This window comes from Nicotiana tabacum, chromosome 10, assembly GCF_000715075.1.
Source record: "Nicotiana tabacum cultivar K326 chromosome 10, ASM71507v2, whole genome shotgun sequence".
NCBI lineage: Eukaryota > Viridiplantae > Streptophyta > Magnoliopsida > Solanales > Solanaceae > Nicotiana > Nicotiana tabacum.
The window spans coordinates 168429097-168501185 of NC_134089.1; the positions used below are offsets into that span (position 1 = coordinate 168429097).

Here is a 72089-nt window from a genome sequence, read left to right on the forward strand (position 1 = left end):
TAAATTCAAATAGGTATGGGCACCTATTTCTTAATCCATTTCCTTTAAACCTTTCCCTACCATTATGTTTTGTTCCCCATTAGCACTTAAACAATTCATTAGTTTAATGTTACTTTAGTACCCTACTGTCAGAACATTCAACTTAAACCAATTTCAAACCTTTCAATCCCAAAATACCCTCCTAAAGTCCCTAAAATTACTGCCCTTCCCTAAACTTCATTGATCTGTTATTAAAACTCTATAAGTTGTCACCTTAACAACTGACTTCTAATTGATCGCTAAATTACTATAGCTATAATCCAATTCCCACTATCAAACAATGACTCAATCAAAATTTAAGCAGTATGAATCAAATTATTATCAGGTTATTCTAACATTCAAGACTGTAAAAATAATCGACGACACTTATCGAATCGACTACACGAATTACAACACATACAATCAATAGCAAATAATCAGAATCGAACAGGCACAGAGGTGATTCGAGTCATATTGATAGAAACAGGGATTTATAATGAAACTTAACTAGTCGACGGAGCTCATTCGAATCGATTATATAGTTTATTATATACTCGACCATGACCAGAAAAAGTTCGACCAAATGAAAGGTCTTTGAAGAAGGACAAAATCAATCGACAAAAAATTGAAAAATCAATAAAACTACACTAAACAAATAAACAGATATAAACAAACACAAAAAATGGAACAAACAGGAAAGGAAAAATACCTCAAGAACTCGGAAACTGGACGACCCTGATTCGAACTCAGACTCGAACTTTTTGAGGTCGAACGAACCTTAATCGAGTGTTCTCAACTGAGAACACTTCGACTAAGGTCGATTAGACCCCAAATCATCCTTTAATTTGGACAGATTTCAACCTTTGGTTTTCTAGGGTTCTTGGGGGTTCGATTTGGGGTCCGAACGGTTCTGGTCTGATTTGAACCAAACCAACGGTGGTTTGGTGACGAGGGAGGTCAGAGAGATGTCCGGTATGAGTTTGGGACTGGTTGGGGTATGTTTAGGTTCTGCTCGAATCTTCGATTGAAGATTCGAGAAGCTAGAGGTTGATTCGAGGCAAATGGTTAGCGGATCCATAACGAGGGTGGTCAGATGGCTTAGGGGTGTTAATTTGGTGACCGGCGGCGTTGTTGCCGTCGGGTTTCAGGCGGAGGTGTAACAATGGCGGCTGGGGTTTGGGTCTGGTTCATCTCTAAGCTTGAGAGAGACGATGGGTGAGGGGGCGGGTTTGGTTTGGGGCGTGGGGTAAGGGATTAGGGTTATATACGGGAGGGGGCGTTTGATCTTGGCCGTTAGATCAATCACGATCAACGGCCTGGATCATTTTACTAATAGGGAACGACATCGTTTGGCCTGCTACGAGACTGGGTCGGCCCGGGGTGAAATGTACCGGGTTATGGGGAAAGCCTGGGATCGTTAGATCAAAAGGGACGGATGGTTCAGATTTAATCACCTGAAATGGTGTCGTTGAACCAATGTTGGGGCTGAACTGGACCGTTTGATTTGTTTGATCAACAGTTCAGATTTGATACGCCTAAACGGCATCATTTGAGTTATCTGAGAGATCAAGCATATTGGACCGGGTAAATGGGGTGTTTTGGGCTTGATTTTGGGTCCAAAAAATGGCCTAGTTCCGAATGTGTTTCTTATTTCACTTGTTTTTCTTTTCTATTATTTTCCCTTTTAATTCCTAATTACCAAAAATTCTAAAATAAGTTGTAAAACCAAAATTAAATTAAAAATATTAATTAAACCTTAATAACAATTGACACCTAGGATTAAATATTAATAATAAAAAAAATCACACAATTGGACAATAAAACGACAAAAATGCAACAAATACATATTTTGTGATTTTCTTTCTCTTAAAAACAAAACATGGTTCAATTAATTCCTAAGTGCACAATTAAATCTTAAGTATGCATGCAACATATATTTCTGTATTTTTAATTAATTAAAACAAGATAAATATTCACAGACAAAAATACAAACAATTATCCAAAGATGCCACGCAAATTCTTAAAATTGTACCTTAAGGACATTTGTTTTATTTTTTCTTTCGGAGTAATTTTCATGAATCAAAAATCACGTGCTCACAACTGCCCCTCTTTGCCCGAAAACACGAAGGGTTTTCGTGCAAAGATAAGGTGAGCGGATACGAGAGATTTTTGCCCGTTGGACTACTCCGTGTGAAGCATTTTTTGAAATTTTTTAAATCAAACCTCTGCTTCGAAGGTTTCCTATATATCCCTGGCTAAAAGGGAATCAGGTTAATGTAGTTAAGGAAGTTTTGGTAGCTGGAACTACCATGAGACTGTAATTTCGCTGTTACTACTGCTGCATGCTGTTACTACTGCTTTCCGGCCTCCTTATTACACCGTGCTAAAAGAAAAACAAGAAGCTTGACTAAACTAGGGATTACAACATCCTATCTATCCCCAAACTTGCTCTTGTAGTCTTCCTTCTGATTTCTGAAATGGGATTCATGCTGGGGGTATTTTTGTTGTAACCCTCCGCATTACTGACTTTTGACTTGATCTTGAAATATATTCCTCTGTTCTGCAGGCGGGCTCCTGACTTCAACTTGAATGTGTACTCCTTTGTTCTACAGGTGGGCTCCTGACTCCAATAGCGACTTTGCAAATAAATAAGCCTCTATTCTCCAGGCGGGCTCCTGACTTCAACAACAACTTTAAAATAAACACCTCCATTCTACATGCGGGCTCCTGACTCCTTCAACTTAAAATATGACAACCTCCGTACTACAGGTGGGCTCCTGACTTCATCAACTTCAAATATAACAACCTCCGTTCTAACAGGCGGGCTCCTGACTTCTTCAACTTAAAATATAACAACCTCCGTTCTACAGGCGGGCTCCCGACTCCTTTAACTTAAAATATAACAACCTCCGTTCTATAGGCGGGCCCCTGACTTCATCAACTTCAAATATAACAACCTCTGTTCTAACAGGCGGGCTCCTGACTTCTTCAACTTAAAATATAACAACCTCCGTTCTACAGGCGGGCTCCTGACTTCTTCAACTTAAAACATAACAACCTCCGTTCTACAGGCGGGCTCCTGATTCATCAACTTCAAATATAACAACCTCTGTTCTAACAAGCGGGCTCCTGACTTCATCAACTTCAAATATAACAACCTCCGTTCTAACAGGCGGGCTCCTAACTTCTTCAACATAAAATATAACAACCTCCGTTCTACAGGCGGGCTCCTGACTTCTTCAACTTAAAACATAACAACCTCCGTCTATAGGCGGGCTCCTGACTCCTTCAACTTAAAATATGACAACCTCCGTTCTACAGGCGGGCACCTGACTCCTTTAACTTAAAATATAATATGACAACCTCCGTTCTACAGGCGGGCTCCTGACTCCTTTAACTTAAAATATAACAACCTCCGTTCTACAGGCGGGCTCCTGACTTCTTCAACTTCAAATATAACAACCTCCGTTCTAACAGGCGGACTCCTCACTTCATCAACTTCAAATATAACAACCTCCGTTCTAACAGGCGGGCTCCTGACTTTTTCAACTTAAAATATAACAACATCCATCCTACAGGCGGGCTCCGACTCCTTTAACTTAAAACATAACAACCTCCGTTCTACAGACGGGCTCCTGACTTCTTCAACTTCAAATATAACAACCTCCGTTCTAACAGGCGGGCTCCTGACTTCTTCAACTTAAAATATAACAATCTCTGTTCTACAGGCGGGTTCCAGACTCCAATAGCGACTTTGCAAATAAATCAGCCTCTATTCTCCAGGAGGGCTCCTGACTTCAACAATAACTTTAAAATAAACATCTCCATTCTACAGGCGGGCTCCTGACTCCTTCAACTTAAAATATGACAACCTCCATTCTACAGGCGGGCTCCTGACTCCTTTAACTTAAAATATAATAACCTCCGTTCTACAGGAGGGCTCCTGACTTCTTCAACTTAAAACATAACAACCTCCGTCCTACAGGCGTGCTCCTGACTCCTTCAACTTAAAATATGACAATCTCCGTTCTACAGGCGGGCTCCTAACTCCTTTAACTTCAAATATAACAACCTCCGTTCTAACAGGTGGGCTCCTGACTTCTTCAACTTAAAATATAACAACCTCTGTTCTACAGGCGGGCTCCTGACTTCTTCAACTTAAAACATCACAACCTCCGTTCTACAGGCGGGCACCTGACTACTTCAACTTAAAATATGACAACCTCCGTTCTACAGGCGGGCTCCTGACTCCTTTAACTTAAAATATAACAACCTCCGTTCTACAGGCGGGCTCCTGACTTTATCAACTTAAAATATAACAACCTCCGTTCTAACAGGCGGGCTCCTGACTTCATCAACTTCAAATATAACAACCTCCGTTCTAACAGGCGAGCTCCTGACTTCTTCAACTTAAAATATAACAACCTCCGTTCTACAGGCGGGCTCCTGACTTCTTCAACTTAAAACATAACAACCTCCGTTCTACAGGCGGGCTCCTGACTCCTTCAACTTAAAATATGACAACCTCCGTTCTACAGGCGGGCTCCTGACTCCTTTAACTTAAAATATAACAACCTCCGTTCTACAGGCGGGCTCCTGACTTCTTCTACTTCAAATATAACAACCTCCGTTCTAACAGGCGGGATCCTGACTTCTTTAACTTAAAATATAACAACCTCCATTCTATAGGCGGGCTCCTGACTCCAATAGCGACTTTGCAAATAAATCAGCCTCTATTCTCCAGGCGGGCTCCTGACTTCAACAACAACTTTAAAATAAACACCTCCATTCTACAGACGGGCTCCTGACTCCTTCAACTTAAAATATGACAACCTCTGTTCTATAGGTGGGCTCCTGACTCCTTTAACTTAAAATATAACAACCTCCGTTCTACAGGCGGGCTACTGACTTCTTCAACTTAAAACATAACAACCTCCGTTCTACAGGCGGGCTCCTGACTCCTTCAACTTAAAATATGACAACCTTCGTTCTACAGGCGGGCTCCTGACTCCTTTAACTTAAAATATAACAACCTCCATTTTTCAGGCGGGCTCCTGACTTCGACTACAACTCAAAAATATAACACCTCCATTCTCCAGGCGGGCTCCTGACTTCAACTACTTCTTAAAAATACGTTTTATTGCTGTTGCTCCTTCCTACCTCCTGAACCATTGTCCTTCTAACTTGAAATTATCTTCTTTCGGAACTGCTTCCCTCAAAACCGGTGTTTCATTCCTTTGAAAACCACTGGGGATAACACCGGTGTTTTATTCAAAAATATGTTATTTTCCTCCTTCAAAGACTACTTCCCTTAAAGCTGGTGGTTTCCTTCCTCTGAAAGCTACTTCCCTTAAGACTTATGTTATCTTCCTCCCGGAATTGCTTCCTTTAAAACTTGTTTGGCCTTCTTCCGAAAACTGCTGGGGATACTATTTTTCCCCAAACTTGTGTTATCTTGCTTCTTCCCCAAGTGGGTACCGGACTTCCAGAAAATTTTTCAAAATGAAAGAAAATTTTCTGCCCCAGTTTGACAATCTTTCTTGTATCATGATGTCTTTTCATCATCTATAACATTTCCTGTCCCTGCTTTAAATCAAAGAAAAAATTTGTTAGTTTAAAACGTGGTGAATGGTCGTGCCACTCCTGCCGGGGATGGTTTTCTCTTTCTCCTTTCCCAACTTTGTGTTCCATTACATCACCAAAGCTTGCTGGGGATGAGATCATTTGTTGGGGATGATATTCCTGTTGGCGATCATATTCCTGCTGGGGATAGTTTTCCCCTTCTTCTTTCCCTGCTCCGTGTTGTCCGACCCTCTTGAAACTTGGTCGATGATCTGCCAGGGATGCTCTTATTTCTTGACGATTCTTTATTCACCAATTGTTGCTTCCCACTTTTCTCCATACTCTCCCCGAAATTCTAGACCAATCCATCATTTGGTCTTGCAACGAACGTCTTTCTCGTTCCTTTGCATTATCTTTGGCCCGTCCTATCCACATTGTGTTTTTGCACCATCTTGGCAATTGGTAATAAGCTCTGAAAATCCTTTTCAAAAACAAATTGTCGGGGAGATAAAGTCTTTTTAAAAATAAAAAATAAAAATGATAAATTCAAGAAAATAAAAGAAGAGTAGTTTTCTGAAAAATGTTGGGGAGGAGAAAAAGAAAAGAGCTTATCTGAATGGCACAACCGATCCCAATGATCACGTCGTGCATTTTGGATTAACCAACCCAGTCTATTTTTATCAATCAATCTTTCTGATGGCCTTACTTTGTTGGGGATATATAAGCGCCCAATTCTTTTGTCGACTCAACATCTTTGCACTGCTTGATGCCTCGACGGATCCTTTCCGTCAATCTTATCTTGTTTGCCTCTTTTGACCCCTTGTCGCCTCATAGTGCCCTTCGGGGAGTTTTCACTAATAAGACTCTCTCATTTCCCTCAACTCCCGTCGCCTTATGGTGCCTGTGAAGGTTTTCACCGATAAGACTCTCTCGTTTTATTTCTCTCAACTTCCGTCACCTTATGGTGCCTATGGAGGTTTTCACCGATAAGACTCTCTCATTTTATTTCTCTCAACTTCCATCGCCTTATGGTGCCTGTGGAGGTTTTCACCGATAAGACTCTCTCATTTTATTTTATTTTTTCAGCTGGGGATTGGAGTGTTACCGATGTGACTCTCTCTGCTGGGAATTCTTTAGACTATCAATTCATTTCCAGCTTATAATCCTCTTCCCTGCTGGGGATCAGAGTGTTATTCCCGACTTCTATTTGCATGACTTGGCACTTCTCAGATACTGATCGAGAGGTCTTTTTGGACATCAATATGAGTTTTTGTGTATGGGTAAAAGAAAAGGGGTATCAAAAGGTTCAAAATAATTTTGATGGGTAAAACATTACAACTCTTGAAATCAAACTTCCTTCCCAAAATTACAAACACAACTTTTGCCCCAGTTTCTTGCTTGGGGGATTTTTATTTTTGTTACACTATGATCGAGCCGTGAGGCGCCTACGTATCCTTTTTGAGGAATCAGGTCAAACGTAGTTCCCAATTCCTTTGTTCTTCTTGTGAATTTTGTTTTGTCTTTATTATCATTATTTTTCTCTTCTCTTTTCTTTCATTTTCATTACTGATTCCAAAAGAGGGGTATGAAAGGATAAATAAGGCTCAAAAGGGGAAGCAAAGGTTGAAGTGTTTGGATGGAATAACAAATTTCCTCCGTCATTTCATTCTCCGATACCATGCCAAATACAAACAAACAACAATTACAATTAAAAGAAATCATACATAATATCTCTTAGCTGCGTCAGAATTGATAGCCATGTCGACGCATTTCCCTTCGATATCTGTTAAACATAAAGCGCCATTGGACAACACTCTGGTTACAATGAACGGCCCTTGCCAATTCGGGGCGAACTTGCCCTTTGCCTCAGCCTGATGTGGGAGGATGTGTTTCAGCATTTGCTGGCCCACTTCAAACCTCCGAGGACGCACCTTTTTGTTGTATGCTATTGCCATTCTCTTTTGATATAACTGGCCATGACACACAGCTGCCAATCTCTTTTCATCAATCAAGTTCAACTGCTCCAAACGGGTTTTGACCCACTCGTCATCATCAATCTCAGCCTCAGCGACAATCCGAAGGGATAGAATTTCAACTTCTACCGGTATCACTGCTTCAGTTTCGTATACCAACAAATACAGAGTTGCACCTACCGAAGTACGAACAGTAGTGTGATAACCCAACAATCCCAATGGTAACTTCTCATGCCATTGTCTGGATCCTTCTACCATTTTCCTCAATATCTTCTTTATGTTCTTGTTGGCCGCCTCGACCGCTCCATTCGCCAGGAAACAAATGGCCATGGTGCTGACATTGTATGCAATTCTGTCGGCAGAGAATGAATCAAATCTCCGTGTATCTGACACTGATGGCATTTCCGCACGAAACTGATACAATCACGCTCCATAGTGAGCCAATAGTACCTTGCTCGAAGAACCTTCTTCGCCAATACATATCCGCTCATATGTGGCCCACAAACTCCAGTATGTACCTCTGTCATAACTGTCGTGGCTTGACTAGCATCTATACATCTCAGCAATCCCAAATCTAGTGTTCTTTTGTACAACACTCCTCCACTGAGGAAAAATCCATTTGCCAGTCGCCGAATGACTCTCTTTTGATCTCCGGTGGCCTGCTCCGGGTATATCCCCATCCTGAGGTATTCCTTGACATCATAGAACCATAGTTCGCCATCCAGTTCTTCCTTTAACATGTTGCAATAAGTATGCTGATCACGAACCTGAATATCCAACGGGTCAACATGAATTTTGTCTGGGTGGTGCAACATTGATGCTAAGGTGGCCAAAGCATCGGCAATCTCATTATGAACTCTTGGGATGTGTTTGAACTCCACTGATCGAAATCACTTGCTCAGATCGTGCAAACATTGTTGATATGGTATGAGCTTCAAATCCCTTGTTTCCCATTCACCCTGAATTTGATGCACCAGGAGGTCCGAGTCTCCCAAGACCAAGACGTCCTGGACATCCACGTCTGCAGCTAGCCGTAGACCTAAAATGCATGCCTCATACTCAGCCATGTTGTTGGTACAATAGAAACGCAGCTGAGCCGTAACATGATAATGATGTCCTGTTTCAGAAATAAGTACCGCTCCTATTCCAACTCCCTTCGCATTTGCGGCTCCATAAAAAAAAAGCTTCCATCCTGGTTCCTTGGTTATTTCCAACTCATCTATATGCATCACTTCTTCATCAGGAAAATACGTTCTCAAGGGCTCGTATTCTTCATCAACAGGATTCTTAGCCAAGTGATCAGCCAACGCTTGGGCCTTCATGGCCGTCCTCGTCACATAGACGATGTCGAATTTGTGAGTAATATCTGCCATTTCACCAATCTCCCTGTGGGCATAGGCTTCTGGAAAATATACTTCAGTGGATCCAAGCGTGAAATGAGATAAGTAGTATATGATGATAGATAATGCTTCAATTTCTGGGCCACCCAAGTTAGGGCGTAACATGTCTTCTTGAGTTGAGTGTACTTAACCTCATAGCCTGTAAACTTCTTGCTAAGATAATAGATGGATTGCTCCTTCCTTCCTGTAATGTCGTGTTGCCCCAGTATGCAGCCAAACGAATTCTCCAGGACCGTTAGATAAAGAATTAACGGTCTTCCCGGCTTAGGTGGAACCAACACAGGTGGATTTGATAAATATCCTTTGATTTGGTCAAATGCTTCCTGACATTCTGCTGTCCATTCTACCGTAACATCTTTCTTCAATAGCCGAAAAATGGGTTCACAAGTTGCTATGAGTTGAGCAATAAACCTGATGATATAATTCAACCTTCCCAACAGACTCATTACTTCTGTCTTGTTCTTCGGCGGTGGAAAATCTTGGATGGATTTGATCTTTGATGGGTCCAACTCAATGCCTCGCCGACTGACGATGAATCCTAACAGCTTTCCAGATGGAACACCAAATGCACATTTGGCCCGGTTGAGCTTAATATCGTACCTTTGAAGTCTTTGAAAAAACTTCCTTAGGTCTGCTATGTGGTCTTCCTGATGCTTGGATTTTATGATCACATCGTCCACGTATACCTCAATCTCTTTGTGTATCATGTCATGAAACACTGTAGTCATTGCTCTCATGTACGTTGCCCTAGCATTCTTCAAACCAAATGGCATTACCCGGTAGCAATAAGTCCCCCACGGCGTAATGAAAGCCGTCTTTTCTGTATCTTCTTCATCCATCAGAATTTGATGATACCCAACATAGCAATCCACAAACGATCTCACGTCCGGCACAATTATCGATCAAGATATGGATGTTGGGTAATGGAAAGTTATCCTTTGGGCTTGCCCTGTTCAGATTGCGGTAATCGACACATACCCTGATCTTCCCATCTTTCTTCGGCACTGGCACCACATTAGCCAACCAATCAGGATATCGAGTGACCCGAATAACCTTTGCTTGCAGCTGCTTGGTTACTTCCTCTTTAATCTTCACACTCATGTCTGTTTTGAACTTCCTCAATTTCTGCTTGACGGGAGGGCATACCGGGTTAATGGGCAATTTGTGAACCACTAAATCCGTGCTTAACCCCGGCATGTCATCATACGACCATGCAAAAACGTCTTTGAACTCAATCAGTGCTTTGATTAGTTCTTCCCTGATATTCGGTGCAATGTGGATGCTTATTTTAGTTTCCCTGATATCATCTGCATCCCCTAAATTGATGGCTTCTGTGTTATTTAAGTTGGGCTTGGATTTCTCTTCAAACTGGATTACTCTCTGTTTATCTCTTCGAAGGCTTCATCCTCATCGTATTCCGATTCATCATCATAATCGACCTTTTGTACAATTAGTTCGGAATCAGATTAATTTTTTAGACTGGGTTGAAGATCCGTTGTGCATGCCATGTCATTAGAACCAATATAAAGAGAACTGTTCAGAAAGGGAAAATGAGAAAACAAAATTAGAACAAAATAAGTAGAAAAAAACTTTCACTTTATTAAAATACGGGATAATAGAGTTTCACACTTTGCCGAATACAAAACAAAACTGGATTACAATCCTGGAATAATCCAAAAAACAAGAAAGAAAAATCAGAGCCCACTACCAAGACTCCCTCCGGGTAGGAAGAGGAGTTGCCATCCAATTGTTGATATTTGCCCTAGGCCCCACAAACTGTACATCTGACCTACTGGACCCTTCTCCAGCTTCTATCATGTTGACCTCGGCGAACAGCCTTTCAAAGCCCTTATTCAAATCTCCATCTGGCCCAATCAGTGGTCCGAGAACTTTCGGGATCGACAACTTTCTGATACCTGCTCTGACAAATGATCTGGATAGGCGCGAGATTGGCTTGGGAAGGACCCAGACTCTTTTCTTCAACTTGCGTGCCCGTCTCGCATCCACCGCTGTAGGCTTGAACCCCAACCCAAAGGTATCCAGATTTTTGGGCAAAGAAACCGGCTGAACAATACCCTGAAGATCAGCCCCTAAACCTTTGCCTGGCACAAACCCGTTCTTCAACATCTCCGAGGCTACCATGACAGTTGTAGCTGCTATTTTGGGAAGTGGGATGCTTTCACCTTCGGGAACTTTGTCCACTAAAATCGTATCGAAAACCTGGTAAACCCACGGTCCCTTATCATCATTAGTCTCTATGAAGAGTACGATGGCATTACTTACGGCACTTGCATTGTCTTCCCCATGTACTACGATCTCTTGCCTATCCCACTCGAATTTGACCATATGATGTAATGTAGAAGGCACTGCTTTGGCGGCGTGGATCCAGGGTCGCCCCAACAGAAGATTATATGACACTGCCACGTCTAATACTTGAAACTCCATGGTAAACTCGACTGGACCAATTGTTAATTCAAGTATGATGTCACCCACTGTGTTTGTACCACCACCATCAAACCCTCGAACATAGATGATGTTCTTGTGAATCCTGTCACCATCGACCTTCAGTTTGTTCAATGTGGTCAAAGGACAGATATTGGCACTGGACCCATTATCAATCAGTACTCGAGTGACTACCGAGTCTTCGCACTTCATGGTCAAATAGAGGGCTCTATTATGTTCTGTACCCTCCACGGGCAACTCATCGTCTGAAAAAGTGACCCTGTTGACCTCAAAAATCTTGTTTGCTATTTTCTCCAGATGGTTTACAGAGATCTTATCCGGAACATGGGCTTCGTTCAAAATTTTCATTAATGCCCGACGATGCTCATCTGAATGGATCAACAAGGATAACAATGAGGTCTGTGCCGGGGTCTTCCTCAACTGCTCGACAATGGAGTAATCTTGCGCCTTCATTTTTTTTAAAAATTCTTCCGCCTCTTCCTCGGTAACTGGATTCTTTGTCGCCACTGGATTGGCCCTTCTTAACTCTGCGGGAGCAAAACACCTTCCCGAACGAGTTAACCCGTGTGCCTCACATATTTCCTCCACAACTTCATTCCCCTTATGCATTACCATTACTTGACTGTAGCTCCATGGCACAGCTTTCTCGCTGATTATCGGCAACTGCATTACTGGCCTGATAACAACTGGTCCTATGCATGCCCCCTTCACGGCTACTGGCTTGCTTGATATCCCTTGCACCGTTACTTTGACCGGCTCTGGATTCTTGGCAACATCAGACGAACTCTTCCCCATCACCACAACTGGCTTGCCTTCTACCCTTTCCGACTGTACTACCGCTTTTCCACTAATCGACTTTTCTTTCAAACTGGCACGGATTATCATTACCGTTTGTGAGGGCTTCTTGAGCTTCCCCCTTCGTGCACTAGTTCGATCATGTGGGCTTCATGGTGTGCCGGCAACGGGTTATGATTGATGTTAGGTGCCCCTGGCTCCTGGACCTCGATCCTATTTGTGTCAATAAGATCTTGTACGTCAGTCTTCAACTTCCAACACTTCTCAGTATCATGCCCGGGAGCCCCCGAACAATATTCACAGCTTACCGAGTGGTCTAGATTTTTAGGAAGGGGATTTGGCAATTTGGGCTCCACAGGACTCAATAGGACTAACTGCCTCAATTTGTGGAACAGAGTAGTATAGGTTTCTCCCAGCGGAGTGAATGTTCTCTGCCTCTGCACCCTTTCATTCCAGAAAGTCTGATTCCCACGGAAACCTGGTCCCAAAGGATTCCTGTAGGCCCTTGATGGTGGATATGTGTTTTGTGGAGGTGGATATGTGTTTTGTGGAGGTGGATATGTGTTTTGTGGAGGTGGATATGTATTCTGGGGAGCCAGCGCACGCCATTGCGGGCGAGCCGGAGGCTGGGTGTAAGTTTGGGCGTGATGGACAGAGAAATGTGGCTCTTGTGGTGGGTAGTAGTGATGTGGAGGGCCGTATGGAATGTGTGGGTAATTTGAGTGATGGGGTCTAGGTTGGTAGTGAGGGGGGACCTCTGGATCTGGACCAAGTACCTGCCTCAACTGTTGCGACATCTTCCCTTTTCTTCTTTCCGAGCGCACCTCCCGTGCCGCTATGGATGGCATGAGTGGTTGCTTTAATCGCCGAATAGCTCAGGACTTTGTTGGACTTAAGTCCCTCTTCAATCATACCGCCCATTTTTACTACTTCATTGAAAGATTTACCAACTGACGTCACCAGGTGACCGAAGTAAGTTGACTCCAGAGTCTGCAGAAAGTAGTCCACCATTTCCCCCTCTCTCATCGAAGGATCAACTCTTGTCACCTGCTCTCTCCAGCGGAACCCAAATTCTCGAAAGCTTTCCCCGGGCTTCTTCTCAAGTTTCAGCAATGTGAGACGGTCAGGGACAAACTCAAGGTTGTACTGGAAGTGGCCTGCAAAGGCTTGTGCCAAATCGTCCCCGGTGTACCACCTGCTAGGATCCTGTCTTGTGTACCATTCTAGTGCATACCCGCTTAGACTTTGACCAAAATGTGCTATCAACAGCTCGTCTTTTCCCCCAGCCCCTTCCATCTTATTGCAAAAACCTCGCAGATGTGCCATTGGATCACCGTGCCCCTCGTATAGATCAAACTTTAGCATCTTGAACCCTACCGACAATTGAATGTCGGGGAATGGGCACAGATCTTTGTAGGCCACACTGACTTGGTTGCCTAACCCATGTATATTCCTGAAGGACTGCTCCAGGCTTTTAAACTTTCGAAGCACTTCGTCTTGCTCGGGGCTCTTAGCCGGCTTTTTAGTCTCTACCGGGATCTCGAAGTGAGTATTATAAGTATGAGGCTCGGGTGCTTTGAAGGTTGGTTCAGGGGGTAATATTGGTTATCGTGAGCCTGAAACGACAGCTCGCTGGATGATCTTTGCAGTGGGGCTGGTGGGGGTGCCACGAAAACAGGAACATTTGGTGGAGGAGGGTTCTGATTGGATTGTGAAGCTTGGGGATCATAAGCATTTCTTCCCTGATAGTTTTGGTGACTAGGGAAGCTTGTCGAAGGGCCGGGGGGAGGGTATTCCGGCATGTGTCCTGGTGGGAGAGTGGGAGTAACGGGAGGGCCAGGCACTTTTTGTACCCTAGCTAAGGCCATCTGCATTTCTTTCATCTCCTGTCTCATCTTATCCATTTCCTCCTTCAGCATTTGATTCTCCGTCCTTTTATCCTCGACACTTTGGTCTGAACTAGTCATGCTTTTCAGTATGGGCCCTTTGGATCTTGTTTGGTAATGGTAATCTGCCAGAACGTTCTAACAAACTAACTGGTTCTAAATCTCTGGAGAAACAACAACTTGTTAGTGTTAGAGTTTAACACATATTGCAATTTCACGTTGGGGGATACAATGTTCCTAGGCAGTTTAACCATTTCTAATATGATTTTGCTTCGACCGCATGCGTCATTCCGGCTTACTTTGTTTGTGCCTCGTTTAAGTGTTTCTGAAACTTTCTTTATCTCTCTTTTTATTTCTTTCTTTTCCTTTCTTTTATTCACTTTGCCTTTTCTCTTTTTCTTTTTAGTGGTGGTCGAATCTTATGTGGATTGCCTCCATATCATGTCCCCGCATGAATCAGACCGCGCGTAGTTCTGCCACAAGTGCGGAAAATAAAGACACCACTTTTGGATTTTCAACCTTTACTAGCAAAACGTTTTATTACAAGGCAAAACATTTTTGAAAGGAAATTGACAGACTTGATACAGACTACAGACTTTATGCCAAAAAGGGAAATACAAACTCCGACGGACAACAGACTCTGAAGACAAGGAAAATACAGACTCAAACTATGAATGTTTCAGAGTTTTGAATTTTGGCGCCCGTGGGGCGTCGTTCGGCCTCGCCGCGGGCTTTGGTGCAAGGCCCCTTTGCAGATCTTTCAAAATTCCATGATCTGGTGGACATAAATCATTATTGAAGCAAATAAGGCGGTACGGGACATATCCTCACAAGCTAGGCACTTTATGGTGATGTAGTGCCCGATATCGTCGATTCTTCCCTTGATTCTATCCCTTTCCATAAGCAATCGCTCTATTTGTTGATTCCGCGTCCCCAGCATTTGAGCGTTGTAAAGGAGTTGATCCTGAAACTCATTCATCTGTTTCTCCATTCGGGCCATTAGATCATAGTAGTGCATCATATCTGCTCTGGCATCTCGGACTTGTCTGAGGATCCGCTATTTGAGAGTGGATATTGTTCCTCTCAATATAGCGATGTTCCTTTCATAGTCCCTCTTCATTTGTTGTGTAGACCGTGCTCGCTCTTCTGCTTTCTTTATCCATTTCACCTGGATTCTCGCTAGCCCAGCTTTAGATTTTTCCAGGTCTTCTTGATACTCGAGGACTTTCTTCTTTAGACCGTTTATGAGCCTTTCATCAGCCCGACTTCTCTTTGGGTTTCTGGTAGCTATTTTCATTTCCTGGATTTGAGCTTTGAGGACCTCGTTTTCCTAAGCTAGTTTTCTCTTTTCTCCCTCGTCTGCAGCGATATGCAAATCTTTCTCAAATTTCAAATCTATAACTTGCTTCTCCAACTTGCCTATTGTAACCCTGTACTCGTGCTTTTTAGCCAACCAATCCCACTGTTCTTGCGACGCCTTGACGAATTCCTGGAGATGGGGTCTTTTAGCCGGCCTTTCGTGCTCAAGTTCTCTCATGTACCAAGCAAGGTATCCTGGCACCACTTCGCCTTTGGCCTAATCCTGCACGCAAGTATCTGCTTTTAAATATTGGCATTCACTCCAGATCTGACGAACTCTTGCTTCAGGGAACTGTCCATCAGGGCTAATCTCAATTACTTGAGCACTAAGATCTTCCTCCTACAGCACTGTTTGGCATCTCCCGAGTTGTCTCAAAACCCGATATGGCGCGTAAGTCTGAATGCTCTTGAGACCCATCAATAGAAAGTGGGTCCTAGCTGCCGGCATATGGATGACCTCGTCAATGGCAACCATCCTAGTGTCCACTGTATTTGGCTGGCGGTGAGGGTCCGAAAGAATGATGTCCACGCCGTAACTCCCTTGGGTAGACTGACCCCCTTGATTCTTGTGTAGAACTCTTCTATGCAAGTTTTCTTCGAGGAACTATAACTCAAGAGCTGGGAACGGTGGTAGAGATGCTCAATCATCCATATTTGTAGCAACAAGTTACACCCCTCGAAAAAGTTCCCTCTAGCTTTGCAGGTTGTGAGAGCTCGGAAGATATCAGATACTATCATAGGCGCAAGAGTGCTTTCATCTTGAGTGAGCAAGGTACTGACGACCCCGACTATTTTCAGATCAATGTTTCCGTCTTTCCTTGGAAATACCAAAAGGCCCAAAAAGGTTATCATAAAAGCCACTCGTTTATGCTCATCCCATTTCTAACGGTTACTTTTGCTGCATAACTTGTTACCCTGGTTGTTGAATCCTCCGACATGACCGTATCTTTCGTATATGAAGCGCAGATTACAAAAACCTGCGGCCAAATCTGGGTTATGGACCGTCCTGGGTATCTTTAACGAATCTAAAAACCGATGCACAGTGACAGCTCTTGGAGCAACCAGGTATTTTTGCCTCAGCGGAACTTCAGCATTTCCGATGTACCCGGCTATTTCCTCCAAAGTCGGGGTGAGTTCAAAATCGGAGAAGTGGAAGACATTGTGTGCCGGGTCCCAGCAGGTGACCAAAGCTCTTATGATATCCCCCGAGGCTGGATTTCCAATAAACCCGTAAGACCTTTTAGATATTTCTTGACCTCATCTTGCCCTTCACCACCTAAATCATCCCACCATAGCCGCAACTTGAAAGGAATTTTAGTCATTATTGAAAAAGGTTCATTTTGCATCGTGCTCATCCTGCACATTTATTAAGGTGGTTAAGCAAAAAAAAAATTTATTTGACTCAACCAATTGGCTATTTTTTTAATTTTTCACAAGTTAAAAGAAAGATCCGGTTCCGAACACGGCCTTTCAGCACTTCGGGAACGAAGATTTTGAGGCTGAGTGAGTCAACCAGTCAAAAATCCAAAAAATGACTACAAGTGGCCGTTTATGCAAAGTCAGCCTTCTGGCGTTCCTTTTGGAAACATTTGGCTATTTTGACGAAAACGGCGTCACCCGACTTATTTATGACGAAAATTAAAATTTTGACATTTGTAAAGAAGAGGTTGGACCCGATGAGGGTTGCCTACGTATCCCGCACCCCGTGAGAATCAAACCGGCATAGTTCAGGTAGATAAAACAAACTTCTTTTGAAAACAAGACTCTTTTCAATGGCAAATAAAACCATATTTCATAAACAAAACCCTTTTTGTTTCATTTTCTAAAAAATTCGACAGAGTTTCGACGCTATTTGGACATTGATTTTTTTCAAAATAGGCGATTAACTACCTCTATCTCTCTTTCCTCAAAGTATTCAAAAGCCGGTCAGCATGCAAGTCCGAAGCAAACAAATGCACATGTAGCAAGTTGGATGCATCAGGATGGTCTTTTGTCATTTTGGTACACCTGTCCTAGACAGACCCAACCCCTGTGTTGAGCCTCCAAAGTCAAATGCACATGATGAAAACAAACGTTCCTACTAGGGATCCGGGATGAAGCTGAGTTATTCTAGGTTCGTAACCTGGGTATTTATTCTAGACTGTGTACCCGAGCGGACAACTCGAGTTGAGGAGGGGGATACGTACCGGGGACCCGCGAGATCGTCCGGCTTTGTAACTTGTCCGGCCTCTTTCTTATTTCAGGGTATGACACTAACAGAATAGGGAGTCTCAACCAGTAAGCACATCCCCAGAGGTGAGAAGAGAAGGGTTTCATAGCAGTTTATATACAGTTTAGATAATATCAAAGCGATAAAAACATCATTTTGCACATTTAGGCCAAAACATGTAATAAGATCAAATAATAAATGAAGCCAAATAATAACAATTATTTAAAGCTCGAATTCTGAACCCTGAACCAGAAATTCTGGGTTCGTCTCCCCAGCAGTGTCGCCCGAGCTGTCATACCTCCTTTTTCACCTACGCCACCGCATAGGGGCATAAAGGGAGTTTTTCCAATTAAAGGACAATCGAAACGGGATTTATTATTTAATTCAGAGTCGCCACTTGGGAGATTTATGGTGTCCCAAGTCATCGGTTGAATCTCGAATCGAGGAAAAGATTGACTCTGTATTACAGTCGGCGAACCAGAAATCCGAGTAAGGAATTCTGTTATCCCGGGAGAAGGTGTTAGGCATTCCCGAGTTCCGTGGTTCTAGCACGGTCGCTCAATTGTCATATTTGTCTTGTTTATCTGGTTTTAATACCTGTTGAACCTATGTGCAAATTTTAACTGTTTACCGCTTTTATTATTATTATTTTTAACGAGAATTGCAACGTCGTGAAAATACACCTCGAACCACGTCATATCAATGCACCCGTGGTTATTGACACATTTCAACTCTGTTGAGGTTTGGATTTGGGTCACATAAATGTGCACCCGAGTTTAAGAAAGTAAATTATTAAAGGCGCGCCTAAAGCGACTAGCGTATCATTATTTTGGGTAAGGCCGTGAATTTTTGCTAAACGGCCCATCTCGAAGTCTAAGTAATTTTACCAACATGTATAGAGGGCCCCGCAGCTTGTGTATTTTCGTTTGTCGAGGCTCGTCTCATTCAGTATTTTTAAAAGGAATTTGCAACGTCGTGGAAATGCATCTCGAACCACGTCACAATCAATGTACCCGTGATTAGCGACACATTTTGACTTCGTTGAGATTTGGATTTGGGTCATATAAATGTGTACCCGGGTTTAAGAAGGTAATGTTATTTAAAGGACGCGCCTAAAGAGACTAACGCAAGGTTATTTTGGGAAATGGTCATGAAGTTCGCTAAGCGGCCGATCCCGAGTTCTAAGTAATCAATACATACATTTGTGAGGGCCCCGCAATCTATGCGTTTTACTAGGCGAGGCTCATCTCGTTTATTTTAAAAAAGGCCGATCCTAAAGCGACTACATTTTTTCTATTAAGTTCGTCTCTAAAATAAAAGAGAAGAAGTCCTAATTAGTTACATGTTTATAAAAGCGGGCTTCGAGTTCAAGTTCGAGTCCAAACAAAAGGACGAACCTTTTAGTTTGAACCCGCTACCTAACTCAAAGCCCCAAACTTATATTGTGTTAACTATATACTGAAACATTTAAATCAGGCCCAAATTAAATGGGCCAACTAATTCTACTTGTGAACGAACAACAACAGGTGGGCTTTGAGGCAAGCCCAAAACCGAATGGGGCGTGCCAAGCTGCGTAGGAAAGATCGAGGGATCGAGCCCCTGAAGTCAAGTATTTACTTATTCATTTGCATGTCATTAGGTAAACATCCTGATTTTATAGTGAAAGCAGTACGTCGTTCTACTTGGAACAACTTGAACAAAATAACCACAACACTCTTTATGGGCCAATTTTAACATGCCATGATGTAGCAAATAAACAGTCCTATTTTAGTACAAAACACATGACGACCATTACTAAAGGTTTATTGCAATGTGAATCGCGTTCAAATGACTTCACGAAACAAATTACCAAAACTGAAATTAATCTAACTATCCTATTAACCTAACATAAAACTAAATACAACCACTGCTCGAGATCACATGCTTATATACATTCAAGACATATCGAGTGATAATCTAGCTAATAAAGAAATAGTTTCAGTTATTTATACAGTCATGTCAAATAGAACTAACAACTGCATTTCCATTTCATCTCAACTTCAACTTCAAACTCGAGCTTACATCAACACAAGTTTTTTAGAATGTGTACCTGGAAATGTAATATAACGGAGAAGAAGAAGGAGTGATCAGCACAACAGATAGCACAGCACAACAGCAATAGTAACAGATATCCAGCAGCAACTCAGGAAAACCAGTTAAAAATTCTCCAGCTATACCAAACAACAACACAAACAAACCAACACAGCAATAACAACACCCAAAATAAACCTAACTTGAAACCAACTTCAAACCAAAAGAGTAGCAGAAAGCAGTCCAAGAGTCAACTTTAACTAGACAACACACTAGTTTCAACTTCAGGAAGGAAACCAAACAGATACAACAAACCCAACTTACTCAAAATCAAATCAGCAACAACTCTGGACCCCAATGGCACAGTAACAAACTCCATGAATGCCTAACCTTTTTTCCTTTAAATTGATTCTCCCAAGCTAAAGAAGAAACAAGAACTGACTTAAAATCTATCCTAGACTGATTTTAGGACCTTTTTCCATTGATTTTCAAACGTGTGACTTCTTGAAAGAGTGGTGTTTTCAAAAGCCAACCCTTTTTAAACTCTCAAACAGTGATCTTTTTTCAGATTCCAAAAGCCCCCCTTAAGATTTCCAGAATGTTTTCTTCTCAAGGTCTGCCCAAAATAAAAGCCAGCCTAGACTCCCCAGAAAAAGTCCTCCCTAATTCTGTCCAGACCCCTATTTATACCCAAACCTCAACCCCTTTCCAGCTCTAAAGAGCACTTAGCTAATTAGGAAAGTATTTCTGCCTACTACTACATGTTTTGTTCTCCTTTTAATTCACTTGTTCCCCACTAGAGTATGTTTTTCCCATTATCCCTTGTCCTTCCCTTTATTTAAATTCAAATAGGTATGTGAACCTATTTCTTAATCCATTTCCTTTAAACCTTCCCCTACCATTATGTTTTGTTCCCCATTAGCACTTAAACAATTCATTAGTTTAATGGTACTTTAGTACCCTACTGTCAGAACATTCAACTTAAACCAATTTCAAACCTTTCAATCCCAAAATACCCTCCTAAAGTCCCTAAAATTACTGCCCTTCCCTAAACTTCATTGATCTGTTATTAAAACTCTATAAGTTGTAACCTTAACAACTGACTTCTAATTGATCGCTAAATTACTATAGCTATAATCCAATTCCCACTATCAAACAATGACTCAATCAAAATTTAAGCAGTATGAATCAAATTATTATCAGGTTATTCTAACATTCAAGACTGTAAAAATAATCGGCGACACTTATCGAATTGACTACACGAATTACAACACATACAATCAATAGCAAATAATCAGAATCGAACAGGCACAGAGGTGATTCGAGTCATATTGATAGAAACAGGGATTTATAATGAAACTTAACTAGTCGACAGAGCTCATTCGAATCGATTATATAGTTTATTATAAACTCGACCATGACCAGAAAAAGTTCGACCAAATAAAAGGTCTTTGAAGAAGGACAGAATCAATCGACAAAATATTGAAAAATCAATAAAACTACACTAAACAAATAAACAGATATAAACAAACACAAAAAATGGAACAAACAGGAAAGGAAAAATACCTCAATAACTCGGAAACTGGACGACCCTGATTCGAACTCAGACTCGAACTCTTTGAGGTCGAACGAACCTTAATCGAGTGTTCTCAACTGAGAACACTTCGACTAAGGTCGATTAGACCCCAAATCATCCTTTAATTTGGACAGATTTCAACCTTTGGTTTTCTAGGGTTCTTGGGGGTTCGATTTGGGGTTCGAACGGTTCTGGTCTTATTCGAACCAAACCAACGGTGGTTTGGTGACGAGGGAGGTCAGGGAGATGTCCAGTATGAGTTTGGGACTGGTTGGGGTATGTTTAGGTTCTGCTCGAATCTTCGATTGAAGATTCGAGAAGCTAGAGGTTGATTCGAGGCAAACGGTTAGCGGATCCATAACGAGAGTGGTCAGATGGCTTAGGGGTGTTAATTTGGTGATCGGCGGCGTTGTTGCCGTCGGGTTTCAGGCGGAGGTGTAACAATGGCGGCTAGGGTTTGGGTCTGGTTCATCTCTGAGCTTGAGAGAGACGATGAGTGAGGGGGCGGGTTTGGTTTGGGGCGTGGGGTAAGGGATTAGGGTTATTTACGGGAGGGGGCGTTTGATCTTGGCCATTGGATCAATCACGATCAACGGCCTGGATCATTTTACTAATAGGGAATGACATCGTTTGGCCTGCTACGAGACTGGGTCAGCCCGAGGTGAAATGTACCGGGTTATGGGGGAAGCCTGGGATCGTTAGATCAAAAGGGACGGATGGTTCAGATTTAATCACCTGAAACGGTGTCGTTGAACCAATGTTGGGGCTGAACTGGACCGTTTGATCTGTTTGATCAACAGTTCAGATTTGATACGCCTAAACGGCGTCGTTTGAGTTATCTGAGAGATCAAGCATATTGGACCGGGTAAATGGGGTGTTTTGGGCCTGATTTTGGGTCCAAAAAATAGCCTAGTTCTGAATGTGTTTCTTATTTCACTTGTTTTTCTTTTCTATTATTTTCCCTTTTAATTCCTAATTACCAAAAATTCTAAAATAAGTTGTAAAACCAAAATTAAATTAAAAATATTAATTAAACCTTAATAACAATTGACACCCAGGATTAAATATTAATAATAAAAAAAAATCACACAATTGGACAATAAAACGACAAAAATGCAACAAATACATATTTTGTGATTTTCTTTCTCTTAAAAACAAAACATGGTTCAATTAATTCCTAAGTGCACAATTAAATCTTAAATGTGCATGCAACATATATTTATGTATTTTTAATTAATTAAAACAAGATAAACATTCACAGACAAAAATACAAACAATTATCCAAAGATGCCACGCAAATTCTTAAAATTGTTTGTTTTATTTTTTCTTCCGGAGTAATTTCCGTGAAGCAAAAATTACGTGCTCACACACATCATATTCTATGCCAAAATAATATTATTTAACAAAATTTTAATTTCAAAACAAAACATAAAATAAAAAAAGCAAAAAATTAAAATTAAAATTAAAGAAAACCCCTCCTCCCTTCTTCAAACCCACCCATTCAACCTTCTTAAAACAATAACCCACCAGCCATGGCTCCTCCACCATGAGTACCACTACTTCCTTCACTCCTCTTTTAAAGAAAATTATTTATCCATGAAAAATACATGAGCAGAGAATTAAGTCTTTTGAATTTTGACTTATTCCTCTACCCTAATTTGGAAGCTGTGAAAAAATTTGAAAGCTAACACCACCGAAAAAAATGAAGGAGTCATAGAGAAGGGAAGATGACATGATGGAAGAAGAAATACATACCAAGGAGAAAATCTAATGAAAGAAGGGATGAAGAAAGATGAAGAAAAAGGGGAAGGGAGGGGATCTAAAGAAGAAGACAAGGAGAAGAGGCGAGGGGGGGGGGGGAGGGGGTTCAGATTATTGGTCGAGCGACTGAAGAAGAAGAAGAAGAAGGGGGAGGGGACAGACGAAGGGGGAAGGGACTGAAGAAGAAGGGGGGGGGGGGGGGCAGAACGAAGGGGGAGGGATGCGAAGAAGAAGAGGAGGGGGGCAGAACGAAGGGGGAGTCGCTGCTAATATTTTTTATTTATTTATTTATTTATTTTTATTTTTTTAATAAAGAAAAATCACCAGCTCACGCACCAAATGTGTGTGTAAATGTTCACCTCAACCATATCAATGCCACATAAGACCGATCAACGGTCAGAATGGTTTAAAAGTCTTGTTTTGATTAAGTTGAAGTGTCTGAATGAAACTTTATGAAATGTAGGGAAGGTGATGACAAACCGGAACAAGTACAAGTGTCTCCCAGACTATTCTGCCTTTTCATTTTTAGTGGAAGATATCTATTGATTTTGGCTCATTGTAGATCTTCATTCTAGAATAAAGTTGTGACAGAAAATTGAGTTCTAAGATAACCAAATACTAATCGGTGGTTGAATAGTATTTCCACTTTGTCCTTTGAGTAACAATTCGGAGGTTGGGCTAACATTGGAATCATGGATGAAATTGGGGCAATTGTCCAGTTTTTGGTAGAGTAACACAGTAGTAATACTAAACTCCTTTGACAATAACAACAATAATATCAGTATAATTTTACAAGTAAAATCTGGGGAGGGTGGTGTGTAGACAGACATTAGCCCTACCTTTGTGAAAATAAAGAGGTTGCTTCCGATGGACCCTCGGCTTAAAAAAAGCATAAACAACATTAGGATAAGAAATTACAACAAAGGATCAAAATACCATCAACAACAACAACAACAACAACAACGACCAGTAAAATCTCACAAGTGGGGTCTGAGGAGGGTAGTGTATACGCAGACCTTACCTCTACCCTAAGAAGTAGAGAGACTATTTCTGATAGGCCCTCGGCTCGAACAGAAACAATATATCAGTACCATCAACTGAAACCATAGAAATAATAACGATATCATAAGAACCAGAAAATAGATGAAAATAAAAAATAATAACCAGTAAATAAGGCCCGACACTATGAAAAACGGAAGATTATGTGAACACAACATTAATCACTAGCAGTCTAAGACAAAATCCTATCAAACTAGCCTCACACTAGTACAAAGTAGAAAGTAAAATTATAACTTGTTTTAATTATGGTGCTATTCAAGCTATTTGTGCATATCTCAACTAATTTATTAGAGATTTATTATTATTCATCAACACAAAAATAAAAAATTAAAATTTAAACAGTTGAAAAAAAATTAATTAGTATTATTTATTGTCTTTACTGGTATTTGAACTCCATTAATAATTCCAACTTCTATTAATAGCTAGACCACCTCTAAACGCTAAAACTAAAATAATTTTTTATTTTATTGAAAAAGATGCTATACGTCAGTTTGTCCGTCGTTACTCATCTCCCTAAAGTTTTTCTTTTTTGGGTTTTAGCCCGCACTATTTATATTCGGTAGCCGAAAAAGTATATAAAATTGGTACAATTTTTGTACATAATATACAGAATATATATATATATATATATAATATACTAAAAAATATATATTTTTTCGACTATTATTTTAAAAGTGGCTATACTATATCATTTTTCACTTTTTTTTTAAAACACAAAAACTAAACCTCAACGTGGCAAGGACAGAGAATTAGAGTGGGACGACCCACCAAAAATAAATTTATTATTCCTAAAAATCATCCCATTAGTTCACCGAAAGAAACATTAAAAATCAAGAAGTGGGTCCAGAACGAATGAAAAGAAGCCAATTGTTAGGACAGATGTCTGGTAATTGGGACCCACTTGACTAAGAATTTTATAAAAGGCAAAGTTTTGTTTAGTATACAAAAGTTTCCAAATCCTTGACACATCACATACTTTGCTTTCTAATCTGTTTTCTATTGTCTTTTACATTACTATTTTATTACATTTTTTTTCTTTCTTTTAATTTTTAGTGTGTCATTAATGCATACTGTTTTAAAACGGTAAGCAACTTCTCACTTACCTTCCTTTTTTTATTTAATTATTTATGATTTGGGTATTTGTTTATTTGGATTATTGTATTAATTGATTTGTGTTATCTAATCAATACCACCAATAAATATAGAATGATTAGACTAATCACAAATGCTTACATGTATCATATTTGATTTGTTTGACTGTTGAAATCATGGGGTTCTTGGTTATTGTTGGTTTCTCACAATCTTTTTTGATTCAATTAACTTTATGTGCTAAGATAATTAAGTTTTTTCACATAAATCAGGAATCTTGAAATTGGGTTGCTAGTGGTTCCTGGGATTGTGTTGAAATTTGGAGGAAAAAAGTTATGTTTTTTTGGCTGAGCAATTTGATGTGTGGTCTGCTTTGAGCTTGTAAGTTCTCTTTTTTGAATAAAGTTTGAATCTTTATTGTTCTTTCTATGTTGTATCTCTGTCTTGTTTCAAAGAAGCAGTGACCACTATACATTAAAGACCTGATTTGTTGTTTTCCAATTAATTGGGTATATTATTGGTGATAAAGAATTGATTCTTGGTTATTGAATTGAGGCTTTTGGATAAAGAAGGATCTAATGATGCTGAATAAGGTCTAATAATTCTAGCATATATTTTATGGATAGTGATTCCCCTTGAAACAGAAGTTTGGACTTTGGATCCATATTCTCTCTTATGTCATAGATTACCTGTTTTAGTTAAGCTTCTTTTTCAGCTCCCTTGTTTCTCTTCTAAGGGAGAGAATAAGTGACTTATTCTGGCTTTTGAAACCTTTTCTTGGCTTTTGTATTAGTTTATTTTAGGGGTTTGAAATTTTGATTAGTGCTAAGAGAAGAAGGGTAGTGATGGAAGAGATGTTACCAACACTTGCTGTATCATATAAACAGGGAAAATTGATATATGATGAGTCGGTACTACCTACTCGAATGGACTTCACCGGATATGAGCTGGTACCAAACACAAAGTGCAAGCTTCCTTCGGTGTCCGTTGCTAATCAGAATACTAGGGTGACACGGGACAAAGCTAACCTTATGACAGTTGCCGATTGCCATGAAATCAGGAAAGGGAACAATTTTTCGACGACAGTGATAGCGAATGGAAATTGTTTGATAACTACTGATGCAAATAATGACAGATCTAGGGACAATAGTTTGATTTCACCAACTGATGAGCTATTAGGAAATATGACTTGTTCTAGTTCTCTAGTGGATGAGCGTGGCGGCACGGCTGGAGATGAAGACAAGAAGGTTGGTGTATCCCAGAATCTGAGGAAGTCTTATTCATGTGATTTGGCTAATGAGTTGGTTAATGAGTCAGAACTTGTAAGTGATCTTGTTTCCACCGGAATGAATGGTGTGGTTGTGGGTGCTGAAGATTATAAAAGAAAATTACCACCATCCCCCCTTGAGAGTTCAAATGAGATGAAGATAAGTAGGCCAAATGTCTTTGGTTTTGATTCTGTGCCGCTTTGGGGGCTCACCACGATACAAGGAAAGAGGCCGGAGATGGAAGATGCAGCAGTAGCTTTACCAAGGTTTCTGAGAATCCCATCTCAAATGTTGATGGATCCGCCAGCTTCTCATGCCCTGAATCAAACACTAACGGCCCATTTATTTGGGGTTTACGATGGACATGGAGGCTCTCAGGTGAAAGTTCTATCTGTTTTTGCTTGTATGTTACACATTTGATTTCGTTTCTAGTTAAACCAAAGTTGCTATTGCATGCATGTTAGAGTTCATTCCTATGTGCTTGTGTATTTATTTTTCAGGTACACATATATTACGTCCAACTATTTTTTTTCCCTTCCGTAGCAGGTTGCTAATTATTGCCGTGAGCGTATCCATATGGCTTTAGCACAGGAGATAGATATTGCGAAAGAGGATTCACATAATAATGAAAGTGTTAACTGGAAGGAGCAATGGTCGAAGGCTTTCTTGAATTGTTTCTGTAGAGTTGATGATGAGGTAGGAGGGTTTGGTTGTGAAACAGACGGTACTGAGCCTGACCTTGCACCTATTGCTCCCGAAGCAGTTGGATCTACAGCTGTAGTTGCTGTTGTTAGTCCAACCCATATTATAGTTGCAAATTGTGGTGATTCAAGGGCAGTCCTTTGTCGGGGGAAATTACCCATGCCGTTGTCCATTGATCATAAAGTAAGGCTTATACTTGTTTTTATACCATTTTGCAACATTTGTTTGGCTTTATTTGCAACCATATAATCTTCTTAAACTATGTTTAATTGTTTTCAGCCAAATAGAGAAGATGAGTGTTCGCGAATAGAAGCACTGGGAGGGAAGGTCATTAATTGGGATGGACATCGCGTTTCTGGTGTTCTTGCAGTTTCAAGATCAATTGGTATGTATATTGTACTATCCGCACGCAGGTGTGATTGTACTGTTATATTTCATTTTTGGTTGGAGACGGTTAAGCGAGTAATATATATTGTCCTTAGTTTGCACATGAGGAAATAGGTATCAAGCTATAAATGGAATTGTAAAGCTAAACTATAATTGGACCAAACTTTCACATGTCCCAGAATGGAAGTGAAATAACATACATAAATAGTGTCAAATTTCAGCCCTGAACCCACTGGTGTTAAACAACAATATGTGACAACAGTTGACCTGGTACAAATGTAAGATCACATATAATATGGAATCGTTCAATGTGATTAATTCAACGAAACCCCATACCAACAATATTAAAGAATAAGCCATTGGGCAAATTGCGTAAGCTGACTTCAAATACAACAAGGATATGGATGTTTCTCCTATTGTTTGCTAGTTCATATTGTAGGTTATCGTGTCATCAAAAAACTGCATCTTACTTGAGGGATTAAGCCTCCCAAGGCGGTGTTTTGGAGTCTGTTACTTAACAAGAAGTTCGCTGTTCCCATTTATTAGCTTGAAACTGTTATCCTAGAGATTAAGACTTTCTTGATTTGATAAAGTTGCCTTTTTACTGCAGGTGATAGATATTTAAGGCCTTATGTGATTCCAGATCCAGAAATGATGTTTGTACCCCGTGTAAAAGACGACGACTGTCTTATTTTAGCAAGTGACGGTCTTTGGGATGTCTTGACAAATGAAGAAGCTTGTGAGGTGGCAAGGAGACGAATTCTTCTCTGGCACAAAAAGAATGGTGGTACTTTGACTAACGAAAGGGGTGAAAACATCGATCCTGCTGCTCAGGATGCTGCAGAGTACTTAACACGACTTGCTCTCCAAAAGGGAAGCAGAGACAATATATCTGTGATTGTGGTCGACTTGAAGGCGCAGAGGAAATTCAAGAAGAAAACGTAGCACTAAACCATCCTCGTTAGTTTCCATTTCATTTTGTGGACGTAGCACTGGTAAGCTACAACCCACCATGTTAATCGAATTAAATAGTATTACTGCAAACTGTAGCTATCTTTTTAGGCGTGTCTTTGTACACGATTAGCAATACCGCACTTAATATTACTAATGTTGGAGTAAACTACGATGAAAGTTGTTCTAACAATAACAATTCAGCAAAGTTGGTTCAAAGAACAACTACTGACTTCCAGCAGACCATTTATCTTCCTGCACTGTAATGTGCTTCAAGTAAAAGTGTTGTTGAGGTAATCCTTTGACTTCAATTTCTCAGCCTATTTTTTTAATTCCTTTTTTTTTGAGTTTTAATGGAACGTTGTATGTTCTATAAAAACTGATGTATATTTTTAAAATTCAATGTATGAGTATTTGTATGTTTCTTATCTCAATTATACACATTGACTTTTTTCGTTTTTCACCTAATTCTTTCGATATTAAATCTTAATTGCTACTGATGGAGAGAAACACTAGAGTAAAACATGCTATTGTCAAAAATATCTTAATCCATTTATGTTGACTGAGTCAGCTCTATGCTTCTCCTGAGTCGAGGGTCTATCGGCTAAGTTGCTCCGACACGGCCGTTTAGGTGCCGCATCCGTATCGATGCGACACTAGTATGGGTGTAGGTATGAGATCTGTACTGGATCTGGTCAAACAATTTTGGGTACTTTAACTACGACGGACGAAAAAATTCAGACGAGATACAATTTGATTCCTGAAATCAGAACCAAAACTAGGGTAAATTTGAAGAATATAGCATACCTTATCTAGGAAATCAATCGTTTACTTATCTACAACTCGAGAATAGGAAAAAAATCCATACTTTACAAGTTATATGTAAGTATTCTATAAATTTTCTCATATTTGGAGATATTTTAATATTTTTGAATCATTTTTAATCGGATCTTCGCACCCGTATACATATTAGGATCCATATCCCTGAATTTTAGAATTTACATCTCGAAGGATCCGACCTTTAGATCTGCACCCGTGTCCGAGCAACTTAGTCTAGTTTTTGTTAAGCCAGTAATGGCCATTTAAACAATTGGATCAAGCGTCTAATACCAAAGCTCTGATATCATGAGACTTAGAGACTAAAAAAGGCAGCCCGATGCACTAAGCTCCCGCTATGCGCGGGTCCGGGGAAGGGCCTGACCACAAGGGTCTATTGTACGTAACCTTACCCTGCATATTTCTGCAAGAGGATGTTTCCACGGCTCGAACCCGTGACCTCCTGATCACATGACAACAACTTTACCAGTTTTGCCAAGTCTCCCTTTCAAACTTTGAGAATAAGTAATCTGAAATTTTCTCATACCTCCAACGAAGAGAATATGCTGCAATATATAGAGAGACATAACAAACAAATCTACCACTGAATTCAAATCTATAGAGAGCAAAAGATAAACATCATGTACAACCTTAAACTGAGAATACTTCCATTTTCCAGAAGTTAAGAAGTGAAAAATTCTGATTTCTGTGTTTTTCTTGGTATAACTATGATCTTCTTAGCAATGGCGAAAAAGGTCTGGAACTTGAATCGTAGCATCTAATGCATTGCCCCCAAACCATAAGGCCATGATGAACAGTTGATTTACTGCATGTACTAATATACATGAAAAATTGGAATAATTATAAATTCGTGTTGCATGACCTCGAAACACCATAAAATGAACCCGAAAGTCATAGTGAAGCAATGAGTATAGGTCTCCGGGCCGTTTCTATGCACTTACGAAATTTCAGGCCCATTAGAGTCCGTCCAAAAAATTCTACAAAATCAGCATGTACCAATCACACGAAAAACGGATATAATCACAATTTTATCATTTATGACCATCAAACACCATAAAATGAAATCAAAAGTCATGACGGAGCAATGAGTGTTGGTCACTAGGCTGTTTTCTATGGACCTACAAAATTTCAGGTCAATCGAAGTCCGTAAAATTTTTCAATACAAAATCAACATGTACTAATATATACGAAAAAGTGGATATAAACCCGAAAGTCGCGGTGAAGCAATGAATATTGGTAACTAGACCGTTTCCTATGGACCTACAATATTCATGAGAAAGCAATGAATATTGTTCATTAGGTCGTTTTCGATGATTAGTTGAATTGAAGCATCTCATACCACGCAGTTCATCCGCAGCATTATTGATCAGCACTACAGATCACTTTTGGCTGTCATTGCTTATCGGGGAGAAAGAAGAAGAAAATAAAACAGACAAGGAAGAGTAGAAAAGTTCAGGTGAAATCCAAAATCCGGTTGCAAATTCTTAATTCTTTAGTTTGATATGTAAGAAGATGTGAGGTTTATTGAGAAACCAATCAATAAAATACTGTAATAGGTTGAAACTGACACATGATGCATTTGATCTCGACAAAAGGTGATAGATATTTGAAATATAAACTTTATAATTTAATAAATGGACCCATTAAGTTTAAAATTTTTGAAATTAAAGAATAGCAACTAAGAAATAAGCAGATCAAGAAAGCTCTGCCATCACAAAAAGGTAAACGAGTTCAAAGTGGGATTAGCTAGCCTTGCTTGCCTCGATGAATATCCCAAATCTTTAATTCAAAAGAAGAAAGAGGATAGTGGCAAGGAACTACTGGGAAATGTCCCAGTAGAGATAAATATTGGTTCCAAAATTAGCAACAAGGCCATGAAGAGTAATGAACCCGTTTACCCTAAAATCGGATAACAATTGAATTTGTACGTGGTTTTAAGGATATGTGATACAACTTGGTACAAATTAAGAAGAATAAAATAGTATTGAGATAGACAATTACAGAATAAATGCAAACCACACAAATTACAGAGCCTTGTCCCTTGAATTCGGTCACCCCTGAACCAAATATGTATCAACTCTTAAGAACAGAATAACAAGACAATGATAACTAGAGAATGATAAAATATTGCTTTGTATTACGTGAATCAGATGTGTTTACAAATGATCAGACTCCCCTTTATATAGTAGGGGAGTGCTTATCTAAGTACAATTATATATGAGGTAAGAAATCCCATGATTGGCTAATTAATCGTCCTCTTTTTGATACATGCCAGGATTCACGCCGTGATCCTTGCCCGATTGCGGATATTTTGTCTTTCCGTTATTTGATTCGGTAAGCTTCTCTCGATCTCTATCTTGTTCAGTCTCGATCTTAATCGGTCTCGGTCTTAATCGGTCTCAGGGCCATGAGCTCAGCAACCTAACTTTGCATCATAGTTCGATATAATACGAGGCTGAACCTTGGCATATCGTGCTCCAATATCGATCAGTCACACAAAAAAGGCAAGCCCGAATTTGACCGTATACAGATAGTCCCCTCGTTTCTCAAAGAGAAGACGACGAGAAACGACATGAATTTTTCCAATCCCGTCTTTATGTGCCGTGACGTAAGCGGCGAGCTCGATTATGACGCCATTGACAAGTGGGTACTGAAATGTCCCGTCGATTCGGTTATCGAGGCATTAAATGCCTATCAGTTGCTGGTCGGCCACTATCAGATCTAAACTGCCACCAGCAAGCTATAAGTACCGCCACCTTCTTCCACTTAAAATTTTATGCTCAGAATTTCCCTTATTGTTGCTTCTCTTCAAAAAATCTCTTTGCTCTGCAACTCTTGCTCCCATGTTTGGAGGCTCATCACCCTGATTCCCTTCTCTTCTATGTTGCAATGGTAAAAACTTCTAAAACCGTACCGTAAAAGGAGACCGCTTCTTCTTCACGGCTAGACGGCGACGAAGCTACGGCGGAACCTCCCTTTGAGGATTTCATTCCGGGAGGCTGCCCTACTGTCGCCAATTTTAGGATTGAAAACACCTCCTCAATGCCTAGTCGTTGTGAACCGGTCTCGAGGTACATATGCACGATAACTGATAATCTCCTTGACAAAGTTAAAGAGGATTGCACTAGGTTGATAAACATATTGTGCTACTTTCGCCTGAGGAGTCAATCATTACCCATATGGAGGGTTTCCTAAGTGTTTATGTCACGCCCCAAACTTGGGGAGGCGTGGCTGGCACCTGGTGTCGTGCTAGCCCGAGCAAATCACTCTTTAAGTTATTTTTTTTCTAACTATCATGGGCCAACATGGCCATACCTTGTAATGTATAACTATAAGTGGGCAAGCGTTGTATCAACGAACCATCGTTCTTAAAACATGAATACATATGGGCCGTCAACGCCTGTGCCATACTATATAAAATAAACCTCTGTCTACAAAGCCTCTAAGATTATTCGACATCAAACGGGAAAGGACCCCCTGCCTAAACATAAGTCTGTAGCAAAACTCTAACATGATGATTTATAGACTCGGCTGCACTCCGAATGAGGTGGAGTCTTACCGATACTTCACTGAATGCTAACCTCATCTACTATGAGGGCTCGTCAAACTGATTATCTATACTTGCAGGCATGAATGCAGTGTTCCCAACAAAAGGACGTCAGTACGAATAATGTACTGCGTATGTAAGGCAGAACTGAAGCATAGTAATAAGTAAACATTAATGAAAGAGATATAAGAATCAACCTGAACCTCTGAAGTGCTACCGTATATGCATACTTATTATACTTATATATATAATGATTCTCTTTGAGACTATTATCCATATCGTATGATGCATGACTGCCCAACTGAGAATATTATCTGTATCGTATGATGCATAATTGCCCAACTGATCAGTGATAACTGCTCGACCGACCGTAGCTCGGTGGTAAATGCATAACTGCTCAACCGATGGTAGAGAATGATACATAGCTTCCCAATCGGCGGTAACTTCCCGGCCGGTCGTTGCCCGATGGTAAATGCATGATTGTCCGACCGGTCATAGCACAGTGGTAAATGAATATGTATGACTGCTCAACCGGCCGTAGCACGATGGTAAATGCATTGTTGCCCGATCGGCCGTAGCACGATGGAAAAGAATATGCATGACTGCCCAACCGGCCGTAGCACGGTGGTAAATGCATGAAGATACAATTATAACTATATTATAAATATTAACATCTTTATCAAATACTTCAATAGAAACTTAGGATCATACTTTGACATGCTTGAATATCATTTTACAGAAATGAATAACATAGACATCCTTAACTGCTAAGAGTAGAATCACTTATGGAATAGCATTACATTTACGTATCGTTACTTGGATCATGCCAAAAGAATGAAGGATTAGCCTTAACATATCTTACTTGAGGAATTTATCAAACACTTTTACTTGAGCTTGCCAAGAATAACTTTTGCTCCTTCTAAATCTTTGAACAAGAACTAAGCACTTCTTATGATCATGGCATATTTTATGTTGCTGGACATATGGAGTATCATTAATGTATGTTTTTGCTTATGTTTCTAAAGTAAGAGACTCCCTAATAGTAGAAGAATAGATTTCAACCTTCTTTCTATATCTCAATTGCAAAAGAAGTATAAAATATAAAGGCTTAAAGGCTTGCATTGTACCGTGTAAACAAGGCATACCAAGTGCTATGACTCATGTGCACTTTGGTGCAACCTTTGGCCAATTTTATGCCATGTGGTAGGGCATAAATTCCCCTAAAATGCCACCTAATCTCATAAACCAAAGAGTCACCATTTGCCAAGCCTTTTGCTGCCACGTTGGGAAGCTTATCAAGCCTATCCAAACATTTTAATTACTTATCCGCCCCAATAATTTTATGACTAAGCCACCAAAACTCCCAAATCTTGTCACCTAGCTCCAAGACTTGCCTAGTCAATATTGAATTCCCTGCTTGCTGCCACATCAATCCTTATAAAGTTGATTGGGCATGAGTCCCCCTTATCCTCATGATTCCACTTGTAACTAATTCCATATTCCATGACTTTATACCAACATTTAACTAATTATTCACACAACAATTTCTAGGTCTCGATTCACTTAAATACTAATATATTTCATATACCTTAATATCATGATCATGTGGTATAACTCTAGTCCATAAATACAGGGTATTAAAGCTTGGACTGTATTTCATCTCAAATATCAAACTTCAGCGATACTCAATTTCTTCGTTTCATTTATCCTCTGACCTTCATAACATTTACTTATCACTTGCTTGAAATAATAACAAATACTTATAATCTCAAAAATAGTCTTGTTCTTGAACTTATGTCAATTATCTATGACAAATCCAATGTAGAAAAGTACGGTATGTAACAAGACTTACCCTTTCACGTTGGGTCCCTTAGACCCTATCATCGTCGCGTTCTGCAAGAGGTATGACGTGACCTTCGGTCAAATCCATCCTTCCTTCTGGAGAATAGCGATTCTCCTCAGATTCTTCATGAAAAAAATTGAGGGATGTCCTTTCACCCTCGACCACCTTATGCGCCTTTACAGTCCCCGACTCTATCGAGGGGGGCTGATTAAGCTTGCTCGCCGGATCGTCAAGGCCCCATTCTCGAGCATAGATGAGTCTCGCAACCGAGGTTGGATGGGCCGATTTGTCCAAATAAGGACTTCGGACCTGATCCCTGCTGAAGACATGCCGTTTCCGGAGAACTGGAACATGAATCGTGAGTAGTACTTTGTCTCTCTAATTTTGTTGTTTTACCTCTTATCTTATTTTCTCATCTGTATTTTTTTGTGTTGCAGCCGTGACCCAGGTGCTATAGGTAATCCCCGATCTCAAGAAATAGGTCAAGAGCCTAGTATCGTAGAGACCTTACTCCGAGCGTGCTTGTATGGAATTGTCAAAGGGTCGGTGGGAAGCCCGCAATCATAGTAAGCTTCTTTCTTAGAACAGTTATCATCCGGGCTACCTTTCGAACGAACTCATCTTTTTTCCTTTACAGGGCTCGGGAAGGATGTGGAAATGAGGCCCCATCTGAATAAGAAATCCTTTCCCAACCACCTGCTCTGAAGCAGGCCAAAGAGAAGAAGAGAAAAGGGGCTCCGAGTTCCCCGAACTCGGATAAGCAAAAGCCAAAGAAAAGGAAAGCCCGTAAACCCAAGGGGAGCACCATCGCTCTATCTTTAGACAAAGTTTGTCGGCTAAGGGACGAGTCTGAAGATGAAGAAAAAGAGGAATCAAATCTGGTAGCCCGTGCGCGGGCTGGCATCTTGATACAAAAGCCCTCCGTACCAGAAGAGGTTAACGAGGGAGCTTCGGTCGAGGTTCCCGAACCAGAAAGAGTTGAGGCCACTCCGTCCTAGGCTGAGATGGTCAAGAGAGAGATCGGGGTTGAGGCTTCTCGAATGGAGGAAGATTTTCCGAGGGACGAGCTTGGTGCTATTGATATTTCCCGGTGCCCTCAGTTTTCGGACGCCACGATCCGTGAGGCTAATATGTTGGAAGGTCGCCTCGCGAGGGTCCTCAGGGAATGGTCGACATCTATGGCTTTTTGGATGGGGTTGAGTTTGATGCTTTGGGAGATGTCACCGGGCCTGGTGACATACTGGTGCTGAAGAAAACATCATCCCCGCGTGCTATTGGCGTTCATCGAGCCCAAAATTGGGGGACCGATTCCCGGCCCCAAGTGTTGACCTAGACTTTAGGCAAAATATAGTGTTTTCTATATCGGAGGATGCCCAGGTCTTCTCCCTCCTTCCCCCGTAGGGAGTGCCATCTATCTGAGGTGCTTGGTGACCGAGGAAGACCAAGCTGTGATGAATGCGGTGGGAGTCGCTTGCCTGTTCAACGAGGCCTAACATGCTCTAAATCGGGTAATTTCAAGGATCATTCCATTATCTCTTTTAAACTTGGAATTGTAGATAATTCTAACATCTTCTTCCTTGCTTGTAGGTTTCGGTGTTGCATCATGAGGCCTTCCTTCGAATCCTCGAGGAGTGCGATGCTGAGGTTCAGGACCTCACTGAGAAAAATTATACCTACAAGCTTCTCAGCGAGAAGCTTCAAGCAGATTTAGTGATGGCTCGGGATGAGCATGTTGAGATGGCCGAACAGGTATTCCGAGTGCTTCACGATAGTGAAGACAAATTAGAGATAACGACTAATGATCCGATTCTGGAGGTTCGGAAGAGGCTTGAACAGATCAGGGATCTTCAGAAACAAATAAATGCAATTCGAGCCGAGGCTAAAAAGTTCAAGAAGAATATATATATCTTAGCCTAAAAAAAGGAGGCCGTCCAAGCAGAGTTGGAGTCGGTCGAGTCCCAGCTCCAGTTTGCAAGAGAGAGAACCTCGGTGCAAGCAAAGAAAATCAAAGAGCTTCAGTCAGTTAACTTGGCTAATGAGCTCGAGGCAGCCAAATATAAGGTGGCCGCAACCAACACTAAATCCAATGCTACTGCGACCCAGTATAAGGTCGATGTTAGGCCCATCCAGGCGCTGACCATAAGCATGGTGGATCATGCAAAGTGGCAAGCTCGAAGGGAATCCCTCGAGGAAGTTCATGCTCCGGGCTTCGATATATAGGTGGCACTCGAGAACACCAAAGCAGAGAAAGCTAGGGCTTGAAAGCTAGCCTTTCCTGAGGAAGACTCAGATAGTTTAAGTGAGTCTGAAGGCGGGGAAGGTCTCGAGAATGAAGATGCTGCCTCTGATGAAGACCAGGTCAGTTAGGCCTTTAGTTTTTTTTTTGTTTTTCTTTTGCATCCTTTTGAGACCACTTCGGCCATTGTAGATTTTGTATTAGGTCGATTTGGCCTTTGTTAAAAATATTGTATACAAATATAAGGCTTTTCTTTCCCTTTCAGTTTTCAAATTTTTTTCCTTTGCTTTATCATTTGTATTCACAAAGGTTGGAATGCCTTAGCATGAAGTAAGGTTGTGTTCGAGGGTTCGAATAAACCTTGATTTCATTGCCTTTTTGAGTTAAGGCGTTATCAGGATTCGATGTTACCAAAGATTTCTCCTGAATATATCTTAAGTTTGAGATTCTGCCAAGGGTAGCCTTTAGAACCGGCTGTGAAAGAATTTTGTTTTTTATTTTTTGAAGGACTATTTTTGTTACAGATTTCGTACATCTTCGAACCAGGTTAAATTGGCCGTAGCCTTTTAGCTCAGGCATATCCCAGTGAGCTTGCTTTCCCGATCTATCCAAGCTTGCCTAGGATAATAGTCCTCGATTGGCTATGGCCGTAGCCTTTAAAATTCTGGGGTTACCTAAGAGGTCTTATGCCCCTGATGCTCAACAATTTGATCTGTTCGAGTTTATTTTTCGGACGACAATCCCCGAGTGTGGGAGTAGTCATCCAAACTCTGGTTATAATAGGCCCTTGAGCTCATTTCCATAATAGATCGAAAGTATGGAATTGAAAAGTAGAAAAAAAAACTTCTAAGGCATGAGATAATTGCAAGGAAAACTACTTCTCTTTATCCTTGTGAAAATTCATTACACATATGTACATGTTTATTGCTAGGGCTCGAGCAACCTATGCATGCACAGTTTGTTTGACCATTTGGACCTTACAACAAATCTCACCTATCAAGACCCCACTATTATGAAGTACTTTCCTCGTAAAAAAGTTGACATCCAAGGGCAATGCCCCTTAGTATTCGAGGTTGATTGTAGAGGAACCTCGAATACTATTAGTGTTGCCTTTGACATCGATTCGTGATCGGTATTCGATTCTAAGTTAGCAATATCCATTGTTGCCTCGTTAAAAACCTTGCCGAAAAACCCAATTGGGACAAAAACAGTTCAAGGGAAAAAGAGTACAACGCGTGCTTTCAGACCTAAAGGCTTCGTTCGGTTCCTTGCCAATAACCTGCAAGTGTTAGTCAAAAAATAGAAAGAATTGAAAACGGGTCGTACCTTAGCAGTAATATGGTTTAAGATGAGTCACGTTCTAATTGTTCGGTAGTTGTTCTTCGTCCATCCTTCCGAGCTTATAGGATCCTTTCCCTATGATCTCGAGAATCTAGTATAACCCTTCCCAATTAGGACCTAATTTCCCTTCGTTTGGATTTCGGGGGTTTAATGTGACCTTCATCAACACTAAGTCCCCGACATTAAAATATGGAAGGTTGGCCTTTGGATTGTAATAACTTTCTATCTGTTTCGTTTTGGTAGCCAATCAAACAAAGGCGGCTTCACGTCGTTCATCCAATAGCTCCAGGCTTGTATTCGTGGCCTCGTCCTTCGCCGCGTACCAGAATTTGATACTCGGCTCCCTTACATCGACCGACATTAAAGATTTGGCGCTATAAACTAATGAGAATGGCGTGACCCCGGTACTGGACTTTGAAGTTCTGCGATACACTTAGAGAACTTCGGGAAAGATCTCTCTCCATTTTCCCTTGGCGTCGGTCAACCTTTTCTTGAGGTTTTGGATTATGGTTTTGTTGGTCGATTCGACTTTTCCATTCCCACTAGGGTGATAAGGTGTTGATAAGATCCTTTTGATTTTATGGTCTTCGAGAAATTTGGTCACCTTGCTGCCGATAAACTGTTTTCCATTGTCACATACAATTTCGGATGGTATTCCGAATCGACATCTGATGTGGTCCCAAATGAAGTCGATGACTTCCTTTTCTCTTATCTTCTGGTAGGCCTGTGCTTCAACCCACTTAGAGAAATAGTCAATCATAAACAAAACAAATTGAGCCTTACCTAGTTCCGATGGAAGAGGGCCGATGATGTCCATCCCCCACTTCATGAATGGCCACAGCGATAAAATGGAATGAAACAACTCTCCGGGTTGATGAATCATCGGAGCATGTCTTTGACATTTATCACATTTTTGCACAAACTCCTTCGCATCTTTTTCCATATCGACCCAATAATAGCCGGTTCTGATTACCTTTTGAACCAATGATTCGGCACCTGAGTGGTTCCCGCATGTGCCTTCATGGATTTCCCTCAAAACGTACTCGGTATTTCCCGGTCCCAGACATATTGCTAGCATACCGTCGAACGTTCTCTTGAGTAAGGTTCCATCTTCGGACAAGCTAAATCGGGCTACCTTTGTGCTGAGTGCCCTCGATTCCTTTTGGATATGAGGTAAGTTTTCCGGTCTTCAAATACTCTATGTATTTATTTCTCCAATCCCAGGTCAAGCTTGTGGACTTTATTTCATCGTGACCTTCTTCTACTACCGATCTCATAAGCTGTACGACTGCCCCTGATTTGAGCTCGTCATCCTCGATCGATGATCCCAAGTTTGCGAGGGCATCGACCTCACTATTTTGATTTTGAGCCACGTGTTGCAAAGTCCACTCTTGGAACCGATGTAGTGTTACCTATACTTGTCTATGTATCTTTGCATCTGCTCATCTCTTACTTCTAATGTTCCGTTAACTTGGTTTACTACAAATAGGGAGTCACACTTAGCTTCGATCACTTCCGCCCCCAAGCCTTTGACTAGTTCGAGTCTTGCAATCATGGCCTTATATTCGGCCTCGTTGTTAGTCAATTTTACAGTTCTAATATATTGTCTAACTATATTGCCAATGGGTGGCTTCAGTATGATGCCAAGTCTGGAACCTTTTACGTTCGAGGCATCATCCGTAAAGAGGGTCCAAATTCCTGAAAATGTTTCCGAGTTTATCAACAACTCTCTTTCGACTTTGGGTATTAGGGCCGGTGCAAATTCGGCCACGAAATCTGCCAAAATTTGAGATTTGATGGCTATTCGGGGTTGATAATCAATATCGTACCTACTGATTTCTATGGACCATTTGGCCAGCCGTCTCGAGAGTTCGGGATTATGCATTATATTTTGTAAAGGATAGGTTGTCACAACACATATATGATAACACTGAAAATACGGTTTTAGTTTCCTAGAGGCACCAAGCAAGGCGAATGCTAATTTTTCTAGGTGAGGGTATCTAGTATCGGCTCACCTAAGGTCCTACTGGCATAATAAATTGGAAATTGTGTACCTTTTTCTTCTCGGACTAGGACTCCAGGTATCGCTATCTTCGATACCGCAAAGTACAAGTACAGTCGTTCGTCCACCCTCAGTGTGTGAAGAAATGGTGGGCTCGACAAGTATTGCTTAAGTTCCTCTAAAGCTCGTTGACATTCTGGGGTCCATGTGAAGTTGTTTTTATTTTTCAGCAACGAGAAAAATCGATGACTTTTATGGATGACCTCGAGATAAATCACTCCAGGGATGAAATACACCCGATTAGCCTTTGTACAACCTTCACATTATCTACTACTATGATATCCTTGATAACTTTGATCTTATCGGGGTTAATCTCGATCCATCGATGGATACCATGAATCCGAGAAACTTGCCGGACCCAACCCCAAATGCACATTTCTGGATTCAGCTTCATATTGTGCTTCTTCAATATACCGAAGGTTTCCTGCAAATGCTTTAAATGGCCCTCTACTTGCAGGTACTTAACTAGCATATCGTCAATATAAACTTCCATGGTTTTCCTATTTGTTCTTCAAACATTTGGTCTACTAGTCGTTGGTAAGTGGCACCAACATTTTTTAATCCGAATGGCATTATGTTATAGCAGTATGTGCCATATTTAGTGATGAAAGAGGTTTTTTTTGGTCACCCGGGTTCATCCGTATTTGGTTGTACCTGGAATAGGCATCGAGAAAACTTAGAGTCTCGTGGCCAGCCATGGCATCGATCATGCGATCAATGTTAGGAAAAAGGAAAGAATCTTTGGGGCATGCTTTATTTAGGTCTTTATAATCTACACACATTCTTAGTTTATTCCCTTTCTTAGGAACCACGACTATTTTCGCTAACCATTTCAGATATTTGACCTCCCGGATGGACCCTATTTTAAGGAGCTTAGTTATCTCGTCCTTAATGAAGGCATGTTTGATCTCGGACTGGGGTCTCCTTTTTTGTTTCACCGGGCAAAACTTCGGATCCAAGATCAGTTTGTGAGTAGTGATCTTCGGTGGGATCCATGCCATATCGAGATGGGACCAAGCAACACAATCCATATTAGCTATAAGAAATTGAATGAGTTTTTTCCTGACCTCGGGAGTTAACCCCGTGTCCAGGTATGCCTTTTGATTGGGCAGATGTTCGATCGGCACAACCTACTCCAGTTCTTCGACCGTTAACTTGGTAGCATCAGAATCATCGGGGGCGATGAAAGATCGAGTAAACCCGAAGTCATCATCTTCGTCAATCCCTTGCTTATCCGATTAGGTCGAAGCTGGCATCGATAATTGCTATTTGGCTCCCTATTTCGCTTTCGAACCTGAGTCCTTTGTCAATTAGAGTGTTGATATCGGAATTACTTCATCGACTGCAAACATCTCCTTTGCGGCGGGTTGTTCCCCGTGAACCGTCTTTATCCCCTTTGGTGTTGAAAATTTTAATACCTAGTGGAGGGTCGAAGGTACAACCCTCATGTTGTGGATCCATGGTCTCTCGAATAGGATGTTGTATTGCATGTCCCCCTCGATTACATAGAACTTGGTTTCCTGGATGGTACCAGTAACGTTTACAGGAAATGTTATCTCTCCCTTAGTAGTTTCGCAAGTCATGTTGTACGATCTGGTTTTGCAGGCCGAGTTGTTCTACGACCCTCGATCGAATGATGTTGGCCGAGATACCTGGATCAATTAGAATACGTTTAACTCTTGTTTTATTCATAAGTATAGAGATTATAGTGCATCATTATGAGGTTGCACGATTCCTTCTGCGTCCTCATCGTTGAAAGATAGAGTCCCTTCCGGTAAGTAATACCAAGTTCGTTTTTCTCTTGTGATTGACACTTTGGTGCATTTCATCATCGGACCTTGGGTAACATCGACCCCTATGATGATTATATGGATGGAATGCTGGGGTTCGTCTTGTCTATTTTGTTTGTTGGAGTCTCTGTTTCTGAAGTGGCTCTTAGCTTGGTCACTCAGAAATTCTCGAAGATGATCGTTGTTGAACAAACGGGCTACTTCCTCCCTTAGTTGTCAACAATCCTCCGTCCTGTGGCTATGTGTGCCATGATATTTGCATATTTTGTTGGGATACTTTTGTGCTGGATCAGTTTGCAAAGGTTAAGGCCACTTGGTATCTTTGATGCGTCCAATGGCCGATACGATGGCAGTTGCGTCCACATTAAAGTTGTACTCTAACAATCGTAGTGCTTCTTTGGGACCGATAGATTTATTGAAACCGTTTTTACTCATGAGTCCCCCGTTTTTACAATGAAGAATTTCGCCCAGATCCACTGCCTCTTCGGTCTCCATTATACAGTAGATATCGATCTCTATTCGACCTTGGTTCTCGGTCGATATTGTTGATACCCAATTTTTTCCTCATATATTTTAAAATATGCATGTATACTTTCAAAATATTATGCATACATGCACAAATGTTTCTACGATTTTTCTATAATTTTAAGGGCCTTAAATCAATGTATTTCTACATTTTTATTATATAAATATCCAAAAATCATCCCTCATATTACTTTATGAGGATTTAATCATCTAAATTCATCATTTAAGCTCATATAAGTGTTCAAATATTTTAATTGCATTTTTTACGATTACATTTGCATTTTTTAGACTTTAATTGCATATTTTGCAATAATAGCCTATACATATGCATAACTACATTATCCATATAGAAAATAACTTTTTATATTTTTATAATGTTAAGTAATTATTTTAAATCACCTTCATGCATGAAAATCATTTTTATCATTTAATTAGCTATTTTTTAAATTTTTTTATTTGGTAAAAATGCGTATTTAACAAATAGACCATAATTCATACCCAAAATCGGACCCCCCAAATCCAATTTAATTAAACCCAGGCCCAAATCACCCCATCTCAAACCTAAAGACCTCTACCCGGCCCCAAACCCCTCTAATCTTGGCCATTGATCTCTGAGATCAACGACCCCCATTCACCCTTTCCCTTTTTAACTCAAACGACCCCCTAACCCTAATCATTTTTCACACCCAGCCACCTTTGAACCACCCTTCTTCTCTGGTTATCCTTGAGACCAACCCTAACCCTAGCGCCACCACCTAAATTCTCCCCCAAACCTTTCGATTCTTACCCTTTCCATGGGATTCCCTGGTGATTTGAGGCCCCTACTGGCCTCTTACTTCTTTTGGTTGTTCGATTTTGTTATTTTGTAAAGGGATCTCCAAAAGATCCAACCCATATTTTGTTTGAAACCGCTTAAGAGTCTGCCTACTGTCATCTCCGCTTGTGAGTGCTATTATCTTGTGTTTATGGTTCGAATCTTTGGTTCAAAACCAGATTTTCTTTACCCCACCCCTTTTACTCAAAATCCTAACCTTTTTAAATGCGAATCTGTCCAGATCTTGAGTGGTTCTGAGTTTATCAGTAGTTTTCTTTTTAAAATCTCTTATTTTCTTTACTGTTAATCGATTTTAGTATCTTGTTATATTAGGGTTTTTGCTTCCTTATTATGTGCTAGTCAGATCTCTATAGATCTGAAAAGGTTTCGAGTTTCTATGGCATTTTCCTTTTGTTTTCCCTACTGATGATCGATTCTAAAGTTTTCCAGAACTAGGGTTCCACTTCTTCTTGTTTATGCAACTTTTCTTAAAGTTTCTAAGTGTTTGAAGCTGGTTATCTTTACTCTTATGTTCTAGTCCTTTGTTTGTTCATTTGTCTCACTGTCCACTTCAATTTTTCTTGTTATTGTTTATCTCTGTTAATCAAAATAGATTGACTGATTTTACTTAGGGTTCGAATCATATTTTCCTGTTAAAATTAGTACTTCCCCGTGATTTTACTTATTTTCCTCATTTATAGCTTTTAATTGGTACTACTTGCCTTACTTAGATTAATTAGTCTAATATATGGTCTTTAGACTTATTTCTTACCTTATTTAACTTCAATAGTGTCTCCTGACTGATTTTGTATGAGATTCTCCATAATTTAAGGTATATTAATTGATTAGGTTAGCCCTAACTGATTGGTTAATTGATTTTCATACTTTATTTATGTGCCGTTAATTTTCCTTGCTTTATTTGTTTACTCTGCTCAATGCTATATAAGACTCACTCTTTTCTTTATCACACACATAGAGAGATATAAAAAAGTACAAAAAGTTCTTGCTCTCTTCCTCTATCACAATATTCTACTCTTTGGTGTTACATTGTCTAGCCGGCTGGAAGCCCAGGCTAGACCTTTGGACCCTGTTTGCTTCACTCTTCTATTGCTATCTCTTAACTGGTATGCTTCCATTACTGCCATTCAATTAAACCTATGTGTTTCCCTACTCAGCATGTTTACTACTATTCAATTTAACTATGTGCCCTATTATTAGCATGTCTACTTTATCACATTAGTTCCCTGTGCTTCATGTTCATTGTTCCTAATCAGCATGTTTACTGCTATTCAATTAGACTATAATTCATTTTGACCTATGTGTTTACTGCAATATCATGTCTACTTCTGTTTAACCTATGTGTTTACTGCAATAGCATTTCTACTTCTGTTTGATTAAACCGTTGAGTGTCCTGCTTTCAACCTGTTTACTTCTGTTTTAGCTAGACCTATGTGCTTCTGTTTTCAGCAAGTCTGCATGCCTGCTTATATCTAAATTAGACCTATGTCTGTTTGTTTCTCGACTAGCATGTTCTTTCTATCATGTTTTAAATGTTCACCTCTCATAGACTCCTGACTAATATTGCTCCCAATACCTGCTACCCCTTTGAATGTGACTATCTGATTGATCCCAGCATGCCATGCCTTTGCTTAGTGTCTGCTCACCTAGTAACAGCTAGTAAACTAAGTTGAAACTTTAAGTGATCCTATTTCTGTATATTGTTTGATTGCTGAGACCTCTGTTTGAGTTATAAGAATTGAATGACCTTGTTTGCTCCTTACTTCCTGAGAATCCAAAACTATTTTCTTAAAACTATATTTTGTTTTCAACTACTACTCTTAGAATACCTAGGGTCCTACCCCTCCAGTGTGAGCATTGCCTAGGAGTCCATAAAACTTCTCTGAACTTTGGCACACTAGGGCTGGCTTTCCAAACTTGCTCATAAAAGAGTTGCTTTGAAAGTTTTCTAGTGTGAGCATTGCACGGGGTCCCTGATGCCCTTGGGAACTTTGACACACCCGGATACCATTAGGTGCACTATGAGAATATTGGCATGTTCATACTTGGTTGAAGGCCTGACTTTTCAGGTTTACTATCTGGGCCTGTTCAGGCTCCCTATAGTTTTAGCAGTTTCACTTCTGTAATTTATTATTTATGTTGGTTTGTAATAATAATTTCTTTGTAAACATATATTGGGGATATTAGTAAAACTGGGAGGGATTCTTATATATGTTTTTGTTGGGAAAGGGTAGATACCATGCATGTAGGTTGCTGTGATGTTTGTTTGCTTATGTACATTCAGATACTATGCCTATAGGGTTTAAAATCAGTCCTACATTTAGATACTATGCCTATAGGGTTTAAAATCAGTCATGCATTCTAGATACCATGCCCATATGTTGTTGTGACGTTTATTTGCTTATGTACATTCAGATACTATGCCTATGAATTTAAAATTAGTCCTGCATTCTAGATACCATGCCTTTAGGTTGCTGTGATATTTGTCTACTTATGTACATTCAGATACTATGCCCATGAATTTAAAATTAGCCCTTTATTCTAGATACCATGCCTATAGGTTACTGCGGCATTTGTTTATTTAGACACCATGCCTACAAGTTAAAATCAGTCTTTGAATGCCAACAAGGTTTAAATTAGTTTTCTGCATACAAATAAGGTTTTAAAACCAATTCATGCATTTAGATACCATGTCTATAAGGTTTTAAAACCAATTTCTGCATTTAGATACCACGTCTATAAGTTTAAATCAGTTTCTACACCTAGACAACATGCCTATAGGACCTAATAAACCAAACTGCCTGCTTAAAAGTTTTTACTGGTTTATTGCACTTCTGATTAATGACTAGATACCATATTCATAGGACATTTCTGATCCACCTCTAGGCAAGCCTGTAGGGCAACTAAAACCTTGAAATTATAAAACTGTGCTTTGTTTACTGCCCAGATTTAGATAGTCCTAAAATTAGTAGGCAACTGATTAAGTACCTTCTGCTTCACTTTTAATAAAACACTGCATATGTTCTGCTTTATGCTCACTTAGATATCCTGCTATAGGACTTTTAAAGTGTCTGAAATACTGTTATTTGAGACGTGCAATTGCTTGCTTATTTGTGGAGGTAAATATGAGCCTATAACTGTTCTTTTATCTGACAGTCTTATTTGTTTTTTACTTGTCGCTTAGATTTTCTCCTTTTAAGCACTATAGGAAGGTCTAGATCCACCTTAACTAGAAGTCTTAAACACCTCTAGGACCATAAGTAAGGGGAGGGTGATACACGCATAGGGTATGTCTAAATTAGAATCACTTATATATCCATTAAGGGGAGGGTAATCGAGTAGTAAAGGATATGATGACCTCTGCGCTAATGCTATGTGTAACACCCCAACTTAGGGGACGATTACAAAGTATTACACATAAATGATCCTATAGGCTAAAAAACCTAGGACCCCCTTGTGAGCACGTGATTTTTGTTTTTCGCGACAATCACTCCAAAAGAAACAAAATAATAGTAGTTTGGTCTTGCTGCACAATTTTTCGGATTTTACATGGCATTTTCGGTATTTATTTGTGATCTTCCCTTTTCTTTTTGTATTTTTATCAAAAACAAAATATATGTGTCGTGTGTAAAAATATAGAGTGATGTTTTTTTTAATTGTGTGATTAATTGTTTGTTTAATGTTTTTATTAGTGTTGTTTAATTTAATTAGGGGATTAAAGAGAAAAAGGGATTTCGGATTGGGCCAGTCCAATAAGACAAGCCCAAACTAAAATTATCCGGTCCAGTCCAGTTCAGCCCCAGGAGTATCTCAAACGACGTCATTTGGGTCATGCTTGATCTGGGCCGTTGATCTCAGAATGATCAACGGCCAAGATCACATACCCCGTACCCACGAACAGATCCGACCCGTTTTACCCGAACCAACCGTGACCCTTAGTAAGCTAAACGACATCGTTTTAGTTAGACCTTCAGATCCAGGCCGTTGATCGCGTTCAATCCAACGGCCCAGACACAATCATCCACCCCGTATAAAAAGCCTCATATCACACCCTGCCCCCTATCCAAACCCCCCCTGCCTTAGGTCATTCCTCACCACAAACCCCGGAACCCTAGCCGCCCCCATTTCCCTTCACCAAAAACCCGGCGGCATGAACGCCGGTGGCCCTCACCTTAACACCATAGATGCACCTCACCATCCTGAACCCAAATCCACCAGCCACTTAGCTCGAATCCCCTCCCACCTTCTCGAATCTTCATTTGAAGATTCGAGTCGGAACCTGACTTACACCGATTGACCCCAGTTTCACACCAGACAGTCCCCGGACCTCCCTCGTGACCAAACCATGCTTGGTTTGGTCCGAATCTAACCAGGGAAACATAAATCCCAGATCTGCTTTTAGGAGCCCTAGGGTTCCTCGTGACTGATCTGTGTCTGTTTGAGCCAAGTGATTAGGGTCTAATGGACCTTAATCGAAGTGTTTCTCATTTGGGAACACTTCGATTAAAGTCCGTTCAACCCTAAGAAAGATCAATTCGAATCCGAGCTAGGGTTTGCTGATTTTCAAGATTTCAGGTATTTTTGTGTTCTTTTCTATCAGTTCATGAGTCTTGTTGTAATTGAATGTTTGTTTATTGCCCCAAAATGTTAGTTGATTTTATTTCTGAATTGTTGGTCGACTGTGTCCTGTCCGCCTTGCCTGAACCTCTGTGTTTGATCGAGTCTTTCCTCTATTCACTGATAATGTGTATATGTGTATGTGCTGTGCAATCAATTGAACTTTAAATTTGACTGATTAATCGATTCCCCAGTACAATTTTTTGTTTAGTCAGTACAATTCGAATCATGTGTTTAATACTGTTAGATGTTCTGATCATGGCTTTCGATTATACATGTTATGATTAGTATAGTCGAGTCGACATATGTCGTCGATTAATTTCAGTTGTTCGAATGGTAACAATTTGATCTATTGCCTGCTGGAACTTTGTTTGAATCAAAGTAAGAATCAAGTATGGCTACTTATAGTTGCTGTATTTGAATCTGAAAATGAAAAGATTGGATTGTTAGCGGCAATCTGAATTGGTGGCATGTGCATTTGTGCACAACATGTGCATAAAGGCCCTTTTGAGATGAAGAATAACTTGACAGCATGTGCTGTCAGGTTATATTCCTGCTGCCCATGTCTGCTTTTAGTTTAATAAGGTGATTAAAAGGGTTTGTCAGGGAATATCATGGGAGGGTTTATACTTAAATAGTTGAGTGGAAATTGAAAAGAGGACAGACCACATGGAGGGGGGTTTCTGATGGCTTTACAGGCTGTTCAAAATGGCCTAAGTTTAGGATAAAAGGAGGCAGAACTTCCATTAGTAAGGGGGGATGAGACTGGATTTTGAGGGATTTTAGAAAGCATAGATACATAGAGAGATAAGAGAAGTAAGGGATACACATTGGAAAATTTTGAAAAGAAGGGAGATATAGAGAGAGACCACAGAATAGGCATATATAGTCTGATTTTTGTCACGACCCAAACTGAAGGGCCATGACTAGCACCCGACCACACTTGCCGAGCACCAACGTACATTTCATCTAACCTTCATTATTATCTTTTAAGGCTGACGAGATCAATATAAATGGTAGACCTAGATCATGGACAACCAGCAATAAAATATGACGGCATGAACATACATAGCAGGGGATGACCAGACAATCAAGAAACTACGTATAAGATATGAGCTACCTCGCTACTATGAAAGACTATACAACAAAAACTAGCCGACAAGGCATACCAAACTATACATGAGACGACACCTGTCTATGAGCCTCTAACAGAACATAAGTGTTGCAACATAGTCGGAACAGGGCCCCGACATACCCATAATGTCTATAACAAAAATTGCATACCAAGACCAAGGCAAGTCCAGAGAAGGGATCTCGCCAATTACCGCTGAACTGGACAGTCTACTGTGGTGGGGGAGCTGCACCTGCCTGTCTATCAGGACCTGCAGCACGACATGCAGCGTCCACAAATAAAAGGACGTCAGTACGAATAAAGTACTGAGTATGTAAGGCAAGGAACCATAAATGCGATCAGTAATGTAAGCAAGGATAGAGAATATACAACCTGTAACATCTTAGTACCTCTGAGGGCTACTTACATGAAATGCATGATACATATGTATAAATACATAAACCTTTAAAGCATTCGCCTCTGTGGGCATCATCATCATCATATCGTACCCGGCCACGTGGAGCTCGGTAAAACCCAACTGATCAGTGGTTGCACAATAGGTGCCGTACCCGGCCAACTATAGCGTGGCTCGGTAGAGTAAAATAGATACATATATATAATGCATGCTCGACTCATGGAATCACATTCTAAACCTTTCGGAGTGACGTAAGGTCGGTATCCTCTGTACACGTTATTAGGACTAACTCTTCACTATGAACCTTATAAGAATCAGGAAGTACCAACAACATTGATAACATAAGAATAAGAGAAGCAACATTAACATTAATCGTTCCATAAGAGGGAAAACAATGTAAGTACTGCTAGCTTCTAAGAGTAGAGTATCTTGGAAGATCGTTCATTACATTATGTACAATCGGAGTCGTGCAAAAGAAGGAAAGGGATAGCCTCACATACCTTGTATATACTGCCCCAATCTCAAGCTATGCAATTGTCAAAACTCCTTAGTCTACAATAAGAGAAACGATACTATCGTTATCATTTAAGCGTCATAACTATTATGTATCGACCACAACCTATTTTACGATGAAACGGACAGCACCTCCCCTATATATATGACCTCACACCATTCAAAACAGTCACCAAACAGCCCAAACAACATCAATAATAAACATATTGAGCCTCCCAAAATAGTCCACACATAGCCTAATCACTCCATACATACGACGACCACCGTAGTCGTGTCAAACAACCTGGAAATGTTACGAATAACTATCAGCCCATAACCCTACATATATATGGTGTTTCTCCACACCCTTCCTCCTCCAAAACTCCACAAGATAGTAGTAAAATACGCAGCCCAACAACAACGCAAAACAGTCCACAAAACAATAACATTACTACCAAGCCTTTCGATATATATCTCACAAGTTCTAGCTTCAATGGCTTAGCCGCAACTTGGATAATCCTAAATACATATAGAGTAAGAGGTTCCTTACCTTTATACAGAAAGAACAACTCCAATTTGACCTTAAATTTCCATGAAATATCCCTCCAATGCTGCCACAACAACAAAAAAATGAAACTAGCGATCAATTAGTGTTTTTCGGCACTAGAATCACTTTAAAAGGCTTGAAATCACCTAGGATTGATATTAAGAACATGAGGGAGTATTTACAGAACATAAACCCTTTAAAACAACCTCCCACACGAGCTGGAACAACACAAAAATGAGCAACAACAAGAAGAACAAGAGACTTACTAGCGCCACGGAATTCCCGACACTTGATTTGTGTTGTTTGCCCCTTTTTGGGTCTTGAATCTTGAGAGAACCTTGAGAGGATGTTCCTAGGGTTCTAAGGTCTGAAAATAGTGAAAAGAAATGACTTAAAACGGGTTGGAGTCATCCTATATAGGTCCAAATATCTTAAACCGACTTAGTGGGCCCCATAGAGAGGTGCTTGGCGCAGTCTCGCGAAAATGCGAATATCTCTCTACTCCAAGATCGTATCGATGAACGGTTTAATGCGTTGGAAACTAGACTCATAGATATTTAATTTTGTTGGTATATCACCCCGTAATTCCTTGTAAATTATGAGAAAAGATTAGAAACATTTGACCTAATGTTTAAGTAAAATTATGAACCTAAGTTGCGACAACTTTTGTCGACTTTTGTTTCATAACTCGTTTGACTTCAAGACTTATGATACGGATATTATATGATTAAAATACCTTAATAAATGACCTCTTGAGTGTATTAAGCACCGCTAGATTACCTGAAAATACGAGTTATAACATCCTTGATTCGTTTAACTTCTAATACTGGTTAATCACCCTTATACACTCTTGTATCACTTAAGACCAATAGGATTGACTTCTTATCATCTCAAAGATAATTCCTTCTTGGATTTATGTTAACTAATATATAGCATGAACTAACACATGCGGATATGGGTTGTAACACCCTCCCCCTTAGGAACATTCGTCCTCGAATGTAAGGGTTTATGGGGAGTTTAAATCATCGTGGATTCCAATGGAAATTTCCGATCAATTTTCCCCTATAAAATGGTCACTAGCAAAACTTGCAAGTAATTAAGCCCAACATATGGCTTCACAAGGCTACAGAAAGCATTATGCGTATTTACATTATCTACATATCACCATTTTGTATTAAGGAGGAGTATTCTCAAATTATTGCTTACCTCATAGAGCCGTTTCTTCTTCCAATGTATCCTGTCTTCCACCAGCATCCTTGTTATCTTCATTCTGGAATAAGTAAGGGTATTTAGACTTCATCTCCTCTTCTGCTTCCCATGTCATTTCTTCCATATTTTTGTTCCTCCACAATACTTTGACGGAAGCTACATCTTTTGTTCTCAGCTTGCGGACTTGCCGATCTAATATCGCCACTGGCACTTCTTCATATGATAGGTCCTCTGTAACTTGTACATCTTTGATAGGGATGACTCGAGAAGGGTCTCCAATACATTTTCTCAACATAGATACATGGAATACCGGGTGGACAAATTCCAATTCTGATGGCAATTCTAACTCATAAGCAACCTGTCCAATCCGTCGAAGAATTTTATACGGCCCGATATACCTTGGACTCAGCTTACCTTTCTTCCCAAAACGCATAATACCCTTCATTGGTGAGATCCTCAGGAAAACCCAATCACCAACCTCAAACTCTAGATCACGACGTCGGACATCAGAATAAGATTTTTGCGTGCTTTGTGCCGTCCTCAATCGCTCCTGTATCACTTTCACCTTCTCAATAGCTTGGTGAATCAAATCTGGCCCATATAATTCTGTTTCACCGACTTCGAACCATCCAACTGGTGATCTACATCTCCTCCCGTATAGTGCCTCGTATGGGGCCATTTTAATACTGGAATGGTAGCTATTGTTATAGGCGAATTCTATGAGTGGAAGATGATCATCCCAATTCCCCTTAAAATCTAGAACACATGCTCGTAGCATATCTTCCAGCGTCTGAATGGTACGTTCAGCCTGTCCGTCAGTCTGCGGATGAAATGCAGTGCTGAGATTTACTTGTGTGCCTAAACCCTTCTAGAAAGACCTCCAAAAGTTAGCCGTAAATTGAGATCCTCGGTCTGATATAATAGATATGGGCACACCATGAAGCCTAACAATCTCCTTGATATACAACTTCGCATAATCTTCAGCCGTGTAAGTTGTCTTCACTGGCAGAAAATGGGCACATTTTGTAAGTCGATCAATTATCACCCAGATGGAGTCAAACTTATGATAAGAGCGAGGTAATCCAATAATGAAGTCCATATTAATCACCTCCCACTTCCAGGTCGGAATCTCTATATTTTGAAGCAATCCACCGGGTTTTTGATGTTCTATCTTTACTTGTTGACAATTGGGACACTGGGCTACAAATTCTGCAATAGACTTCTTCATATTATCCCACCAATACTGCTCCTTGACATCATGATACATCTTTGTCGAGCCGGGATGGATGGAATATCGGGATTGATGAATCTCATTCATAATCTTCTCTCGCAACCCTGCCACATTAGGCACACACAATTGGCTCTGGTATCTCAGTGCCCCATTTTTTCCAATCCCAAAAGCCATACTTTTACACTGTTGAATGCTTTCTCTTAATCGTACTAAGATAGGATCTTCATATTGTCGTGCTTTTACCTCGGCTACCAAAGATGATTCTGATGTATTCTGTACAGTAACACCTCCATCATCAGAGTCTAACAATCTGATTCTCATATTGGCTAGCTGATGAAGCTCTTTAATCAACCCCCATCTACCTGCCTCAATATGTACTAAGCTTCCCATTGATTTACGGCTGAGAGCGTCTGCCACAACATTGGCTTTACCGGGATGATACAATATCTCGACGTCGTAGTCTTTCAATAATTCAAGCCACCTACGCTGCCTCAAATTCAACTCTTTCTGCTTGAAGATGTATTGTAAACTCTTGTGATCTGTGTAGATGTCAACATGGACGCCGTATAAGTAGTGCCGCCATATCTTCAAAGCATATATTACTGCAGCCAATTCCAAATCATGGGTTGGATAGTTCTTTTCATGCTTCTTCAATTGTCTTGATGCATAAGCAATCACATTCCCACGCTGCATCAATACGCACCCCAAACCTATACCTGAGGCATCACAATATACCACATAACCTTCTGTTCCTTTAGGAAGAGTGAGCACTGGTGCAGATGTCAATCGATTCTTCAACTCCTGAAAACTACGTTCACAAGTGTCAGACCACTGGAATTTGGTAGCTTTCTGTGTTAACTTAGTCAATGGTGATGATATAGAGGAAAATCCTTCTACAAACCGCCTATAATATCCTGCTAGCCCTAGGAAGCTGCGGACTTCTGATGGTGTTGTAGGTCTCGGCCAATTCTTTACTGCATCGATCTTCTGAGTGTCGACACTAATACCCTCATCAGATATCACATGGCCAAGGAATGCTACTGAGTTCAGCCAGAATTCACATTTGGAGAGTTTAGCATATAACTTACGATCCTGAAGCGTCTGTAATACTATCCGCAAGTGGCCCGCATGTTCCGCCTCCGAACGAGAATACACTAGAATGTCATCAATGAATACAATCACGAACACATCAAGATAGGGCCTGAATATAGTATTCATGAGATCCATAAAAGCTGCTGGGGCATTTGTTAGCCCGAACGACATCACCAAGAACTCAAAGTGCCCATATCTTGTCCGGAAGGCCGTCTTTGGAATATCCTTCTCCCTAACCCTCACTTGATGATACCCTGAACGTAAATCAATCTTAGAGAAATACTTGGCACCCTGGAGTTGATCAAACAGGTCATCAATTCTTGGAAGTGGATACTTGTTCTTTATAGTAGACTTATTCAACTGTCGATAGTCGATACACATCCGTAACGACCCATCTTTCTTCCGCACGAATAGGACTGGTGCACCCCAAGGTGAAGTGCTAGGCCTAATAAAGCCCTTATCCAGCAAGTCCTTCAACTGCACCTTCAACTCTCGCAACTCTGCCGGGGCCATTCTGTATGGAGGAATAGAGATCGGTTGAGTGTCAGGCAACACATCAATGCTAAACTCAATCTCCCTTTCAGGAGGAAGGCCTGGGAGTTCATCTGGGAAAACATCTGGGAATTCGTTGACCACAGGGATTGATTGTAAAGTAGGCGGTTTTGCCTCCGTATCCCTAACGCGAACGAGATGATAAATGTAACCTTTTGAGATCATTTTCCTTGCCTTAAGATAGGAAATAAACCTACCTTTCGGTGTAGCAATGTTCCCTTTCCATTCAATGACGGGTTCACCCGGAAATTGGAACCTAACCATCTTCGTACGACAGTCAACATTTGCATAGCATGAGGCCAACCAGTCCATTCCCATTATCACATCAAAATCAACCATTTCTAACTCAAATAAATTTGCCGAGGTTTGACGACTACAAATCATCACAGTGCAACCTCTATATACCCTTCTAGCAATCACAGAATCTCCTATCGGAGTAGATACCGCGAGGGGTTTACTTATCAATTCAGGTTCAATGCCAAACTTATTAGCCACAAATGGTGTAACATATGATAATGTAGATCCCGGATCAATCAGCGCATATACATCATAAGAAAACACAGATATAATACCTGTAACAACATCTGGAGACGACTCGAGATCCTGTCGACCTACTAGAGCATAGGTTCGATTTTGAGCACCACTCGAACTCGGCACTGCACCTCTATCCCTACCACTACCTATCGACTGCTGAAAACCCTGTGCTGGAGGTCGAACTGATGAGGAAGAACCAGACACAGATCCAGTCGGCTGAGCCATACCATCACCTCCTCTATTAGGACAATCCCGCATCATATGGCCAGGCTGCCCGCACGAATAGCATGCATCAGAACCTCGACAACACAGTCCAAAGTGGGCCTTACCGCACTGATCACAATGTGGTGTTGGGGGTCTCATCTGACTAGTATCCCTGTGATGTTGCGAGCCAGATGCCCGCGAACTCTAACCTGGACCAGAATAGGATCGATCATATCGAGGCCTCTGAAACTGTGGAGGAGCACTAGCTACAGGTGGTGCCGAACTCCTCGAAAACTGTGGCCTGATGCGGCCTCTGAAGTCACCAGAATACCCTGCAAATCTCGCCCTCTTATGCTGGCCTCTATCCTGCTCCCTAACTGCCCTCTGCTGGCGCTTACGATCCTCTAGGGTCTGGGCATAAGCTTGAATACGGGAAATATCCATGCCCTCCACCAAGGAGGCTGTCGTACACTCATTTATTAGATGTGGTCCCAACCCATTCACGAACATATGCACCCTATCACTCATCTCGGCCACCATATGGGGAGCATACCTTGCCAAAGAATCAAACTGCATATTGTACTCTCGCACACTCATATTACCTTGTCTAAGGTTCAAGAACTTATCAGCTCTAGCTCGTCGTATCTCAACTGGCAAGTAGTGACGAAGAAATGCCTCAGAAAATTCCTTCTACACAGTTGGAGGAGGGTTCGGACCCCTAGATCTCTCCCAACTATCATACCAGAGAACCGCTAAATCCCGTAGCCGATAAGAAGCCAACTCTACTGCCTCTGTATCACTAACATGCATAACCCGAAGTGTACGATGAACCTAGTCAATAAAAGTTTGTGGGTCCTCCTTGGGGTCTGATCCGGTAAACACTGGAGGGTCTAAATTAATAAAATCACGAACTCTTGTACTAACTGGTTTCTCAGCAGCACCTGTATTCTGCCTCTGAGCCTGAGCAGCTACCAAGCTAGTCAATAACTGCAAAGCACTCCGCATATCCTGGTCTGGAGTGCCAGACGGAGGAACTGGAGGCGCTGGGTGCCTTCTAATATCCTCTGGAGGAGATGGAGTAGATGAGGTATGAGAGGGCATCTCACTTTGAGCCTCACTTTGTCCTGCTCTGACTTGGGGCACCTGACTGGTACCCTCTCCTGCTGCTGTATCAAGCCGTCTACTAATCGTTTGCTTCCTAGTCGAAGGCATCACTGAAAAAAACAAGGTGAATATTAGAGACGAACATTTACGACTCAACTCTACGCACGATCTAGATTCAGGAAGAAGGTAACAACCCTAGATGTCATGTAGCCTCCTGATTATAAATGTGGCGCGCTACACATCCATAATCAAGACTCTACTAGACACGGCTCATAGACAACCCCTAGGACAGACTTGCTCTGATACCAAGTTTGTCACGACCCAAACTGAAGGGCCATGACTAGCACCCGACCACACTTGCCGAGCACCAACGTACATTTCATCTAACCTTCATTATTATCTTTTAAGGCTGACGAGATCAATATAAATGGTAGACCTAGATCATGGACAACCAGCAATAAAATATGACGGCATGAACATACATAGCAGGGGATGACCAGACAATCAAGAAACTACGTATAAGATATGAGCTACCTCGCTACTATGAAAGACTATACAACAAAAACTAGCCGACAAGGCATACCAAACTATACATGAGACGACACCTGTCTATGAGCCTCTAACAGAACATAAGTGTTGCAACATAGCCGGAACAGGGCCCCGACATACCCATAATGTCTATAACAAAAATTGCATACCAAGACCAAGGCAAGTCCGGAGAAGGGATCTCGCCAATCACCGCTGAACTGGACAGTCTACTGTGGTGGGGGAGCTGCACCTGCCTGTCTATCAGGACCTGCAGCACGACATGCAGCGTCCACAAATAAAAGGACGTCAGTACGAATAAAGTACTGAGTATGTAAGGCAAGGAACCATAAATGCGATCAGTAATGTAAGCAAGGATAGAGAATATACAACCTGTAACATCTTAGTACCTCTGAGGGCTACTTACATGAAATGCATGATACATATGTATAAATACATAAACCTTTAAAGCATTCGCCTCTGTGGGCATCATCATCATCATATCGTACCCGGCCACGTGGAGCTCGGTAAAACCCAACTGATCAGTGGTTGCACAATAGGTGCCGTACCCGGCCAACTATAGCGTGGCTCGGTAGAGTAAAATAGATACATATATATAATGCATGTTCGACTCATGGAATCACATTCTAAACCTTTCGGAGTGACGTAAGGTCGGTATCCTCTGTACACGTTATTAGGACTAACTCTTCACTATGAACCTTATAAGAATCAGGAAGTACCAACAACATTGATAACATAAGAATAAGAGAAGCAACATTAACATCAATCGTTCCATAAGAGGGAAAACAATGTAAGTACTGCTAGCTTCTAAGAGTAGAGTATCTTGGAAGATCGTTCATTACATTATGTACAATCGGAGTCGTGCAAAAGAAGGAAAGGGATAGCCTCACATACCTTGTATATACTGCCCCAATCTCAAGCTATGCAATTGTCAAAACTCCTTAGTCTACAATAAGAGAAACGATACTATCGTTATCATTTAAGCGTCATAACTATTATGTATCGACCACAACCTATTTTACGATGAAACGGAAAGCACCTCCCCTATATATATGACCTCACACCATTCAAAACAGTCACCAAACAGCCCAAACAACATCAATAATAAACATATTGAGCCTCCCAAAATAGTCCACACATAGCCTAATTACTCCATACATACGACGACCACCGTAGTCGTGTCAAACAACCTGGAAATGTTACGAATAACTATCAGCCCATAACCCTACATATATATGGTGTTTCTCCACACCCTTCCTCCTCCAAAACTCCACAAGATAGTAGTAAAATACGCAGCCCAACAACAACGCAAAACAGTCCACAAAACAATAACATTACTACCAAGCCTTTCGATATATATCTCACAAGTTCTAGCTTCAATGGCTTAGCCGCAACTTGGATAATCCTAAATACATATAGAGTAAGAGGTTCCTTACCTTTATACAGAAAGAACAACTCCAATTTGACCTTAAATTTCTATGAAATATCCCTCCAATGCTGCCACAACAACAAAAAAATGAAACTAGCGATCAATTAGTGTTTTTCGGCACTAGAATCACTTTAGAAGGCTTGAAATCACCTAGGATTGATATTAAGAACATGAGGGAGTATTTACAGAACATAAACCCTTTAAAACAACCTCCCACACGAGCTGGAACAACACAAAAATGAGCAACAACAAGAAGAACAAGAGACTTACTAGCGCCACGGAATTTCCGACACTTGATTTGTGTTGTTTGCCCCTTTTTTGGGTCTTGAATCTTGAGAGAACCTTGAGAGGATGTTCCTAGGGTTCTAAGGTCTGAAAATAGTGAAAAGAAATGACTTAAAACGGGTTGGAGTCATCCTATATAGGTCCAAATATCTTAAACCGACTTAGTGGGCCCCATAGAGAGGTGCTTGGCGCAGTCTCGCGAAAATGCGAATATCTCTCTACTCCAAGATCGTATCGATGAACGGTTTAATGCGTTGGAAACTAGACTCATAGATATTTAATTTGGTTGGTATATCACCCCGTAATTCCTTGTAAATTATGAGAAAAGATTAGAAACATTTGACCTAATGTTTAAGTAAAATTATGAACCTAAGTTGCGACAACTTTTGTCGACTTTTGTTTCATAACTCGTTTGACTTCAAGACTTATGATACGGATATTATATGATTAAAATACCTTAATAAATGACCTCTTGAGTGTATTAAGCACCGCTAGATTACCTGAAAATACGAGTTACAACATCCTTGATTCGTTTAACTTCTAATACTGGTTAATCACCCTTATACACTCTTGTATCACTTAAGACCAATAGGATTGACTTCTTTTCATCTCAAAGATAATTCCTTCTTGGATTTATGTTAACTAATATATGGCATGAACTAACACATGCGGATATGGGTTGTAACAATTTTTTAGAGAGCATAGATACAGAAAAGTGGGAGCAAGAAATAAAAAAACATACAGAACAATCAGAGACTGTTTCTTCCTATTGTTGTTTGGACTTCATTTGTTTTCAATCTGTTCAACCAACTCTGATTCTTTGAAGTTCCTATTTGAGTTTACTGGTTGTGGTTTGCATTGGTTTATTTCCTGGATTTGGTCTGTCTGGAGCTCGGTTTCTACTACACTGTTTGCTGCTGTTATTCTGGTTACTTTTCCTCTGGTAAAGCAACATCTTACACTGGAACTTGTTCTGCTGTCATCTGTTATTGTTGTTTGTTCGTTTACACTGCTGCTCAACTGACTCTCCTGTTTTCTTCATTGTAAGCATCTTCCAGGTACACATTTCGAACCCCCACATTGGTATAACTGATTGTAACATTGGAAAACATGAATTGAAAGACCTGGAGAAGTTATAATCATCTGTTTGTTTTACTTACAGCCCTTTAAATGTTGTTAAGTTATGTAAGCTTTAGTCTGTAGTTCAATAGAGAATGTACCAGTAAGTTTGTGCTTAATCGACGCTTGTATTGATCTAAAACTTCGATAGGTGATTCGTTTAGTGGTATACAGGAGGTGAATACATAATTCGTGTAATGTGTAACCATTTAATGTAATCATTAATTCGAACTTTCCTTTAGTCGTATTGGGCATGTTAGGGCAAATTGTTTTTTTTATTGTCGAAGACAACACTGTTTTAAATCTGGGAGTGTCGATTTCGGTAGGCAGTTTCCTTTTAGGATGAGTTTCCGAATATTATTAATAGCACCACCTAACGAGTAACTTTGGTAATCCTGTTTAAATAAGTTTAAAGCTAACTCAAGGAGTATTTAGGGTTTAAGTGTAGCGTTTCATCAATCTCGCATATAATTCTTCTATCAAATTAAAAGCATGTTCCATGAGGTATAATATTTCTTCACTTAATTAATCAGATAATTAATAAGAATCCGAATTTGGCCAAAGTATATAATTGAATTAGCATGTATCTTTTTCTTCTACTTTTTTTAGAGACAAACACATTAGAAATGTAGCCACTTTAGGATATCCCTTTTTAAAAAAAATAATGAGATGAGCCTCGTGAAAATAAAGATACACATTGCGGGGCCCTCAATAATTAATCATAATAAATATTTAGAATTTGGGATGGACTGTCCAGTGAATTTCCCCGCCTTCTCCAAAGACAATAACGCGTTAGACTCTTTAGGCGCGGTTTAATTAAATTACATTCTTAAATTCGGGTGCACATTGATGTGACCCAAATCCCAATCTCAACGGAGCCGAAATGTGTTAACAACTACGGGTGCATTGACTGTGATGTGGTTCGAGATGCATTTTCATGACGTTGCAATTCTATAAAAATAAATGACAATAATAAAAGCGGTTTAAACTTAACAGAAGCACGTAAGTCATAACATGTATTTAAATCAGATATTTAGCCATTATAACAATTTAAGCGACCGTGCTAGAACCACGGGATTCGAGGGTGCCTAACACCTTCCCTCGGGTCAACAGAATTCCTTACTTAGAATTTCTGGTTCGCAGACTTCATTCGCAAAAGTCGAAAATTTCCTCGATTTGGGATTCAAGATAAACCGGTGACTTAGGACACCAAAAGCCAAACCTTTCCCAAGTGGCGACTCTGAATTAAATAAATAATCCCATTTCGAATATTGTCACTTAAATTGGAAAAAACTCCCTTGCGCATTTTTACCCTTCGGGGCGGGGCGCGCAAAAAGGAGGTGTGACAGCTCTGGCGACTCCGTTGGGGAATATGTACACAGAACCACTGGTTCAGGGTTCAAGAATTCGAGCTTAGAATAATTATTATATTTGGCTTTATTATCTGATATTTATTATATGTTTTGACATAACGTGCTGAATGTTGTCTTTTACCGTTTTGATATTATTTGGACTGTATATAAATTGTGCCGAAACCTTTCTCTTCTTACCTCCGGGGAGAAGCTTGCTGGTCGAGGCTCACTATTCTGTTAGTGTCAATACCTGAAAATAAGAAAGAGGACGGATAAGTTACGAAGCCGGACGACCTTTTGGTTCCCGGTAAGTTGCCCCTCCTCGACTCGAGTTATCCGCTCGGGTACACAGTCTAGAACATCTACCCAGGTTATAAACCTAGTATAACGAAACCTCATGCCGGATCCCTAGTAGGAACGCTTATCTGCATCATGTTGCATTTGACATAGGGGACTCAACACAGGGGTTGGGTCCGTCTAGGATAGGCAACCTGGAATGAAAAGACCATCCTGCTGCATCCCGTTTGTTTTGCGCATCTATTTGCTTCAGATCTGCATGTTGACCGGTTTCCGAATTTTTTTTAAAAAAAGAATAGCAGGGTAGGGAGATAATTACTTATTCTTTTGAAAAAAAAACATGTCCGAGTAATGTCAAAACCTCACCGGAATTCTCTTTAAAAAAATATAATACATAAAAAAAATGAAAACAAAGCTTGTCTTTCAGTTTGACTATTCCTTTTAATCGCTTTCAAAATCCAAAATATATATATAAAAAAAAATCAATTTTTTTTTTGTTTCATTTATAGTGCCTCTTTAAAAGATTTTCGAAATTTCAAAAGAAAAAAAAATGAAAAAAAGGAAATTTAAAATGTATAAGTATTTCCTTGGTCTCTTTTCAAAAAACAAATAATAAAAAAACATATAACAAAATTCCAGAAAAATAGTTATTCCTCTTTTCTTTAAAGGATTTTATTTTTGTTTCCTCTATTTTGATCCCACCGAACTACGCCGGTTTGATTCTCACACGGTGTGAGATACGTAGGCAACTCTCATCGGGTCCAACCTCCCATTTTGCAAAAAAAAAAATCTTTTAAAAAAAAAAGAAAAAAAAAGATCTAGATAATTTTAATTTTGGAGTCTAATAAAGGTTTTTTTTATCACCCTAAATAAATGTGCAGGATGAGCACGATACAAAACGAACCTTTTTCAATGATGACCAAGATCCCTTTTGAGTTGCGATTATGGTGGAACGACTTAGGCAAGGAGGGGCAAGGCAAAGTGAGGAAATATCTGAAAAATCTCTCGGATTTACTAGACATTCAGCCTCGGGGCGATATTATCAGATCATTGGTCACTTACTGGGATTCGGCGCACAATGTATTTCATTTCTCAGACTTCGAGCTCACCCCGACTTTGGAAGAAATAGCGGGATACATTGGGGGTGATGAAGCTCCGTTAAGGTTCAAATACTTGATTGCACCTAGGGCCGTCACGGTACACCGGTTTCTGGATTTTCTGAAAATACCCTGAACATTTCACCATCCAAATCTTGCCAAAGGTTTCTGCAGTCTCCACCTCATGTATGCTAGATACGGTCACGAGGGCGGGTTCAATAAGCCGGATTTCAAACTGTGTAGTAAAGGCAACCGATAAAAGTGGGACGAACACAGGCTGTTAGCTTTTATGACAGCCTTCTTGGGTCTTATAGTGTTCCCAAGGAAGGACGGAAACATCGATCTAAAAATAACTGGGGTCGTCAGTACTTTGCTTACCCAAGATAAAAGTACTCTGGCGCCTATGATTATGGCTGACATTTTCTGGACTCTCACTGCTTGTCGAGCCAGGGGCGACTTTTTCGAAGGATGTAACCTACTGTTGCAAATATGGATGACCGATCATTTATGCCACCGCTCCCCGCTCTTAGGTTACGGTTCGCCCGAAAAAACTTGTATTGAAGAATTCTACACTAGAATCAAAGGTTTCAATCTACCTGAGGGCGTCACATCATGGACCTCATTTTTCCGAACTCTCACTACTAGCCAAATCCAGTGGACGCTCGGATGGTCACCTATTGAGGAAATCATATACATGCCGGCAACCAGGCCCCACTTCTGTTGATGGGACTTAAAAGCATCCAACCCTACGCACCATATCGGGTTTTGAGGCAACTTGGGAGATATCAAGTGGTGCCGAAAGATGAAGATTTGAGTACCCAAGTGATTGAAATCAGTCCAGACGGTCGTTTCCCCGAAGAAGAAGTTCGCCAAATCTGGAGTGAGTGCCAACATCTGACAGCAAGCACTTGTGTGATGGATATAGCAAAAGGGGAAGTTGCCCTACGGTATCACGCTTGGTTCAGAGGCGACCTGTCTTGCGAAAGACCAGCTAAGAGACCGCATCTCAAAGATTTTGTAGAATCGTCCCAAGGACAATGGAACTGGTTAGCAAAAGAAAAGGGGTATCGGGCAGAGATCGGTGATTTGAAGCTACAAATTGACAGTCTGAAATTCAATAACAGCATACAAATCGCAGCGGATCGAAGCGAAAAGAATAAATTGGTCCAAGAGAATGAAGAACTTAAGGCCCAAATCCAAAAATTGAGATTGTCTCTTGATGAACAGCCCAGAAGTGGATCAGACCAGCAGTTGATTAAGGGTTTAAAAAGAGAAGTCACGGAATGGTGAGATGGTTTAGAAGAATCTGGAAAGATTATGGCAAAGCTCAAGGCACAGTGGGGAATAAGAGTAGAGAAGCATCGCCGATACTTGAACCAATTGAAACGCGACCACGAGAAAACTATTGCCAAAATGAAGAGAGAGATGGCTATACTTGAGATCAAAACAGCTAATCAGGCCAAGGATTTCCAAATTGAGAGCAGATACTGGTACGACTTGTTAAGCCAGATAAAACTAGAAGTGCGGCGACTAAAGAATCAGCATATACAGGATTCTCAGATATTCAAGACGTGCAGTGATCAGATAAGACGCCTACTCATAGAGAAGAAACATACCAGAGATAGGATCAGGGCCATTGCCCACGCCATCATCAGACGGTGTTTACGGTGTGAGAACATGACCAGCATTACCATTCTCTCAGCAGTGATGGGTTATGTCAAGCAGACCATGCACGAGTTGGAGCAACTTGAAAGGGATCTCACACCTAGGACCGCGGCGAGGCCGAATGATGCCCCGCGGACACCAATGCTCAAAACCATAATGTACTCATAAGTCAAGCATCTTCTGCCTGTTTTTTCCCATCAGTTTGTTTTAGTCTATTTGAGTCTAGTTTTATTTTCAAAGTTTGCTCTTTCTTTTGCAAAATGTAGTTTGTAATAGACCGTTTCAACAATAAAAAGGTTGCTTCTTTTACGCTCATTTGTTTTTGAACTACGTAATGATCTGATTCACGTAGCATCGTGATACGTAGGCAATCCTCATCGGATCCGGTCGCGGTTTAACCAAAGAGAAAAGTTGAAAAAAAAGGGGAAAATAATAAAAAGCCTAAAAGAATGCCGGAATGACGCATGCTTTCGTCGCAAACATGTAGGAATCCATTTAACTGTATAGGTGCATCATGCCCCAACGTGAGATTGCTTATCTGTTATTTGATTCGAATTAACCGTTCGTTTGTCATTGAGTTCCTTCCAGGTTTTTGGAAAAGGTGGTTGGTTTGGTGAAAGTCTGGCCTCGCACCCGTATTTCACGAGATCGAAAAGGAGTGTTCAATTACCTATTGTTAAGACAGGAGGCAGTGCTCACACTTACTTCACAAGGTCAAAAGGAAGTGTAGAAATGTCTTCAGAGAATCCGTTGCCAACAATCCCTGTTTTCGAGGAAAGTTCTATCTCGACCGTCCCCACGCCCGAATCCGCAACTGCGGAGGAAAATAGAATCTTGCGACTTCGCATGCTCGAAATGCTTGATGACTGGAATAATGGAAAAGAGCCACCAAGCATCGTCCCTGGATTCCCTGAGTTATTCTCCAGGACAAGCGGGACTTCTAATGTCCCCATAAGTTATCCTGCTACCCCATTCGGATACCCAGCCATTTCAGCCTTCTCTGCTGGATCGCCCTCTGAGTCTCATCCTCGAGTGTCAACGACGGATGTAAACACCAATATCTTTACTGCACCACCTTGCCCGATCACGGCACAACCTGCTGCATACAAGCCGACTTTTGACTCGTCCTCGTTTACATTCCAAGCCCCATCTTTCTCGATGGAACCAACTAGGTTCGCTACCAGCACTAATCCTCCACAGCCTCAGTGCGAGCTTGCACCTGGGCAGGATCAGAACCCCAGAATTGCAGAACAAAATGAGATGGCCAAAAGAATGAGAAGCCTTGAACAGAGCTTGAAGAGTATGCAAGGATTGAGCGGACAGAAGAGCGTCTCTTACGCCGACCTATGCATGTTCCCTCACGTACACCTACCCGTGGGTTTCAAGACCCCAAAGTTTGAGAAGTACGATGGGCACGGTGACCCCATTGCTCACCTCAAGAAATATTGCAACCAATTAAGGGGAGCCGGCGGAAAAGAGGAATTGCTAATGGAATATTTCGGGGAAAGTTTGATAGGAATAGCCTCGGAATGGTACATGGACCAGGACATGTCCCGATGGCATGTATAGGATGATCTCGCTAGAGATTTTGTGAGACAATTCCAGTATAACATCGACATCGCACCAGACCGAAATTCTCTGTCGAACTTGAAGAAGAAACCTTCAGAAAGCTTCAGAGAGTATGCTATTAAGTGGCGCGAGCAGGCGTCGAGGGTGAAGCCTCCCATGGATGAAGTGGAAATGGTCACTACCTTTCTCCAGGCTCAAGAGTCTGACTATTTCCAAAACATGATGTCAGCCATGGGAAAGCCGTTCGTAGAAGCGATTAAGATTGGAGAGATGGTGGAGAATGGTCTGAAAACGGGTAGGATTTTGAGTCAAGCAGCCATAAGGGCGACTTCCCAAGCCGTCCAAAGCGGGTCCGGAGGAATGGCAAGAGGGAAGAAAAAGGAAAAAACGGCCATGGCAGCCTCAGGAACAAGGGAATATCGTAATCCCCGACCCCGTTTTCCGGAAAGAACCCCACAACACTACTACCCCCACTCAAATCTGGCATATGCTCATCAACCCTATATGGTCATGAATGCCCAGCCTTATGTCCATCCTCCGCAACAAGCCAACCGAGGCCAAGCTCCACCTCCTAGAAATCAGCCTCCTTACCGCAACCACTATAACCCACAACCTCCGCAGAATAACTTCCGCCCTCAGGAGCCACCTAGAAGGCGGACTTTCACGCCCATCGGTGAACCATACTATACTTTGTTCCCGAAGCTAGTCCAATTGGGCTTCCTGCAACCAGTCCCTCAAACAAGGCAAAACCCGACGTCACCTTCTTACAAAGCTGGAGTCAGATGCGCCTATCATTCAGGGGCCGAGGGGCACGATACAAATGACTGCTGGTCGTTGAAAAGAGTGGTCGAGAATTTAATAGAGCAAGGGAAAATAGTGCTAAGGGACGAGGAGGTCCCAAATGTAACTAACAATCCATTACCTGCTCATAATAACGGGCCGCTGATCGGGATGATTTGCGAAGACAAAGAATTTGACCCTGCTTTGAAAGCTATAATCGCCATTGTCGACACAGGGAAAAAGCCTGAAGCAGCCCAGAAACCAGAAAAAGGGGAAAAGGCCAATACTGCAAAGTGCGAGCCCGAAAAGAAGGTGGAGAAGAAAGCGATACCGGTAAAGGATGGAGTTCTTTACATCCCACGAGGTCGAGCAGAGAAGCCGCAGAACTTCGAGGTCAAAAAGGCAAAACCTATGTACATACCAAAAGGGGCCTATGTGGTCCGGGGGACGATTCAACCACCTCGGCTGAATGAGCCAGTGGTTATCGGACGCGTGCCACAAAAGCCGATGACAAACCCGTCCACAGTACCGTGGAATTATCAGAGGACGTTGGTAACATACAAAGGTAAAGAAGTCACGGGGGAACTTCCAGAAAGTACTCTCATTGGAAGGTATTCAAACACCCAAGAGCTAAACAACGCCACACGGAGACGCTTCCCACCAAAGAAGCCTGTAAGCGTTGAAGAAGCAGAAGTTTTCTTCCAACAAATGAAAATGCCAGACTACGAAGTGGTAGACCAACTACGCCAATGCCCCGAGCAAATGTCCATGATATCGCTATTGATGAGGTCGGCCGAGCACCAAAAGATCTTGCTCAAGACTTTGAATGAAGCATACGTACCAGTTGAAACCTCAGTTGAACAACTGGAACGGATGACGGAGAGATTCTTTGCCATTAACCAGATCTCTTTCAGCAAGAATGACTTACCTCCAGGGGGAGCAGCTCACAACAAAGCCCTGCATCTAACAGTTAAATGCGAAGACTACTATGTCAAGAGGGTGATGTTGGACGGAGGTTCAGGTGTTGACATTTGCCCACTCTCCACGCTACAAAGAATGGAAATTGGGACCGGAAGAATCCGACCCAATAATGTTTGCGTAAGGGCTTTCGACGGCATCAAGAGAGATACCATGGGGGTAATAGACCTGTTGTTGGTCATAGGACCAATCGAGTTTGAAGTAACCTTCCAGGTGCTCGACATGGATACATCCTACAATTTTCTCCTCGGTAGACCTTGGATTCATGCGGCAGGAGCTGTGCCTTCCACTCTTCACCAGATGGTGAAGTTTGAGTACGAAGATCGAGAGATCGTGGTCCATGGAGAGGACGAGCATGCTATTTATCGGGACCCGTCCATCCCATATCTTGAACCAAGAGAAGGGAGCAAACACAAGATCTATCAAGCTTTCGAGATTGTACTAGCAGAGCAGCATGAAGAGGGAATACCCTGCCCCCAGCCTTTCTTGTCTAACACCTCGGTTATGGTGTCCAAGGAGATGATCCGGCACGGATTTAGGCCGGGGAAAGGGCTTGGACGAACCCTGCAGGGAATAACAGAACCCGTCACCTTGCCAACCACCAAGAAACCTTTTGGACTAGGTTTCCAACCCACTCCAGGAGATGAAGAGTGGGCAAAGAAAAGGAAAAATGAGGGTTGGAAATTACCTCGACCATTGCCGGATTTATATGAAACTTTTATCAGGCCAAGGTACACCGAAGAAGAAGACGATGAGGTCTTCACAGCTGAGGAAATCGAGGAGATATGTGGGGCAATGAGAGAAATGCTCTACGAGACTCACATGGTTCAACCAGGTGAAGGCACAAGCACTGCTGAGATGTTGTACGTGGGGCCAAACGCAAAACTTCAAAACTGGGAGGCCACGCCGTTCCCGACTAGACGGAAGTCCGGGTAGACCTATCCTGCCACCTTTCCTGTGTCACAAGTTATCTTCAGGACATAACTTGGGCGTTTTCTTCCCTTCAATTGTTGTTTTGAATTCCTAAGTTGTAAACAATGTTGTCTTCCAACTTCCCAAAGAAAATAAAAAAAAATCATCATTGCTTTCTCATTTTTCCTTTTGTTCTGATTTTTGTTATTTTTCCTTTATCTTTTCTTTCAGTTATAATAATGCGGCTTTAAATATGACATGCTTGCGGACTTCATGCCCAGATCACAATGAGCTATTTAATTGCGAAATAATGAACCTAGAACCAGAATATGATGAAGAAGAGGCTTTTAGGGAAATAAACCGAGAATTGGAACATTTTGAGAATAAACCTAAGCCAAATCTGAATGACAGCGAACCGGTTAATTTAGGAACTCCTGAAGAAATCCGGGAGACCAAAATAAGCATTCACACGGACAAGAAAACGTGAGATATGATAATTCAACTTCTTTTTGAATTTAAATATGTGTTTGCTTGGTCATACGATGACATGCCGGGATTAGGTGTTGATCTAGTGGTTCATAAATTGCCAATTCATCCTGATTGTCCTCTAGTTCAACAAAAGCAACAAAAGTTCAAAACTGAGGTCAGTGACAAGACTAAAGAGGAGATCACCAAACAACTGAAAACGGGAGTGATTCGGGTAGTCCAGTATACAACATGGTTGGAAAATGTGGTTCCAGTACCGAAAAAGGACGGGAAAACTCGAGTATGTGTAGATTACCGAGATTTGAATAGAGCAAGTCCCAAAGATAATTTCCCACTGCCCAACATCCACATCCTCGTTGATAATTTCGCCAAACACGAGATACAGTCTTTCGTAGATTGTTACGCTGGGTATCATCAGGTATTGATGGATGAAGAAGACGCCGAGAAAACTGCCTTCACCACGCCTTGGGGCACCTACTGTTATCGGGTCATGTCATTTGGTCTGAAGAATGCTGGGGCTACTTACATGAGGGCCATGACTGCCATTTTTCATGACATGATGCATCAAGAAATAGAGGTGTACGTGGACGACGTGATAGTCAAATCCAGGACGCAGGATAATCACATCCAAGACTTGAGAAAGTTCTTTGAGAGACTGAGGAAGTATGACTTGAAGCTGAACCCAGCCAAATGTGCTTTCGGAGTTCTGTCGGGCAAGCTTTTGGGCTTCATCGTAAGTAGGAGAGGTATCAAACTAGATCCAACTAAGATAAAATCTATCAGAGATCTACCTCCCCCGAGAACAAAGAAAGACGTGATGAGTTTGTTGGGCAGGTTGAACTACATCAGTCGATTTATTGCCCAGCTGACAAGCACGTGTGAGCCCATATTCAAGCTGTTAAGGAAAGATGCGGCGATCAAATGGACGGCTGAGTGTCAAGAAGCCTTTGATAAAGTCAAAGAATACCTTTTGAATCCCCCAGTTTTGGTCCCGCCAGAGCTAGGGAGACCACTGTTCTTGTATCTGACAGTTTTGGAGAACTCTTTCGGTTGCGTCCTCGGGCAACATGACATAACCGGAAAGAAGGAGCGAGCAATCTACTACTTGAGCAAGAAATTCACCGGCTATGAGGCCAAGTACACTCTGCTGGAAAGAACATGTTGCGCTCTGACATGGGTTGCTAAAAAGCTGAGACATTATCTTCAAGCTCACACTACCTTCCTAAAAAGCAGGTTGGATCCTTTGAAGTATATATTTCAGAAACCAATGCCCACTGGAAGACTGGCCAAGTGGCAAATCTTGCTTACTGAATTCGACATAGTCTATGTCACTCGCACGACAATGAAATCCCAGGCGCTAGCAGATCACTTGGCCGAAAATCTGGTCGATGAGGAATACCAGCCATTGAGTACCTACTTTCCAGATGAAGAAATAAACACTGTAGAAGTGGTCTCGGAGGACGCTCATGTTTGGAAGATGTTTTTTGATGGAGCCGTGAATGCCAAAGGTGTAGGGATTGGGGCAATTTTGATCTCGCCCTCCGGTCAGCATTATCCCGCCACAGCTAGACTGCGCTTCTTTTGCACAAACAATACAGCTGAGTATGAAGCCTGCATTATGGGCATGCATATGGCGATCGATCAGGATGTCGAAGACTTACTGATTATGGGAGATTCTGACTTGATTATCCGGCAAGCCCAAGGTGAATGGGAAACTCGGGATGTCAAACTTATCCCTTACCGACAGCACGTGGAGGACCTCGGCAAGCGTTTTAAATCAATAGAGTTCAGGTATATCCTGAGGTGTCACAATGAACTAGCGGATGCACTTGCTACTCTGGCTTCAATGCTACCCTACCCGGGCAACGCCCACGTCGATCCTTTGGATATCCAAATCAGGGAAAGACACGGTTACTGCAACGTAATCGAGGTAGGATCAGATACGCAGCCTTGGTACCATGACATCAAGAGGTTCCTAAAGATGCAAGAATACCCCGAGCATGCTACTGGAGATCAAAAGAGAACCATTAGGCGGCATGCAAGTGGTTTCTTTCTGAGCGGTGAATTGTTGTACAAGAGGACCCCGGACCTCAATCTACAAAGATGTGTCGACGCCGAGGAGGCAAGAAAAATCATGCACGAAGTACACGTAGGAGTGTGCGGACCTCACATGAACGGGTATGTCTTGGCAAAGAAAATCTTTCGAGCAGGTTATTACTGGATAACCATGGAAAATGATTGCTTTAGCTTCGTTCGGAAGTGTCATCAGTGTCAGGTGCACGGTGATTTGATTCATGCACCTCCCATGGAGTTGCATCCCATGTCTGCACCTTGGCCATTTGTTGCCTGGGGCATGGACGTCATTGGACCAATCGAGCCAAAGGCTTCAAATGGACACAGATTTATACTGGTTGCCATCGACTACTTCACAAAATGGGTAGAGGCTGTCACTCTCAAGTCGGTCACTAAAAAAGCTGTAGTGGATTTTGTACACTCAAATCTTATCTGTCGTTTCGGTATTCCTGCGACTATCATTACAGATAACGCAGCAAACTTGAATAGTCACTTGATGGGAGATGTATGCGAGCAATTCAAAATAACGCATAGGAATTCTACTCCTTATCGGCCAAAGGCCAATGGCGCTGTAGAAGCGACAAACAAAAACATCAAGAAGATTTTGAGGAAAACGATCCAAAGTTCCCGACAGTGGCATGAGCAGTTACAATTTGCATTATTGGGGTATCGCACTACGGTACGCACGTCAGTAGGAGCAACTCTTTATCTTTTGGTTTATGGGACCGAGGCTGTGATACCAGCGGAAGTAGAAATCCCTTCGCTTCGAACCATTGTTGAAGCAGAAATCGAGGACAGCGAATGGGTTAAGACTCAATTGGAGCAGTTGACTTTGATTGATGAAAAACGAAT

General features: G+C 41.1%; 1 protein-coding gene across 9 annotated transcripts; it reads left to right on the forward strand.

Moving 5' to 3' along the window:
- The first annotated feature begins 25071 nt into the window (after positions 1-25071).
- On the forward strand, positions 25072-28987 carry LOC107763344 (protein phosphatase 2C 50). 9 transcript variants are annotated; one of them, XM_075223533.1, is made up of 6 exons: positions 25072-25214; positions 25493-25601; positions 26108-26866; positions 27035-27373; positions 27470-27575; positions 28188-28987. In XM_075223533.1, exons 3-6 carry the CDS (start codon positions 26147-26149, stop codon positions 28520-28522), a joined length of 1500 nt encoding a protein of 499 aa, XP_075079634.1. In that variant the 5' UTR covers positions 25072-25214; positions 25493-25601; positions 26108-26146; the 3' UTR covers positions 28523-28987. The 9 variants fall into 9 exon arrangements, with proteins under 9 accessions (XP_075079634.1, XP_016437308.1, XP_075079631.1 ...); XM_016581822.2 differs by having other exon boundaries at positions 25078-25214; positions 27032-27373; XM_075223530.1 differs by having other exon boundaries at positions 25081-25214; positions 26014-26866.
- The last annotated feature ends 43102 nt before the right edge of the window (positions 28988-72089 follow it).

Excerpts from the sequence above, each read along its gene's own strand:
- LOC107763344 (XM_016581820.2), top strand. The coding sequence starts at position 26,066 with ATGGAAGAGATGTTACCAACACTTGCTGTATCATATAAACAGGGAAAA. Across the intron at positions 26,867-27,031 it reads ATGGACATGGAGGCTCTCAG|CAGGTTGCTAATTATTGCCG; the intron begins GTGAAAGTTCTA and ends TCCCTTCCGTAG. Across the intron at positions 27,374-27,469 it reads CGTTGTCCATTGATCATAAA|CCAAATAGAGAAGATGAGTG; the intron begins GTAAGGCTTATA and ends AATTGTTTTCAG.